At 41.5% G+C, this 72,089-nt stretch overlaps 1 long non-coding RNA gene across 1 annotated transcript; it reads left to right on the forward strand.

The window, feature by feature from the left end:
* Positions 1–11,658: 11,658 nt before the first annotated feature.
* On the forward strand, positions 11,659–43,727 carry LOC135456458 (uncharacterized). Its single transcript, XR_010442554.1, has 3 exons — positions 11,659–11,752; positions 41,138–41,201; positions 43,632–43,727. It is a non-coding gene; the product is annotated as an uncharacterized LOC135456458 (long non-coding RNA).
* The last annotated feature ends 28,362 nt before the right edge of the window (positions 43,728–72,089 follow it).

Below are 72,089 nucleotides of genomic sequence, written 5' to 3' on the forward strand. Positions count from 1 at the left end.
CTTTTGGGAATACTTTCTTTTGAAGAAATTTATCTCAAACCTTTTTGTTTGCAGGGTACAGAAGAGCTTTACAGTGCTCAACTTTTCAATATTTAGACAAATTGACTTACAGAGAAAGGACTGATTGATTAGACACATCCTATGATGCCATTTAAATTTCCAATACAATGCATTTTGTTGTACAAGAGAGAAAATAATTTGCTGCAAGGCAAAATACAGAAAAACGTATGTTCTTATAAGAAAAAGAGCCTCCCTTTATACTCTGAAGAATAAAAAGTGAGAGCATTATTTTTGAAAAAAAAAAAAATCATGGAATTGAATCCCTTAATCCTTTTTTCCCTGAGCAGTTCCTTTAGCAGGACCCTGGTGTTCCAGTGCAGTGGTGGATTCTGACAGTGTCCTGAGGAGGGCAGGCACTGGGAACGTGCTGCCCGTTGTGCTGGCAAGGACAGAGCTTGGCAAATGTCTGCTTTTTTATGATTTTAACTTGATGGATTTTACCTACACATACATGTATGTAACATTAGTTTGATAAAAGAAGAGTTCAACATCTCCTTCCCTCTCAGTTGGTGTCTCTCCCTGACATTTCCTCCAATATTACAACTAGAAGTTTCACACAGCTGCCTCTACAGCAGAAAAGGGGAGAAAGGGAAAAAAAATTACTGAAATGTTTTATCCTCCCTCAGTGGAATATGGAATTTCCTGCATTGTTCTCCGGGTGTCTGGGATAGGCAAAAGTCCTGTGTAGTTCCCTAACACATTTTGCATAAATATTTGTGACAGCTTTTTAAAACCTCTCTTCCCCCTTCCCCTCCCCTCCCATTTCATAGCTAGAAACAACCAGGAGTTTTGTGTCAGTGCAGAAGCATTGCTCAGTTCCCTCTGGTTGCAAACTCCATTATATTATATTTTTAAATGATGAGTTTTTCAGCCTAAATTATATTTTTAAATTATGAGTTTTTCAGCCTAACATAGGGTGTCTCTACACAACTGGTTTTACATGTTGTTAATTTGAGTGTTTCTTCCCTTTGGATTTGTGTTTGATTAAATCAGTTGTGCAAATGGCTCTGGTCGGCAGAGCCACTGGTGTGGGGTGTAATCACTGAGGCTTGATGGCCCAAATGGTGAACTCATGTGGGCTTGGAGCCTGTAGCTCTAAACTCTGTAAAAATGGGCACTCCTAAAACAGGAATTATGGCCTTGGAGTGCTTGTGTGGCCCTTGGTGTGTGACCCAGCCCTCAGCTGTGCAGGGATGGACAGGAGGAGCCTCTGGGCTGGTTGTTGGAGTCCCACCCTCTGCTCTGAGCTGCTCATGGTTCTCAGACACTGTGAGGAGGGATTGGTTCCTTTGTTATGGCTTTTTGTACCACTCCTGCTGTACTTGGACTTTCTTCTTCCCAGCAGATGTAGAGGACAGAGAACATGGAGGAAGGTGGTTGCAGTTGGTATCTTCTTGCTTCTGTGACTTATGCAATTATTAATTGCTTTTGGCTAATAAAAAAAAGGCTTTTAAAATTATATGGGAAAGACAATTTTGCAGAAACCAAAGCATCCTTGAATTAAGCTTAGACCTTGTTGAAGTCCTGAGCTTTATGTTTTGGAGCAAAAGACCAGATTAGAAAGAAAAATTAAAGATTTTTCAAGATGTTTATTTTCCTTCTTGCTCCCTCAGTTCTCTTTTTCCTCTCAAGAAATATTGATCTCCTACCTGTCTTTTCTGCTTTGTTTCACAGTGACACATACACTTCCCCAAAACTAGCTGCCAGTTATCATGTGTGTGAAACTTTATTGTAACATAGTATTTGGAATTCAGTGTTATCTAATTTTTAGCAAGGATTCTTCTCCCCATCAGTCTCCTAAGAGGTGCTGCAGAAAAATGCCTCATTGCTGAGTAACAGATGCACACAAAGGCAATTGGCACTTGGATACTGAGAAGCCCTTACTTGTGTGAAACTGCTGTAATGTGTCACATAATGACAATGACTTTTTCTGCTGCCTGTAAATGAAATACCTGTAGGTAAACATTTCTTCATTAAAGAGTTTGTACCCTTGAAAACAAAATGTTTCAAAACACAGAAAAGGAGCTCTCTGCAAAGCCCTGTTTTTAAGCATGTGCATCTGATCATCTGGCAGCCTGCCTCATTTGCCTACAAAATACAATTTTGGGTGGTGAACTCCAGTGTCCAACACAATTTTTTTGCCTGGAGCTCCTCAGTTTGCAATTGTTTACACTGCCCTTCTGCCTCAGTTTCTCCAGTCTGGATGTAATCAGTGATCTCATTTGCACTTGAGGTCTCCAGAGAAGAGATAAATTGTACATTGTGTCCTCATCCATCTGTGTCCTCAGTGATGTAATCGAATTATTGGTCTGGTGCAGTTTGGTCCCTCTGGTTGACTTGCATGGCAGCAGTGTCAGTGCTGAGCACGCTCCACTGGCTCTGCCACGCTGGCCTACCCTGCTGGAAATGTTTTGCAGTGTGTTCTGCATTTTGTCAAAAGCCCTGTGGATTTCATGTAGGTCAGCTGTGTCATACTTAGAGACTGAGCTGCTGTGTTTTCCTTCAGTTCCTGCAATGGCATGGTTCTGTTTCCTGAGCCATCTGATCTCTCTGAACATTACTGGCAAAGGGAGTTTGATGTGCCAGAGTGTACAGAGTGTAACTCTTGCCTGTAACTCTTGGTTGGAGTCTTGAGGAACCAGTAACTTCAATAACTAGTGGCTTGGCCAACTAGTAAATGCAAAGTTCCTGAAAGGCAAATCTGTTTCCCTGAGACATCTTTTCAGTGCCTGGAAAGTCAGTATTGACATCAGCCAGCAGCCTGATGGATTTTTGAGACAGAATTCTGCAATAGAAACAATACACCTGCTGCTTCATAGTCCAGTCCTATGAAGGTGGGAGAATCAAATGCTATAGCAGATCCATAGTACTGTGTAATGCTTTTATGGAGTTAAGCAGTGGGAGATCATTCAGACAGAGAACTGCTCAAAATGCATCTGAGCCCTGTTTGCCTTGTTCAGGATTTACCTTAAGATCACAGATATTTCAGGGTAAAATATCTGATGGTGTTGTGAGACAGCTAATAGATATTAAGAACAAGAGGTGGTCCCTCACTGTACCATCCCCTCTCCTGCCCTATTCTGATGAGGTTTCATGATGGGGACTTGCTGTTCTTGAAACTCTCCAGCTTGGGAGCAGATGTGTGATAGTTACTGCAGACAGCAAGGCCAAGAAGGCAGGCATGGGACAAGAATGGGGAAATGTCCCTGTGGTCTTGACCTTCTTTGGTCACCCTCTGAAATGTTCATTTCAGGCTGCAAATGGTGAAGGCTGGAACAGTCTGAGTGTACTATAAAATGCTGTGATAGACTGTTAGAGAGACAGTGCCTGTTGAGTGTTTGTTTCAGACAAATGTCAGTGTAAAAAGACACTGGAAGGAACATTCTGGAAGGGATCAGCATTTTGTATCTCTGTATCTTGGCAGATCTCAAAGTGGCCATGGGCTGTGGGCTGGCAGAATTAACAGGCAAAAGCAAAAATACTAAGTTCACACTTCCATTTTTTAAGTGGCTCATGCCTGTTGACTCCTAAATGTGAACCAGAAACCTTGCCAAAATTTGGGAGTGTCTGAATGCAATATATAATAGCATAATACCTTATACATTATACCATAAAATACCTGGAAGAGTAACATGGCAAAATATTCTTTACTTTCTCATGGACTCATGCTGATTGCAAAGACCAGCCAGGTGTGGAACACTTTGAAGTTGTGCTGCATTCCCCCTGTCCATAAGGCAGGCTCAGTAAAACTCTGGGCTGGGTTTACTGTTTCCAGCTAGCAGCAGTAAACACTCATTCTCTTCATCTCTTTTTAGTCTTATATGGGGAGATAACTCCCAGTTCATTTGACTGATCCACAATGTTCTAATGAAAAAGGATCTACAGAACTGGCACACTGACTTCTCTGGAGGGAAGAAACAGCACAGAGAAAGTTTCCATTCAAGTAATGCATTAAATCACCCCCTTGACAAAAGTATTGAGGTGCTGATATTGATAGCTACCAAGTCCTCCCTTAGAGAAAAACATTATTTTACCACCTTTAATAGTTAATTAATTATTTTAAAATTCCCTCTAAAAATATTAAACTGTTAGAGTTTGTGTGGTGGTGGTGTGGATCGTTTGTGGAGGGAAGTTGGTGAAACATAGCCTTTGCAAGGATTACCAGTACCTTCTCTTTATAGAAGAACAGAAGTTATAGTTGTAGCTGACACTGAGTGAAAAGCCTGCCAAGGACAGGAATAATCATTTTGGGATAGGGGCTTTCCTGTGATAGAACATACATTCTGTTTTATGGCATGCCCCTGATGCTGAAAGATGTAAAGAGCTATAAAGATGTTATCAACAGTGGTTTGAAATAACCTATGTGACTGCCTATCATTTTATTATTTGTGGGTAATACACAAAGCCTGTTCTCTTGCCAGGAGAACTTGCATGGCACCACACAATGTCTTTTACTTCTTATGCCTCATTTCTAGAAAAGTAGTATTTAATGCTATACCAAAACTCATCTAGATAACCTGAGATGGTGAATCTCTGATGAGAATGATTGGTTTTCCTCCAAATACAGCAATCTGAGAAAATTTGATCAAGCCAAAAGTTCCTCACGTTCCTAGGGAAACAGCCTCATCTTTCAAAACCAGAAAATATTTGTTAGAGGTTTCCCCCCATCCCCCATACTCACCTTTGTGTGTAAGGGCACAGGACCACATGAGAGGTGTGGTTGGGGAAGGGAAAGAACTAGGTGGAGATTAGGTCCATGTGCATATGTCAGCAAATTTACAAATTCTAGTGAGGGTGAGGCATGCTTTCATTTAAATATGCACAGGAGGTGGAGTAGAACAGAGTTAGATTAGGTAGAAAGTAGTGTACATCCTACCAAGCCTGAGGCACCTGAGCTAGAACTCAGAAATTGATAGCAATTTTAATTTAATTTCTTTTTTTAATTTTAAATTTTGCTTCTAAATAGAGTTAATCCAATCCATGTCTGTCTCAGACGGTAAATTGCTTTCTGCTCTATTAGTATGGATTAAATACAAACTAATGCCATTAAATACATCAGAGTGGAGCAGAGGAGAAAAAAATAACTAATTTTTAGGTGGTTTTCTTGGTCTTCCTGACTTACATAAGTTTTACTGTCTTATGTACATGAAAATTTGTAATTATCAGCACCACAAAATACTCAGCAGCTGCGTGTTTGAAAATGGGTGAAGCAGTTTTGGGTTTGGTGACTTTTAATAATGTTACGCGGAGTCATGGGTTGGAGACAGACACACAAAACCAAGAGTCCTCTGCAAACAGCAATGAGTTTAATATGGGTGCCCCTTTTTAGGGGCTCTGGATTTCCTGAGCTCAGATAATTGCTTGGATGAGACCTCTCTCCCCTCAGCTCTCTGGCCAGTGGTGTATCTGCATCTAAGCCACAACAGGCTGAGGTCTTTGCTTGGGTTTGAATCCAACCTATCCCCTCCTTATCTGGGCACTTATTTTCTTCTAGGTTGGTTGAGTGTAGGGGGCAGCACTAGATCAGCTGCAGTGGGACATGATAAGTCTAATGAACCTGCTTTGTTCAGCCAGAGGTCTTTGGAATCAAAGTGTTGGATTTCTTCAAGGACCAGTTTTACATTTAATTTCATTTGTAGCCAAATTAATTTATGTCTGAGAGGGAAAAAATAGCTGGCCTGGGGATATGCATATGACCTTCCTGTTCTGAGAGGGAAATTTCTTTTGGCCTCAGAAGAAGGGAAGAAAACCCTTTAAAAGGAAATAAAGCATGTAGAAATAATAACAGCCATACCTTATAATCTTGACTGTTCCTGCTCTGACTGAACATGAGTGCCCAATACATATATTATTCCTGAGAGATGCTTCTCACCCTTTTTATCAAAAATCCCCTTAATGTGAATTCACAGGCTAATTAGGTAACCTGCATATCCTCCTTTGTGCTTAGCAAGCTTCTGCAAGGCCAAGCCAAGCAAACATTCCCTTCACATAAATTAATCCCACTAACCCCACAGGGAGAGCCCCACCATGCCTGGAGTGTGACACGGCAAAACTGCCTGAATGCTGCCCCTTTAGCATCCATCTTCAAACAGATAAAGAATTGTATCAGGCAGTTCCAAGAATGCCTCCTCAGTCTTCTCTCCACAGCATGAAGGTGCCCCAGTCCCTGAGCTTCTCTTCCTCAGCTGTTTTGTGAGGAGCTCATCATTCCTTTCTCCTCCTGGATTCTCTGCTCAACTCCACCCATCCTGTGAACGTGACAAGGTTTGGCATTCTGGACAAAGGAACCATCCTACTTTGGTGAACCATCCTACAAAGTCAGCTCCAGTTAACTTGGTGCTTTAAGAAACAACAGCAACTCTCCCTGTGGTTACTTAATTGCATCCATGTTCTATGTGATGAATAACATTTCCCACTTAGAGAGCAAAATTAGTAGACAAATGCCCTTCTTCCTCCCAAGCAGGGGGTGGGGGAGGGTGTATGAAGATGTTGTATCTATGAAAGCAGATGTGTTATTTAAATGCTGCAAGCTAAACAAGGAATAATTAATGTTAACGTGCTGCCATTTGAGTTCTTAAAACCACATATGAGAACAATGTCCTAGACAGAAGGATCTGATTTAAGTTCAATTGTTACTTGCTGAACTTCCCTGACTGAATGGAAAATAATTTGGTTGGTTGTTCTTTGAGGTGGCAGGTTTAAATATCAGTCTCTTCTATGCCATTTGGGTCTTGCTTTCAGTGCAATTCCTTCAAAATGCAGATTCTTGACTGTCTAAATACTGAAGACTTCTACTGGAATTGTCTATACCATCTGAAACCTTGCCACCATATATTAACTGCTTTTTCTAGAAGAATCTCTAGTTGCAACTCTTAATCCTGTTTTCTTCTTCTAAGTTACATTTTTTTATTGTCCACGGTGGCTCTAGAAAGTGAACTCTTTGTGAATGCAGTGCACTTGTAAATGCTAAAAGTAGAGTTCCTGAAGCTGCTCTTTCACTGGGGCATAAATGACTGACAAGTACGACAAGCAATGTGAAAATTGATACTGATCTGTCAGTCTTTGAGGCATCCCCTTTTATTTCAAAGGAGTTAATGAAAGCTGATTTTACATTTCTCCTCTTTGTTTAGCATAGGAGGAGATCTAAATATGCAATACGTGGGGTTTTTTTTTGTTTTCCGTTCTACTTCATTCATAGAATGTAAATAGTAGTTATATTTATTACAGTACAGTAAAATAATTTTTTCCAATGCAGTAGTAAGGGGAAAAAATATACATGGGGAAATCCACCATCAGGGACAGCTTACTAAAGGTTCTGAAAATGTCGGAAATGTTTATAAATAAAAATACAGAATAAAAGTTTCAACTGTATATATATTTATTAGCTGGGTGATAATAATTGATAAATTATTAACAGTTTTAGATGTTCACAGTTTTGCAGAAGTAGACAAAACCCCACAAGCTTCTGGTAAAAAAAGTTAAAATTTGTAATTGTGTATATGAGCTCCAGATTGCAATGACCCTTAGATACCCAAGTTTTCAATTTATTTCTCTGGCAGAATTTCAATCTGTTTTACACTGACTCTGTGCTGTATAACAAAGGCCAAATTAAATATTGGATGGGGCTTGGAGCAGTAGAAGGTGTTGTTGCCCACGGCAGGGAGTGGAATGAGAGAACTTTTAAGGTCCCTTCCCACCCCAAGTATTCCGTGATTAGGAAATACTGCTAATATTGGTGTATACTTGTGTAGCCAATGTCTACATTCAGGTGATGAATACATAGTTCTCCATTTTCACTAGAATTACCTGTATATTGTGTTTGCTATTCTGTCTGTAAAAGATGAGCTAGAAATCGTAAACCAGGTAAAACTAATATTTAGATGTGCAGTAGTACTCGTGCATATCTGCTGAGAGCCCTGAGACAGAAGGCCTGAGAGTTGTGAACTCAGAGATGGATTGCTGTGAAACCATGGGCCATGTAATAGAAGCAAAGTGTTTTAGCCCATCTAGCCATGCTCTGATGGACAAAGGAACCTGAAGGCCCCTCTCACTTTTTTCTTTTCAAGGATAGGGGAAAAGCAAGGTAATTGGGGAATTTCTGGCCTCAACCTTGAAGAGGTGCCAGAGAATGTTGTATCTACAAGGTGAAAGGAGAAGGAAAAGCAGTGTTGTTCCAAGTGGGTTTATAGAGCTGTGAAAAGTAGTTGGAAAAAAGATGCATGATGTGCTGAAGATTTGAGACTTGTTAATAGTTTGTGTCCTGTCTTGAATTAGGTCCTTGAAAGTGAGATTGTGGCATTGCTGTTCCAAGGCAGTGCTGCTGTGCTGTGTTTAGTATGGCACTGGACTGCATTTATGTTCAAAATAATCTCAGGTTTTGGCTCCTGAATTGTCTGAATATGAGTGTGTAAAAAGAAACTTTTGAAGATTTTCAGCAGGACAAGAACAGAAGGTAGGATCTGTCCATAAAGAACTTGGTGGTCAGGTATTGAGTCAGCTGGAAGTCTTTCTGGAGAACTGGACTGAAGGGAGACTTTCACCTGGGTCTCCTGCTTCCTAGGGAAATGTCCAAATCATCAGCCTGTGGAAATGCAGACCAATGAGCATGAAAATAATCAATGAGTGATAAAGTATGCAAACTATAGCATAAACAGAAAGCTGTGGTCATGGAGTCACTTGCTGGAGCTGGTTTGCTTTTTAAGGCAAATTTTTGCTTTTAATAGGTGATATTTCTGCCTTTCCAGCTAGCTCTTTTTTTTTTTTTGTAATCTGACTAGGTGCATATTCTTTTCTTGTGTGTTGTGTCAGGGGCCAGAGCACTTTCCTGACGGAACAATCATGCATTTGCCTTGATATCACTCTGCTATCCTTGAACCCTGCTTTCTGCCAAGCAAAGAGAAAGGGATAGTACTTACTCAGTCCTTCAGGATAAGAGCCAAAGCTGAAATACCTGCCAAATGAGCCAAACTGAAATGCTTCTCTTCCTTTGTACTGCCCCTAGAAGACACGAGCAAAAAGAAAGTGGAAATGAGAAATAGAATGTTGGCAGTGGCCTTCAGTAGCTCATAAATTTTTACCCTTAGAACTGCTTGTGGGTGAAGAGCAGAAGCTGTTCTCTTTTAGCTGGCCTTGGTAGTGGAAATGGTCAAGGAGAAAGAGAATGAGGACAGAGAATTATGGGGATTTAAGACTGGATAAGAGCATGATAATAGTATGTAAAATGGCCATCACATCTGGAGAATCCTGGTACACTTTTCATTATAAGTTTGAATGTGTATTATGTAATTAAACATTCATCAAAGGCTTTGTCAGAACTAATTCACTCATGTCTGTCTCCCCCCCAAATTGAAACAATGAAAGAAAACAGCTAATTCAAAGCCTTCTGTAACTGAAGTCCTTAAAAACATTCCACATGTAATTTTTTTCGTAAAAGAAAAAAAATACAGCAGAGAAATACTTTGCTAGAGTCACTTTCTGTCAGCTAATCTCACATGAAAACAAAAGCTGTTATTACTGTGAGGTCACTGTGAAAGGGAGGTTATGACTGCAGTGAAGGAGACCTCAGCATTGCGTGGGGGCTGCTGGGCAGACAGAAGGCCTATTTATATGGCAAGCAGAGGAGAAAACAAAGGCATTCAGGGATTCCACTGGCAAAACAGATCACCAGAGCACTAAATAGCTAAAATGTCCAACTCCTGAACAATTACAGTGATTCAGTAAGCTTGGGAGCTTTTGGTTTTGCTTTGTAGGAAGCAGAAGTCAGTGGAGGACGAACTTGACTCAAGAGGAAGAAATTGTGCAAGAAGTTTTTGTCTATGTTCCTGAAAATAGTTTGGGGGGTTTCTTCACTAATGAGTAATGCCAAAATGATCTGCTTACAAATCTGAGAATAAAAAGTATACCAGCATTAGAGGAGAAATAAAAACCATGTGTGCTTATTATGTCAGGATTTTTATTTGGGTGTAAAATTTCATTTCATTGGGCTTGCCTCTTGTACCATTAGACAAGGGATAGCAGGAAGATGAATAAGATTTGAACAAATACAGTCTGAAAAAAAATTTCAAATAATTTAGGCTCTTAAATCTTGACTTTAGCTTACTATATGGGACAGCGTGTCAGGGTATTGATCCTGGTTTTCAAGAGCACAGAGTGAAGTGTCATGCCTTGATTAAATATGTATGTATGTGTACCAGGATAATGAAAGCCACAAAACTGAAGTGTTTTTGCACAGAGATTTTATTTCTCCCCCTTTTTGAATATTCAGCCTGGTAAGTCAGATGAGCTGTGTAACTGCATTATTGACTTCTGCTTCTTTCACGCTTTGGCTTTTCTTCCAGAGTCACAACTGCAGTGATCTAGATGGTAAAAGATACAGGCTGATATTCATGGGTTGAGGGTTGCTTCCAGAGCAGAGGCATTTCTGTTAAAATGTAATTGCTCCATTATCCTGTACTCTGTTGCATGAGAAGGATTTTTCCTTCCCAGAAACTGGTGAGGGTTTCAAGGTTCTTACTTTCATTTCCATTCTTCAGCAGGAACTTGTGTGAGAATCAAATCCTTTGTACTAGGAATAAGTAAGTGGTGTGTTGCTGTTAGCTGATAATTGTTGTGGTCTTCACTTCCAACCAGCTTCTAATTTATTGAATCATTCTAACGTCAGTTTTTTGCAGTAATTGTTGCACTGACATTTGGTCAAGCCTCATGGCTAAAAAGGGCACCCTGGGAATTGTGTGTCTAATTCATTCCTTTCCCTGTGTCTACCTGCTTTTCTTTCTCTGAAAGACTTAGGGATTGCCTTCTTTACAGGTCAGAGAAGGGTTCCATGTGAAGATCCTGCAGTCACCATAAGAATTCCCAGTTGGAATTCAGTTTGCTACTTGTGGTTGATGTGCCCAGAAGGACACAGTTCAAGTGCTTTCACAGCCTTACTGTTGAAATTCTGGGAAGTGATTAAACTTTGGGAGGTTTTTTATTGTTCTAGGACAAGCAGGCATGACTCAGCAATGTGTTAGGATCATATCAAATACAAAGTTAGTTATTTTTATGTAATGACCTGGTTTTTGGTACTCAGCCATCACATCTGAACAGACACAGGTAGGTACTTCACAGGGAGATGGGTGGGAGGCTTTTCTTTCCTGCTCCACTGACTGGGAGTATCCATTAAGCTTTCCTTGAAGGTGATAGATGTCCTACTTTGTCATCAACCCCCCATTCAAATAACTTTTTAAATGCAACAGGTGAACTTAAGTTGACAGTATTAGGTGACCTTGGGTTGTCTCTGTTTTTCAGAGATGGCACAGGTAACTTCAGTGAAGTTCTGTTTTGCTTCAGTAACCTGTGTTAGCTTCACACCATGGTCATGGTTGTGAAGAGAGATGATATTTGCCCTGTGCAAGGCATTGTACATCCCCTGTAAGCCCTTCCTGTGGAGGGGTAGAATGTAAGAGAATAGTGCAGAAGGCAATCTCACCTGAGGAGTTGCAGCTGGACTAATTACCAAGGATTAGGAACAGGCCTGCCCTTAACAGGCCACAGCTGTGTCCAATAAGGATGAGTGCTATAAAAGAGTGGGTTAGCTGGGTGAGGAGAGAGTTGGGGTTTGGCTGTGCGGTGAAGAGAGATGGAGTTTGTTGGCTGCGAGGAAGAAGGAGTCAGTGCTGCAAGGAGCTGTCCGTGAGAAATCACTGAGAAGGTATGTGACCTTTGCAATAAGAGGACAAGACCTTCCCCTTCTGAACAAGAAAAACAAGCTCTGTTTTCACCTGAGAAAACTTGTGGGGTGTTTTGTGCATCTCGGAACATTTACCTCAGGCAAGAACAGAGTAGCAGCCATGCCCGGGAAGTCATTTTCTCTTAAAATTGGGTGTACATGTACATATTGTCCATTGAATTGCTTTGAGATTCCCTAAAAAAAATACTTTGCTTTTCCTTTTCCCCTTCTGAGACTTCATAGAGCCTGTCTAACTTTGTCAAGGTCTAACTTCCATTAGACCTTGACAAAGACTGTGTATGATTTTTCTGAGGTGTCTGTTTGCTTTCTGCTGAGTAGCAGAAGTCCCTCACTGATGGTTCTCCAACATCAGCCTCCTCTTATCTGCTGAGGAGCCAGACACCATCATCCAAATGCATCTGGAAAACAATGCTTTCATTTGTCCTGGTAAACTAAAAGGGTCTGTGATGTAGGCAACTCAGACACTGGATCTCCATCCCATGGCTTTAAATTCTAAGAGTGCACTCTAGCACAGTTTGAGTCCATGCAATCTCTCTGCTAAACCAAGCTTGTGAGGATATTTACCCTGCCAAGTTCAAGCTTGTGGGCTATAAGACCATCTGTCCTGTATGTAGGAACTTAGTGGAGCTCTTCTGCTCTCTGTTTTGCCAACTTCAGATGTGAAGGGCACCTTTGTTTTCCTCACCCAGCTGCCCCTGTTGGCACAGACCTGAGCCTACTTTTCAGTGAATTCTAAAGCCAGTGGAAGATGGTGTCAGGAACGGGCTCTTCCTCCCTATGCCACTGGTAACTCATGCCAGTCTTAAGTGCTGTCTAGTTGCTAATTGCAAAACTTACTTTTAAAAAAAAACCCCAATACTGTTTCAATATTTGGATTTAGTCCTACTTATCTTCTGAGTAACAAAAGAAAGAGTTTAGAAGTTTAGAAAATGGCCTAATCTTTGATACATGCCTGGCAGATGTCCTGACAGGGACAGTCCCATCAGCAAGCAGCAGTGCTACCTCTCCCTAATGAGGATTCCCCAGCAGATGGGTTACCTGACAAAACCAGGGACCTGCCTGCTCCCTGACACTTTTAAACTATTATGAAATGCATAGGGGAGAAAATGAGTGTTGGTCATTTTCATCCTGCAGGACTGTTGCTTTACTAAAAGTGGTGGGGTTTTATGTTGTTTCTGCAATTGTCTGGCTAAGGATCAGGATTAGTCACTGAACCTAACTTTGCTTTTGAACTACATTCATACAGCTTCTTTAGGGTCAAGCTGACTCTGTAGGCATGTTTTTCATCTTGGGCCTTTAGGGACAAGAAGTTTGCAAGAGTGTTAATTAAATCTTTACAAGAGCTGAGGCTTTTCCTTTTTCTGAGACTCCAGCTGCTTTTCTGAAGAAAGGCAATAACTACAAGGTTGTTTCTCTACCCTGCAGGAGAGTACCAATTCATTCCACCTATACTCTTCACCACCTATGTGCTGGTGATGTTTGTCTCAAAGTTTTGAAATTTGTTCTTTGTAGAAGGATTGGAAGTTTTCCTGTATGTTTTTCTTTAGTTGCATTTAGTCTAGGTCACCCTATGAAAGTAAATTCTGTTCTTTATTTGCTGAAACCTTGGAAGAACTGGTTGGTTTTGGAAAGGCAGTACAGTTTCTGTAGCACTGCCTTCACAGCTTTGCAGTAATAAAGATTCACTCTGTGTTTTCCAGGGCTGCAACTGGACTTAAAAGGTAATACAAGTAGCAGCATAGCAATAACAGGAGCTTTACAGATGTCTCTGTCTTTACCATCTCCTTCCTCTTTCTGATATGCTACCTTGGAAACAATAAAAGCAGTCTTGGAAAGAGTTGTCTGCATGTTGGGTTCAGGGAGCCCCCCTCAATGTTAAACACATTTAAATTGGATTAAATCTGATGAAGGACATCAGAGGTTCAATAAAGTTCTGCACTGTAAGTGCAAATCAGACAAATCTCTTATAAAGGCACACATCCCCAGACAGATGTGTGACATTAAGCTGTGTACAGTGCTTTGGGAACTTGTTTCAAGCTCCTAACTCCAAATAGGATATATGCTAAATAAACCATAATTTGAACCAAATATGTAATATTTATCATACAATGAACCAAAACTGTATTCCAGCCAGCATTGTTAAAGCTCTCTGGAAACATGAGTGAACTTAAAATTCAGGTGGTCATGGCCCAGATTTTAGTTGAGTAAAATGCCAGAACCTAAGAATGGCATATTGTGATTGGGCCAGTAATGAGGGGAGGAGTTCTACATCAGCCTCTCTCAGCGGGGTTTTCAGGGTGTTGGGCATTTCCCCATTTCTTTAACCCTATCAGTGGTGCTGTATCACATAAACACAGTGATGGGGCACCTTGTTGTGTGTGGAACTCCTTGGTATTTCTGTAGTTTGAGACCATGTGGATAAAGCTCACAAAGCAAGGCTGTTGCTACTGCAGTGATCAGCATCTCATATTTTGGTTTGTGCTCTTCCTGGCAGTTGGACATGAATGGTTTCTGTGTGACATGAACTGTCTAATGCCAAAGCAAGTGTTACATTTCACTTCAGAAGTGAGCAGCATGAACTGTGAGTCAGATCCCATGCAAACACCACTCCTTACAACACAAGTAGTGCTAAGAAAGAGCACAGATCCTCGTGCAGCTGGTGTGGCTGTGTGAGTGTGTCTCACATGCACTGACTTCTGAAGATGAGCATTTGTTACTTTGGACCCCATCTAAAGGTTTCCTTTGATCTTAGCTGGACATTTGTTGATGGTTTTCAATAGTCAGTGCAGATGTTTGGGTGAAACAAATCTGTAACAGGGAGTCCATGGTAAATACTTCTTCAGATAAGGTAAAACTGCCTATTCTTATTTTCCAAACCAATCAAACCAGGTACAGACTCCATCAAATCTTCTGCTAGAGCTCTGCTTTATATCCATGAGAATGTACAGAAGCTGAACACCTCTGTGACTGCCTTGACACAGAGTCTGTGTGGAGCATTATTTCTGTATACAGGTATGAGATTTGTAAAGGTTTAAACTCCTGGGTAACACACTAATGCCTGCAGTGCCAATTCAGAGAGAGAGTGCTGCAGAAGTGGAGAAATAGTGATACCCTGGGGTTGTGGAAAGATGAGATCACTCAGGGATGTGTTGAATGCTAATATTATGTGAATACTGATGACCACACCTTCCCAGGGGCAGAATCACTCAGCTAAAGGGAAAGGTTTCGGAATACAGCCTCTAAAGCTGCAAAAATAATTTGTCCAGGGACATGTTCATTCTTGTTTGGCAGAATTTTTCAGTGCTCAGCTTGAAGAGCAAGAGAACCTCGGAGAATCAGCATTTATTAAAAAAATGAAAGTACATAAAAATTATAAATCTTAATGGTCTTGTAGAAATGCAAATAGCAATGGGTTTGTTAGAGCTGCAAGCAGGAATTCCATTAAAGAAGATACCTTACAAATGAATATAGGAACAGGAACATTGGTAGGGGAAAAAAAAAAGGAGGCATAGTTTTGTTTTCCATTTTACATGGGTATAATAATAAAAGACAAGCAGAAAATTCAAGGTAGTAGTTTTAAGAATTAAGACACTGATTGGTGTCTTTACTCTATGGTGAATTTATTCAGTTGCGCTTGAACCCAACACCAAGCGTAGCCAGAAGATGGAACAGGAAGGACTGAAATTTGACCCCTTTACCAGAAGAGAAATTCTGCTGCAGAAATACAGGCAGAACAATCTTTTTGGATATTTAAGTAAAAAATCTCACCTATCAGAAATTAGAATTTTTAAAGTTTTAAGAACAGGTTTCAAATAGTTTTACTGTATTTGAAATCAGCCTGCAATTGCAGTTACAGAAACCAGTGTAAGATATTTTTCATATAAATACCAGTTCATCAAATTTCCCTCACCTTTCGTGTAAAGTGACGAGACTGTCTTTGCCTCTTTGACTCCAAATAGTTTAGCTTTTGAAGTAATTTCTGAAGCATAAGCAGCAAGGTTTTCTCCCAAATTTATACATTCCTTCTTTTTACCTGTCATTTAATACTTATTTAAAGAGCTATAGGCAGTACTTTTCATGCATTAAATACAATTTATTGACTAGCTTGAAGAAAAAGTGCAACTTGTCCCATGAAATTTGTTATTTGCCAGTTGCTGTCTCATTAAATACTCTGGCTTGTTTCATGGTAGCTCTTTGCTGCTGAACTTTTGAAAGATAACATGAAACATAACAGGAAGCAAGAGTTTGCCATTTTTTCTTTTTTTCTCCCCTCAGAAGTGGAGTCTGTACTTCTATTGCTCTAGTAAAGCAGTGTTTGTGTAGGGTTATTTATAATTTACAAAACACAAAAGTCTATCCAGCTCATCCACATGTGGCCTACGTGACTCAAATAATTACTCAGTTAAATAACATATTTACAGATAAGAGAAAAATGAGTTGTGATTTTGCAATACCTCATCAAGTGGGCTATGCTTTTTAAAAACAAAATGTCTTTCATTTATTCCATGGTTATTTCACTCTGTTCAGTGCAGGAAATGAAAAGGTAATCTTAAGGTTCATGTTTTTCAGAGAGTTCTAGGGCTCATCCTGTGCATTCTGCAATCCCCAAATTGTTTCCTATTTCCTTTTCTCCAGTAAGTCTTTGAGTGAATATTCTTTGTGGAATTGATTTCCTTTATTCATAGAGATGTGAGGGAAGCATCATACTAAAGGTATGATTATAAAGGGTGGAAGAAAAAATTGTGCAGTTCTACTCTCACATTTATGTAGGTATATGTGATTCTGTAATATGAAGAGAAAATTAGAATGCATTTTTGAGACAGAAAATTGCTTCCAATGTGGGATAGCATTCAAAATACATACTGGTGGAGTTCCTTATATGTGTTGTGCCTCACAAGGTTTGAATATGGAACAGCTGGCAAGCAAACACACAGGTTTAGTACCTTATTGTGCAGCTTATATGGGCTGTAGGAAACCAGCAAGGAAATTATAAGTTAAACTGAGAGCTATGGGATTTCAAACTTTCCTGTGCTTTCAAAGGCTGTGGTTGTAAACGTGTATATTAGAGAATTCTTCAGTTTGATTCAGGCTGATGGTGTATGTCACTCCCTGATACATGTTTGCAGTAAGAGGAGGCTTAAATGCAGATCGGTGAGAAACCAGTTGACCTCTGTATACTTACACACTTTTTCTCCCAAACTGAAAATTTTACAGTCACAGCTTTCAAAAATATCCAATCAGTTCTTTGTGGTAGCCCTTGCCAGGTGAGAGACACTAAGTGAAGCCAGTATTTGAGCTGTCTCAAAAGGGGAGAGGGATTTCAATAACTAGTTATGGTGGTTTTGCATGGGAAAATCAGAACATTAGTTTATACCCATTGGAACCTCATGGCTGGAAGTTCCCAGGCAGTTCAGGATGAAATTACAGTATTACATGATGGCTCCCCATGAGCAGTGACCTGCACACAAAATTTGCTCTAACAAGTGTTTCTAGGCATACACCAGCAGTTACCAGGATTTCCAAATCAATTTTACCTTGTGTTTGTAAACTGTTTCATCCTGTGTGTCATTTTAATCTGTCCACATCTTTTGTACTAAAGCATCTATTAGCACCTGAGGGGAAAGTATAAGAGTCTTAACATAAATAACAGTCTTAACATAACATTGTTATGTTAGAAATTAACCATGTGAGTTAACTTCAGCGGTTGTAGCTGGAAGAGTAGAGACAGGCTGTGAGGTGTTGGATTTTTAAGCAGTGCTGGTAATTAATAAAGACACAAAGCAAATTACTGCTTGTGATAAACATCTGTGATTGTGAGAACAGTGCCCATGCTCAGCTGAAGTGAACATGGCCTGGATGGTTCTCTCTTTAGTGTGGATGAGTTGGGGGGTCAAACCTTTTAACTGAGAGTCACTGGGAAGCTTACTTTAAGTACTAAGCATATTATGGTAAAAGTGGTGAATTAGGGCTATACAGAGATGATGATTTGTCCACCTTATCTTTTCTGTGAGGCTGAAGGCATGTCTCAATAAAAAATCACTGCCAAGCTGAAACCATAACCATATCCATAAAATAAGGTTATAAATAGGTTGGCAGCATCAAAATTAATTAACCTTTACCTGTTCATAAATAATTGCATTACTGCGACTGTAATTTAAAATGGACTTCAAGACAGTTCACTCTCAGATACGGTTTCCTTCAAGTCAGGAGAGCAGATACTACAGTTAATATCCAAAAAGTAGTCCTTCTAACTTCCCCAGTATTTAAGGGTGATAAAAGTAGGAGAATTAATTATTTTAATTATTTATCAATGCAATAGTAATTTTATAAATTTAAACTGGAAAAAAGGCAAGTCAGAACCTTCTGATAGTGCCAGACACTTGGAAAAGCTTTGTGTGTTTAGTAAGGTCAGCTTTCTCTGGCTTTATACTGCAGTGCCATGGTATGGTCAGTTTGTCCTTTGTGGCAGCAGCTTTTATCCTGGTCAGATGTGCTGCAGGAGTCTGTGGAATTTCGTGCTTCTGCTGCCAATTTCCATTATGTTGTGCTGTCTTTAAATACTTCACTGTACTGAGCAAGAGTTTCAATTACCATCTTCATGCCATGACATCCAGATGCTGAGAATTTTTCTGTTCACGTGAAAGAAGCAGTCTTGGAAAATGCTTATCAGATGGTCTCTATTACAAATTTATACAGCACCTACCAGCAGAAATAAGAATGCAATCTCAAGAGCATGCAGATATTGGCCTTGCTGAAAGAAGGTTGAGTGTGTTACTTTTCATCCCTCTGTGGAAAAGGGCTGCAGAAATTAATTTGGATTAAATAAATGCATGATTTTATATAAAAATAATTCTAAAATCACATACATTTTGTTGCTATGCATTTTAGTTTTGAGAGATTTCATTATTCATGTGTAATGCTGTAGCAGGACCACCACATTCACATTGGTGGTCACCATCATTTATAATGGAATATTTTCCTCAGAGTTGCAGTGTGTATTGTAGTCCTTAGTATATACATGTTAGACTCTGTTAATATTTAGTGCTTTGGAAGTGTTAGGAAATGGTTTATTTTTCTTACTTTTTTTCCCAATTGGATTCATAGTGCAGTAGTATCTTTAAAATAGCTCTAAGCAGAATTGACTGAAAGGCTCATGAGTGAATACTGAATTTTGACAAGTGAGGGTGAAAAGCAACTGACAGGTTTATCTTTATGCACACATCTGTCCATGCATGCACACACTCTCCTTTGTGGCTGGGGCTGAATGTCCTGGCAAATGCAGAGCAGCAGAGCTTTGCACAGTGCAGGTGAGCAGGCTCTGCTTGAGAGTGGAGAGGATTTTGTGCTCTGTGCTGGTTCAGTGACAAAGCCTGGGCTGGTACCTTCTGCATACACCCAACTTGTGGATATGGGCCACTGAGTAAATAATAGACACAGTTTGGAGGGAGGAAATGATGACTGGAACAATCAGTATGGATTTACCAAGGTTTCACTCCTTGCCTTCTAGGATAAAACAGCTGGATGAAGCTGTGGATGAGGGAGAGCAGTAGATGTCATTTATCTTAACTTCAAGATATTTTGGACAAGGTCTACAAATTTTCTTGTGTCCAATTCAGAATTTGGGTGGGTGGACAAATAAATGCATAATTAGTGGTTGGCTGGTCTGGCTTAGAGGGTAGTGATAAATGGCTCATATTCTAGCTGAGGCCTGTGGCAGGAGAAACACCACAGGATTTTTTTTGTCCTGTGTGACACTTTCAGCAGTGCCCTGGAGGAGGTGATAGAGGCATGCTCATGAAGTTTGTAGATGACACTAAATTAGAGAGATAACTGATAGACCTGAGGACAGGGCTGGTGCTCAGAGGGACCTAGACAGGATGGAGGGATGGGCCAGCAGGAACTCTACAAAATTCTGCAGGAATAAATACAGCACCATGTGCTTGGGAGGGAAGACTCTTCCTGCAGTGGTGGAGGCTGGGGAGCAGCTGTGCAGGGACAGCCCTGGGGTATTCCCAGAGAGCTGAGCAAGAGCCATCCCTGTGCCATGGCAGTGACAATGGCCAGCAGCATCCTGGGCTGCTGTGGCACAGGCTGCACTGACAGGAGCAGTCAGGAGGCTGAGGGAGGAGATTATTCCTCTTCAAACCTCATCTAGAAAGCTCCAGGCAGTTTAGGGCCCTTCAGCATGAGGAAGGCATTGATATGCCCAGCGAAGGGCCACCACAATGGTCAAGGGGGCTACAGGATTTTTAGGAGGGGAGGCTGAGGGTGCTGGTTCTGTTAACCCCAGACAAAATAAAGATTTGGAAGAAAAGGAGATTTAATAACAGCCTTCCAGTTTCCAAAGGAGGTTATTGACATGGAGTCCCGGCAGTGAAAATTGAGAGAATGAAGAGATAATGATCATAAATTAAAACAAGAGGTTCAGACTGGATGTAAGGAATAAATCTTTCATGAGTTCAGTCAAGCAGGCAATGGAATAGGCTGCCCAGACTGGTTGTGGAATCCCCACCATTGAAGGATTTCAAGACCCACCCAAATGAAGCTGTGGGCAACCTCATCTAAACTAACAGCTGTCCTTGCATTAAGCAGGAGGTGAGAATTGAGACCTCCTCAAGTCCCTTCCAAACTCAGTTATACTTGGATTCTGTAATAACTGTTTGAAATGTGCACAGCTCTACACAGCTGGAAAGGAATTCTACTTTATCATTCTTTCTCTGTGCCGGGCAGATGTTGCCTGGAACCTCCTGAGTTGTTGAACTCATGAACGTACATGAACTTATCAAGAATGCTGTAACAAAGGGGTTCATGTGGCAGAGGGTTTAAACCTGGAGCCAGTTTCTACACCACAGGCCATGTTCAACACAAATCTGTGCCTTGGGCAATGCTTCAGCACCTTTCCCACAGGGGAGAAAAATGGATCCCATCTTATGGTGACACCAAAGAGCACCCTTCCCTTCCTCTCTTCCTCCCTCCATCCTTGACTTGCTTCCTGATTTGTATATTTTAACTTGTGCAGCTTTTTTCTTTTTGAAATCTGCATCTTTTAGTAGTTTTAAGTATTTATAAATTTAGAAATGCATATATATTTTTTAATCTTTTTAATGGAAAAATGTAGCAGAAAGTGCCCTTTTGCCAATGTAGAATGGAAAATATCAGCATGATTTGCATGTGAGATTGCTGTGATGATTCTAAAATTTAGTAATGTGTATAAAATTTTGGTTTAGTTCACATGTGCTTTCCTTAATTTTAGGTGTATTTTCTTCTTTATCTTTAAAAGAAAAGAGGACACCTCTTCTGGAATTCAGCTCCTATCTCTGTATTTGTTCAAGTGCATTGTCAAGTGGCTTTCTGTAACTAAAAGCTGACAGTGTGTTATTTCACTCACAGGTTAGCTTTTTACCAGAAAAACTGTCCCTCATATATTTCTGGTTTGATATGCCACTTTAGAAGGTCTCTTTGCCCGATCCAGTGCTTACTGAAACATGGAATTTGGGTTTTTTTCCCCTTGCCTTCAGTAAAGAATCTCAGCAATCCAGAATTAGGCACCTTCAATTTTCCTTATCTGGGAAGCAACACAAAATTCTTTTTGAATATAAATCAGGATATCCTTGATTTTCTTCTATCTAATGAAATGAAAGCAGCAGAAGGCAACCTGATCAGGTTACCTGGGCCAGTGCTGCAAAATTCTTAGCAAGCTTGTACTAGAGGATAGGAGTGAACCATGTCCAGGTGACTCATCACAGACTCATCACAGGCTCTAGGAGGGTTGTCCAAGAAAGCATCTGACTGGCTCTTTGGCAACACCAACAGCCTGCTTGAGCCCATTTCACGTTTCTCCACGTGTCTGTGATTAAGGAAAAGCAGTGATCCACCACAGTGTCAATGTCACGTTTCCATCTCTGAGTCAGCCGTTTAGAGGAGAATGGGGAGCATAAAGAAGCCTGGCAGCCCAGATTTCCATCTAAGAGGTGACAGGAGACAGAGCTTCCATGGAGCTGCATCAGCCCCTGAGATGGAGACATTTGCTTTAGCTATGGCATCATCCCTGCACAAAGGTTGGACTCAGAATGTTCCTCTCCTGTATTTCATGTGAGGCAGCAGATTGCCAAGCAGAACACTGAAAATGCCTTTGATGCATCTGCCCAGGTGACTCATCTGTGAGCAGCAGATTGAGTCAAAGCGTCTCTGAAATGGGTGGGTCACCCTTGTGCAAAACTCAAATCCTTCACATGACCAACTGCACTGGGGAGATTTAAGGGAGTGCTATAATTTTTAGATTTTATTTCCACCATTCCATATGAAAAATGTTTCCATGAAATCACGGCAAAAGAATAAAATGCCTCCAATTACAAATTTTGAAAACAATCATTTGAATTGATAGTTCACCTTCTGAGATTTTCATCATTAAAAGGACACAGAGCTAATCTTGCTAATTTGCAAGATCCAGCTAGCAATTTTATCTTCTGTGGGCAGAGCTAGCTATGTGAAACTGGACCAAGGAATCCCCTTCAGTGAATCCCTACACAGCAATGCCCTGTACTAGTTCTGAGATTACAAATAACATGCACTGTGACATCATAGCCAAAGGTTGGCTCAGGGACTGGGGCATCTCAGAACCCCAAAAGGCTCCTGCTGAAGCCAGTAGGAACCTTGGACCTTTGGCCTTTTTTACTTGGATGAAAATTCTTTCTTTGTAGTTTTATGAACTTAGGAATTTGTGCTCTTAATCCTGTTCCTTTGGAGTTTAGAGACAGGATGTGTTGTAGTTGCAAAACTCAGCAGGTGAAGTCATGAAGCTGAATCTCTAGAGAAATAGAGCTTTTGCAGTTTGATTTGCAAGAAAAATAGGCTCACAAGGAGTTTTGGGCTTATGTTCAGAAAGAAATTGATACACATACCTTTTGCAAAAAGCTGTTCTGCAGAAGGAGAGGATGAGTGTGCTCCTTCCTTTTTAATGCTTCCCTTGGGAAGCAAAATGGGGAGAGAATCTTCTGTAAACCTTTCCATTAGACCTACTGATTGTAAAGCACAGCTTTAGCTCGAATTTTCAATTTGGATCAGTTTTCTCTATATTTTGTAGGTTTTTAAACATTTGTGATAATTTATTCTGCTGTAATTTGCATCCTCTTTCAGATAGGAAGAACATAGTATGGCATCTGGAGGTCCATTTGAAAAAGCAATGTCCTTACCAGGGTAATTACTGGTGCAGAGTGTAGGACCAATTCATCTTCCTTCATTGTTAGTGCCAGTGTAACAATGAGCTGATGAGTTCAGAGCTGCTCAGGTTTGGGCTCCACTGGTAGTTGCAGTTCTATATGTGTGTCAGACCTTCTTATTTTGCGTTCATTTCCAAATTTTTCTCATAGGAGTTCCAAGATGGAACTTTTGCACAGGGTGAAACAGGAGCTCTGGTAACTGATCTCTTCTCTTCCAGGATTAGTTGGCTCTCTCACTGCTTGTGTTGGCACTGCTTGGTTTTAAAGCTTCCAATTACAAAATTTTGTCTTTTTGCCTGAAAAAGTGAAGTTCATTTTGAGGTTAATTGAAGCTGTATTGCAATGGCAGATATTTCACCTATTGTTACTTTAAACTGTGTTCCAGACTTTGGTCTCAGTACCCTGTGCCATATCCCTCTTATATTAATTGAACTGTATTACACTCTAGTGAGAGAGAGCTTTAATACAAAGAAATGAGTACAGTGAGGGTTGTTTAATATGGTAAAAACTCCAGGATGTCTTCTAATGTTACAGAAGACTCAGAAATGTTGTGTTTGGGAGGAGTCTAACCTTAGGTAGTTGTACTTTCTTGAAAAAAACACTTTAATTGTGCTCTCCTCTCTTTCAAACAGCCACCTTTTGTCAGTACAAAAGTTAACACAGTTAAGGCCAGGTTTTGTAATGTCTGACTTTATTGCTCAAAACTTAAAAGATTATATCTCAGTCTTGCAGAAGGGGATGGGGTTTTCTTTATCTCAGTGGTAAAATACTTTGATAAATAAGAACAGTGGCATCTGAAGAAATTTTTTTGCGTATGTGGATATAAACTTTTTCCTTTATTTTCAAGTTGAAAAAAAAAATTACTAAGTAGCTGGATTTTTTTTTCTTTGTCCTAGTTGTAAGCTTAGTATTTCATTTCAGGCATGTAGCTTTGTCCAACTGCTAGATTTGATCTTTGAGAGTTTTCTGAAGAGTTTCCTGAAGCCTTTCAAGATTTGCAGAGGTGTTTTTATACCGTTTTGCTTTCCGAAATGGTATAAAATGGTAATTTTTGTCTTTAAACACCGGTAGCTCTGCGTGGCCCCTCCTGGTCACCCTCCTGATAAGGTTTTTAATCCTTCAGTCCCTGGTGAGTCTGTCGGCAGGGCGAGCAGGGGGCCGGCTCTGTGGCATTGGCAATGCTGACGGGTCTGTCAACACGGGGTGTGCGATTGTCCCCCGGAGCTTACATCCAAGTTTGTTGTACCAGGCAGAGAATAGAATGTGGGAGAAGTTATTCTGAGTGTGTGTGCATGTGATTGCAGTTTCCAAGGAGACCACCTTCTTTGTCTGAACATGTCCAAAATGATTGCCTAATTGATCTCATCATGTGGGACACTCTGTCTGTCTTTCTGTCTGCTTCTCTCATGCGTTCTCTCCTCCACATTGTTAAGCAGAAAGTAAAAAATGAAAAGTTATGTTCTTGCAAAGAGCCAAACAAAGCCTTTAGCCTGACCAAACGACAGGCTGGGGCTGTCCCTTAGCCAGAGCCGATGGCCAGGGTGTCACCAGTGTGGATGTGAGGCGTTGCTGCTGCTATTTCTCCCCGGTCTGTGCTCTAACTCCTGCATAGATGATGCTGAGCGCGTCTTTGAAAGAGACAGCTGTTAATGCTCCTACTGAATTTCCACTAATTATAAAATGAAAGGACTGGCTCTCTTTTTCTTCCCAAAGCTCAATAGTCTAGTTTCACTGATTAAAGAACCAACAACAAAAAAATCCCACAACACACAAAAAGCTCAGGGAAGGAGGAGACGTCAGCCAGTGCCGGTGCTGAAAAGCATGCTGATGTGCTTTTTTTGTTGCTTGTGGTTTTGTTAGTACTGATGATGTGCTAATGAAGGCCAAAGCTCTTTCAAATTTAGTCCCTTGACACTGGAACTGGAAATGAAGAGCTCAAGTTTAAAAACATTCCTGCTAAAGGGAGGAGAAGATTGCACAGGGCAGTAAGAATGAGGTGCTGCAGCAGAACTGGAGGTCACTGCATACTGCAATTCCTATCACTCAGGACTTTGGCCAATCCCCATGTTCTTGCTAAGCAAAAACTCCAATTAAGCTCAAGAGAAATTTAACCTGAGCTATGGAAACACAATGTTATGGAGACAGAAATTACATCACAGTGCAGTATGTAAAAAAGCTTATTAGAGTATTGAATAAATATAGCAACTACTGGAAGAAATAATTTTTAAAATCCCCTCTGTGGTTTTATTTATTTATTTATAATTTTTATTACAGTCCTCTTCCATAGAAATGCAGTGCTTAAAGAGGATCATCAATTGCATAGCATGGTTTTTTTTATTTGTAATAAGTGTCTGTAGTCTGTGTGGAAGTGAGGAGAGGGCATAGCCTACAGTGTGTCACAGTGGGGGTAGATACCTGCTGACACAGGAAAAAGGTCCAGGCACACGTAAACCAATGGACTTAAGTGTGGAGAGCTTGAGGAGAAGAGTCTGGAAAAAACATGGAGTTTGCAGGAGCCACAGCTCCCAACTTCCCTGCTGGCTTTTACTGGAGAGAACATGATTCATCTGTCTCTTCATGAAAAAGTCTCCATGACTGTCAGAAGCCAGTCCCTCTCTGCCTTTCCTACAGCCTGGAAAGGAGGGAATAGTCTCAGAGGCTTTGACTTGCCAGTTGCTGCTGCCTCCCTTCTCCCTGTGAGCAGAGCTGGTGAGCTGCTGGGTTCAATCCAACGCTGAATCTTTGCCATTGGCCATGGCCTGAGCATGGAGGGGATACAGACTGGTCCTTACTGCATTCACGCATCTTTGTGACAGAGTATTTTCTCCATGTTTATAAAGATCAAAATTTAGGCAATAAGCAGCTTGAGGATTACTTAAATTGACTGAGAAATCCAGATAATTTTACAGACTGAGACCATTAGGTGGGACAGAGCAGGCTGGGGTGAACTGGGGTGAAGCAACAGCTGTACTCAGCCCCTGGAAGTTAATTTAGTGGCCTGTTTAGGGAATGCTGTGCTGATAAAAAGATACAGTACTGTGGCAGTGAATCTTAAATGTCCATCACAAGCACTCTGGTCCTGCCTGTACAACTCTGGGGAAATTCCTGAGCTGTATTTAATTAAAGCATGATAAATGGTATATTTGAACAAATAAATTTCTTTCCCCCTTCTGTCACTCCCTTCTGGCCAAAGCCTGAGGCCATTTCATTTCTCTTCTGTTCTGGAGAAGTGATATGAAGAGGAGCTCATGACCTTTTAATTTGAATGCTTTATGTTTGAGGTTGAGATGTTATAATCAGCTTTAGCATATATTTGAAAAAATCTTTCTGTACTCTGTAGGAGATTCAGCTGCTTTTGAAACAAGTGTCAGGTATTAGACTACCAAGTCAGAAGTGAGAGCAGTGCAGGACACAACTGCCCTGTCACTTGTGCCCTGAAACACTGAGCTCTCCAGGCATACCTGCCTGCTTGCTGCCTTTATGTAACAGCTGCCAGTACAGACAGGCTTAAACATTTCCTCCCTCCTGTTCCCTCACCTCCCAATCTCTAGCTTCCCTTTTCTTAGCTCCTCCCCCAGCATTTTATCAAAAGATGCTGGACCAAATTGTGCTCTCAAAGGGTGCTCCTCCCTCACAGAAATAGTATTTATTATTTTATTATTTATTATTCAGCCACAGTTCCAAACACAAACTTTTTATTTGGTGGTTCTACACTTGCCATCTTTAAATTCTTTAGTATGTCATTTTGTGCCAAAGTTGGGCAGATCCAGCCCAGCAGATCCTTTCTTGTGGGAGTGCTTGTTAAACTGAAGTTAATGAACAGTAACCATGTAAGAGCTTTCACCTAAGGCAAAGTATTTTTTATTGCCATTTTGAAAGTATTGAATATGTTTTTAGTAATATTTTTAAGCTAAAGAATGGATTAGAAGAGGTCCTTTTTCCCAACTTTATATACAGCTATTGTACAGGTTTTGTTTTTGGCACATACTCTTTCCAGAACACGAATTTTGTTGTGATTATAATCAAGAAGACTCAATTTTTTTTTTTCAGTATTAGGAAACATTTTTTAATTTGGTTAGGACTGAAGAACAATTTACCACAGTATCAGGCAAGTCAGGGAATCCCAGCATTTGCTTTTCACGTGGTCTGAGATCTCCCATAAGTAAAGCAAGCTGAGTGGAAGCATGTTATACACATGAGGAAGGAAGACACTGATGGGATTGTTGTTCTTCCTCACTGGAAGTAAGAAAGTTTATGAGGAGGTAGATTCAAATTAGGTAACTGTAGTTTTTATGTTTTAACATTTGATTTCATCTGAAATCTTTTGTGATTCTCTCTGTAATTGATTTTATTGGTCCTTTCTGGCTCTTTTTTTTTCCTCCATGACAGAAAGGTCTATTCTATTTCAGTGGTTCTAAGGGTATGTGGAGCAGAGAGAACACAGCAGATATGTTTGTTGTTTTACTCAGTTTGAGTATTTTGTTAACTTTTTCTCTCTCGCCCACTATTTTGAGTAGAACAAAGCTATTTTCTTGCATTTCAGTGTCAAAGGACTGTATTTTCTGACTGGGACAATATCCCAGATATGTCTCCAGACCTTTTAGGCCCCTCTTAAGGCTGTTTCCCACTGTTCTGAGAGCCTAAGTGCTGGGGACAGGCTCTTGTGATAACCACACTGCTGCATGGACAGGAATTTACATTAGGGCAGTGTTTTCTCACTCTGTTTTAGTATGTAAACATTTCCAATCTCACAGTGGGGTTAAAGGGTGTAACTATTGAAAAATCAAAATAATACAAGATTTTGATCAGCCTCACGGAGTGTTAGGAGCCAAAAATGTGTTTTTAGAGACTCACTTACAGTGGGCATTGGCACAATAAGATATGCCCATCTAACAGAAAACTACCATCCCTGATGGTACTGATAATTAATTTAATTTTATCACCTGTGGCACCACTTGTTAGATTGCCTTTGAATACCAGGTGTCAGAATAATAGTACTTCATGGATACTTAAGAAGTTATAATTAAAAATTATTCTTAAAACTTTCACTTCCATTTCCACTTACATTTCTAAATAAAAATCAGAAGGAAAACCATTCTTCTTGTTCCATGTACTCTGGTTTTGCTACTCCCACAATTAATGTGCAGAAGCAGAACTTTCCATCTTAGTCCAGAAGGGATTTTAGAGCTATTTCTGTACTTGACATACTGATAAGGATCTTAGTGAAATGTACAGAAATGTTAAGTTAAAAGGCACTTAAGTCAGCAGTTGAAACCATCCAGAAGATAATAGCACACCAATATTTTAGTTTCCTCAAAAAAAAAAAAAACAGCTATGCAGGTAGATTAATTTTGGAACTAAAGTATGAAGTATGTTTGGAAGTCTGAATATAAAACAATGAAGAAGGTTATGTGGAGTACGTATGTACTTTTTGTGCTCTTCCCAGCATTAGCAGTAACTAAATAAATTGATTCTTGCAGTAAGGAGGGACATAACTCATGTATTTATTTGGGGAATTAATTTGGGTCAGTATGGGAATTCTTTTACTTTGCTCCTGATTTCAGTTATTTCTAGTGTGATCTGTCACAATCTCAGAAAAAGTAATTAAAATTTATTCTATATTGTCATCTGTGAGTGAACAGCCTAAAAGTTAAAATGCTTCTCTTAAAAGTGAGGCTGGTTTACAGCAAATTTTATGAACAGCCCCCTCTGCCAGGGCAATGAGGCATACAAAATGCATCCCCCCTACTCCTGGGGTGTCCTGAGCCCACGGTGACAGAGCCTGAGCTCGGGGACATGGAGCAAGGGAGGTGATTTAGCACAGCCCGGGGCAGGCGTGGGAACTGCCCCCGCCTCTCAGGCAGGCTCACACTGCCCCTTGCAGAACAATCAGGGGGATTGTGTTGCTTGGCTGTTCAGTGCAGCGTTTGGAGACTTCCTAATGATCCATTCCAAATGGTTTGGCCAGGCAACCCTTTTGTACAACTCAGATATAACCTTGTGTGCTTCCCACTTTGTGCTGTGACAGTGCTGCTGCTTACACGGGGTTTGACCATGTTTCTAAAAATAAGAGTCTTTTACCTAATCGTGAACTTTTGGGAATATTGGAGAAAGCATCGGAACACAAGATACATCTTTAATTCATTGACTGAATAATCAAAAAGACTTGTCTCCCTTGTCACACACAAGTGAGTCTCATAATAATTGTGCAGATATCTTAACATTTATTTCAAGTTCCTAAAGCTCTGATATATGATTCATGATTTACAGCAGAGATCAGAAATTAGAAAGCTGGATCCTATTTTCATTGAAGCCAACAGCAGAACTTGAACCACTGCCCCTGTAATAGGACAACGCCTTATTCCTCCAGATCCATTAGCTTTCTCAGTATTAACCATTTCAGCATCTGCTCTCCCACTGTGTGTAATTCAAGTAGGGACTGGTGGCACCAGTGAAGTGTGAATAGGTAAACACAGTTTTGGACCTTACTGTAATGGGTCTGGGGCTTGTGAGGATGCTGGTTCCAGCACTCACAATTCTGCCTGCCAGCATCTTTCCCAAAATTGACCTTTGGGCTCGATAATGAAGGTTGCTTATGTTATAGTCGGCACAGAAGAAAGTGCAGTCTGGAAGAAGATGCTTGTGGTCACCTGTGATTGGTGGAAGCAGTGCAGGATTTCTGTGCTGTTGCCCATGCTGTTAGGCTGGAGATAAGAATGAGATGTATTTTTGTCCTGGGGAGATGCAGCAAATAATTTTTCCAAAGAATTATCTTGTCCCCTTTGCCTTACAAAATAAGGACAAATGGCCCAAGGGAAATGCTATGTATAATACTATCAAGAATAAATATGTTCTTAGAAAAATATTACCAAATGTAACCAAGAAAATACTTTCCTGGAAACTAGTGTACTAAAGTAAACTAAAAAATGAACCAATTTAACTTTTCTTCAAGAAAACTGTCTGTGACACAGCAGTGTCTGCTGCAAGCTGCAGGGATTGCATCAAATGCAAAACAAAAAGAAGTCAAACCCAGGATTTTTACTACAGCATGTTAGAACTATTAAAGGTATAAATTTTGATGATCTGATCAGAAGTGTAAAAATTTTTTCCCTAAGTTTTGCTGTTCAAATTAATGGGAAATTACTGCTTTTAAGTTGGCTGCACCTGATAAGCATCTATTTTTTGTACAGAGATCCATGCTTTTATATCTTTAACCATGTCTGACTCGATCTGACAGAACTTCACCAACAGCTCTTGCTCCAAAATGCCTTCACACCCCAAATCCTGTGGCAAAAACCCTTCCATGGCACTCCTCCTGAAAGAATACCTTCTCTCACTGTCCCTTTTAAAATTTACTACTCGCTTATACTTCTGTCAGGTTCTTGCTTATAATATTCTGAGAAATGCAGTGTCAGTACGGGTTGTCCCTTTTATACAAGAGGTTTACCAGGTGTGCGCAGGTTTATATGACAGCTGGCCGCTCTCCAGAATGGATTGGTACAAATAACCTTCAGTTTTTAGACTGGGGAAGGAAACCCAATTACCCCAGTGGTAATAATCCAATCCAAAGTACTCTCCAAATGCTAAGCAATTTCTGAGGCTGAGTTTATCTACTTATCTACTGTCCTTGTTTTACTTGTTCTTTACACCTCATCTAAACAGGCCTGTCTGCATAGAATTAGATGCAGAATTCAAATCTTGAATTATTTATAATTTGAACTTTTTATTTCAGAACGGAATACTGTGTTGAGGACCAGATTTAATCTCTTTGTCCCAACGTGGGTGTCTTGATTTCAAAGACAGGTGTTTGCCAAGGAAGGCAGGAACCTCTCTTAGAATGGTAAAATATTACTTCCTTCCCTCGGAATTATTATAACTTTGAAATAAAGGGGCAACCAGGCAAAATATGGGAAAAGGAGTGTCAGACAAACCCAGTCCGAGCCTCTCCTGGCTGTGGCACTTTCCCTGTGGTGCAGTTCCGGGCACAGCCAGCAGGGGCGCTGCTGGCTCCCAGCCGGGCAAGGCTGTGGCATTCACGTTCTCTGGAAAATCCTTTGCCCAGGATTTTTCTCTTGGCAAGCTGAGAAGCTTCAGAGAAAAAGGAAACAAATTCTTATCTCATTTGCTTCTCCTGTGTTGCGCTCACATGCGGAATATGTGTGGAGATTGTTTACCACAGGTGATTGTTTTCATTGGTTTCTGGTGTGAGTGTTTTCACTCATTGGCCAATCAGGGCCAAACTGTGTTGGGATTCTGGAAAGAGTAATGAGTTTTCATTATTATATTCTTAGCATTCTGTAATATCGTTTCTGTATTCTTTAGTGTAGTTTAGTTTAGTATTCTTTAATATAGTATTATAAAATAATAAATTAGCCTTCTGAGAACATGGAGTCAGATCCACCATTCCTTCCTGCCACGGGGCACCCCGCAATGCAATACAGGGTGGCTGCAATGGTTCCCCCGCGGCTGCAGGGGGCGCTGTGGCGCGAGCACCTCTCTGCATGTGGCCCATAGCAGGCGGGATGGAAACGGGGTTCCCTCGGCAAACCCGCAGGGGCAGCAGGTCCTGGTGCCCTCGTGGCCGCAGCCACAGTGGGAACCTCGGAGTGGCGGCTGGAAGGGCAGGGATGAGCAGGCCCTGGAGCAGCAAATGAAATGTAAGAGAAACTCCCCAGCTGTAGCAGGAGCTGTGGGTGTCCTGGCAGGCAAGGGATGTGGGGTCATAGCATAGTGTGAAACCCAGGGCAGTGGCAGAGAAGCAGCTGGGAAGCGGCAGCCGGGCTCACAAACACGGCCCCCTCAGAGAGGTTCCGGGTCTTGGGTTTTCCCCTGAGGCACCCAAGTAGATAGTGAGGTAAGGTGTTAATAAGGTCCCAGTCCAATGGTGTAAGTGGTGAGGGTCCTTTCTTGTGAGGTAGAGTGTTAATAAGGTCCTGGTGCAATGGCTGCTCTTACGAGCAAAGGCTCGCCCACAGTAATGAAAAAGCAATACAGGGGTGGGCTCTGGTCATGGCAGTGAATTCTGCAGTAACCAAGAACTCAACCTTTCTTCCTCAATGCAGACAGCAAGAGAGTGAGAGGAGCTCAGCCCAGCCCCTCACACCCAGGCCAAAATCTCACAGTAACTCTGCCCTTCTCAAGAGAAAAGCCCCCGGTCAAGAGAGAAGCCAGCTGCACCCTTCTCCCACTTTGGCCAATTTTTGTGTCTCTCTTAAGTAGCAGTCGTTATTGTTTCTAAGCAGCAGATGGGACAAAATTCCATGAGAGAAACTAAAGGAAAAATCCTAACCCTCAACAGTGGGGTAATGCTCTTCTGTTCAAATAGCGATGAGTTAAACTGAAGCTGAGCAGTGAGTGAATGAGAAAATTTGCCAGCTCACAGCAGCACAGAAACAGGGATGATTCCTCACATTTACTAATCAGACGTGCTTAAACTGCCTGTCAGAGATAATTTTCTTAGTAAAGAAAGGAGACTCCCAAATCCACAGCACAGAAAATTCTACAAGGAGCATAAAGATGTATGGGCTGGAAGCCCCAGAGGATGTTAGGCTGCACAGGTACTCCTCATGTGTCAGCAAAGCTGGAGAAGCTCTCCCACTTGGCAGGCACTTTGTGGGTCAGTAGCTCTGGAATGACTGAGTCCATTCCAGGCTGGAGTTAGTGTCTGCAGGAAGATGGGAACAGAGGCATCCCCACTTTGGGTCTTTGGACAGTTCTCTCATGTGCTTGATTTGAGTCAAGGGCACTGAGTTAAGGTCTTAGGGTTGTTCTATTGTGTATAACCAAGACATGGTGGTCGTGTTGTAGATGTGAGTTAGTAAAAGAGGTGTCCAAAGGTATGTGGTTTTGATTTGTTCCTCTGATAGTTGTTTGGTACGTTAACCCAAATCAACTCTGGCTTGCCTTGCCAACAACAAATGTAATTTTCCATAAATGTTCTTTCTCAAGTGTCTGTCCTTCAGCATTTCTGCCTCTGCTGGTCCTGTGATTATGGGCCCAGTTTCACCCTTGAGAATGCTGCAGAAGGAAACCCTGGGCCATCTTCATACAGTGATGGGTGGAAAATCTCTGCTGCCTTTGGGATTCAAAAAAAGCAACAACCTGCTAGGAACAGAAAACCACTGGCCAAGAATTTCAGGACAGTGCACCTAAGAGGTGGTTGGTTTTCTGAGTTCATTCTTGAGTTTACCATGTGTGTATCCTTCTGCTTGTGCTGGGTTGTATTTCTCTCATCTGTGGCCTTCCTAGCTTGATGTTTTCACAGCACTCAAAGCATTCTGATCAGTACCTTTTTGTAGTACATCTAATCTCTACTGTTGACGATCTCCCCATTTCATGTGAAGAAATTTAATCAGGAGACCCTTGGACTGAAAAGGCCATTTAGCTGAATTTTAAGTTCAGTTGACCAAAGCACCTACTCAGATATTCTTGCAGAAGGGCAAAAGGGACCACTGAGAAATTCTGCTGTTTCAAAAAAAATGCTATGAAGGCCTTTTTTTTGTCACTTTTCAGCTTCATGTAAGACATGACACATATGTGAAGTGTCATGTAAATTCACTCTCTTCTGGCTGGGTGTTCATAGTATCCCCTGTGGGTCCACAGGTAGGAAAGACCAAATGGCTTTGTCATGTCTGGTTTTGGCAATAGTAAGAATTTTCAGTGCTTTCAAAAAAAGAACAAGGATACAAAAAATACAATGAAGGGAACTGTGGTGTTTACTGCTACTTTATTGGCTTTACTTGTAATCAGTCATGGAGCTGTCCAGTGGAGCAGACCTTTGGGAAATGTGTTCCAGCCCACAGCAAACAGTGCTGTGAATGACTGGATGGAGGAGGTGATGTGAACTGAGAGCCAGGGCTGCATGGAGCAGTGCCCTGCCCCAGGAGAGACTGAGGAGGCTTTTCTGTGTCAGATTTGATTGGTTTGAGTAAACAGAGCCCGTGCATTTCCGAAAGGCTTCTAACAAATGTGTGAGACATCCTGCAGCCCCGTGCCGAGCAGCGCCGCAGCTGGGAGCTCACCTTTCAACTGTGCTTCGCCTGCTTCCAGATTTCAAAAGTTACCAAGGATAAGATGAAAGTTTTAACTTTTGAAACTCATGTGATCCTTCCAGTCCTTGGAATTGTAGCAGGAAAAATTTAAAAAAAAGTAATATAGTTGTTTTTCACGTTGTAGCACATCCATAAAAGCCGTGCATTTTAAGGTATGCTTCAGAGGTAAAAGTTTAATCTACAGAATAAATTCGCTGCATCACGTTAAATGTAAAATACACTTTTTACACATCTTTGTTTTTTGCAGAACTACCTGTTGGTTGTTTTTAAGCTAAAATAATGGTCCTTTGGCTTCATTCTTGATTTCATCACCTGGCAGAATATTGCTGACACTCTGCAACACTAACACCTTTAGCAAACATGGAATGAAAAAACCAAAGGAAGATGTGCCTTTCATGTTCTCCTCTTTGTCTTTCTACAGGCTTTAGCTGCATAATGCCTATAAATGCTGCAAATCCAGACAAATTAGGATCAATACCAATGCCACTGAAAAAGTATTTAAAAACAAAATACAGTTATGCAGAAACACAAGGAAGAGACAGCCATCAATGAGTTTCAATGAAATACCTGCTTTTGTTTCACCACTTTCAATTTCAATGTGGTGGAATTTAATTTATTTTTGGGATGTGTTTTTGCTTTATAATGAAAACTTGTGGATTGAAAGCTTCAGCCTCTGCATGTTACATCTTGAGGACATCTAGGATCCTCTTGTAATGGCTCTAGAGGTGGAGAATGCCTTCTGTCACCTCAGAAGACAACTCCTGTTGTTGTTTCTTGTTCTTCTGGCTGCACAAACAGCTCAAAAGTCACACTTGGTTCCAAACAGAGGCAGCTGCTACTCATGGGATGAATTCCAGCTAAACACCCAGCCCAAATCTCCTGGGCGTCCAAGAGAGTTGGGGATATGGATCTCCTTTCATAAGGAACATGCCAAAATGGCAAGTTTTTTAGTTCATTGCTGGGAATTCCCCACAGATATGTTACTGATGTTGGACATCTTTAGCATCTGTCCCTGCATGTAAGGCAGGGATTCTGAAGTGGTTCCACATGCAGCCACACTCTGCTTTAGACCTCCCAGTGTGCACAGACATCGATGTTTGGTCCTCTTCCTTGCAAATTCAGTAGCCTCTTACAAGGCTTCTGCTCACCTTTTTCTCCCAGGTGATGGAAATGTGACCTCCTTTTTTCTGCTATCTTTTAAGCTATTCTGGCTGCCAGTTGTCTCTGCTTTTTTTTTTTTTTTCCAAGAGAGAATGGGGGAATGTTTATGAAATGGTTGTATGTCATACGCGCTTTAATGGAAACTTGAGACAAATCTTCTCAGCTTTCCTTAACACTCTGTTCTTAAAAGCCAGATGTTGAAAAAGTTTCAAAAATGTATCTGTCATGCTCAGAATCCAAGCATTTGCACACAATCAATTTTAGACACGCAAGTAGTTTGCTGACTGCAAAAAGACTCATGGCATCTGCTCGTAGGGCTGGTGCTCTGAGCTGGATCCTTTCTGCATTAGGAAGCTTCTGGGGACCAAATCTCAGTTCCAGACCAGGAGTTTGCTCAGCCCAGCAGTGAGCTGGTGATCTGAGTGCTCATCATGAGGTGCCCCTTTTTCTTCATTGCTTACATCCACAGCTTTAGGGAATTAGATGGATGAATTGCTGTATGAAGGGAGGATAAATTAGACACACAAATTTATCTGGTAAGGTGAAAGTGCTCAGGCTGAAGGAGCCAGACTCCATCCCGAGTGGTTTTGCCTAACACAGCGGGAGCACTGAGGCAGTACCACATTCCCACTGCATTCCTGTGCTCTTGTTCAGCCCTTTCCATCTGCTTGAACTGGCCTCTGGTGAAGGTGGACCAAGGGAAGGCTGCTTGGTCCCATTCAGTCACAGACCTGTACTCAGTCAAATACAGGGATAGCGAGGGCATGCAAATACTTTGGAAAAGAGCCACCCACTTCCCTGGTTTAGCTCCCTCGTGAAGAAAAACTATTTGTTTCACTGAGTAAATACCTTGTAGTGGTGCCTTGCTTCCTTTCTGTGATTGGAAAAGATTTTGTTGGGTTATGTGTCTTGGAGAGTTGGATCTTCCTCACCTGAAGTTTTTTTTTGGGCCTGCATGGGAGCTGGAGTAGTCAATAGCATCAGTTATCTCCACTCACTGAGTAAAAACACAGGAATAGTGATCACTTAAATACTCTGGAATATTTGTAGTCAAGCTGGAGGGGTGAGAGGCCATTATGGGTGAGGAGAGAGTCAGCTGGAAGTGAGATTGGGATTGGCTGGAGGAACGCATGGATGGCATATGAGCAGGAAGCTGATTGGCTGGAGGAACGCATGGACGGCGTATGAGCAGGAAGCTGATTGGCTGGAGGAACGCATGGACGGCGTATGAGCAGGAAGCTGATTGGCTGGAGGAACGCATGGACGGCGTATGAGCAGGAAGCTGATTGGCTGGAGGAACGCATGGACGGCGTATGAGCAGGAAGCTGATTGGCTGGAGGAAGCATGGACGGCGTATGAGCAGCAAGCTGATTGGCTGGAGGAACGCAGGGACGCGTATGAGCAGAAGCTGATTGGCTGGAGAGAACGCATGGACGGGTATGAGCAGGAAGCTGATTGGCTGGAGGAACGCATGGATCGAAATGCAGGAAGCTGATTGGCTGAGGAACGCATGGAGCGTATGAGCAGGAAGCTGATTGCTGGAGGAACGCATGGACGGCGTATGAGCAGGAAGCTGATTGGCTGGAGGAACGCATGACGCGTTATGAGAGGAAGCTGATTGGCTGAGGAACGCATGGACGGCGTATGACAGGAAGCTGATTGGCTGGAGGAACGCATGGACGGCATATGAGCAGGAAGCTGATTGGCTGGAGGAACGCATGGACGGCATATGAGCAGGAAGCTGATTGGCTGGAGGAACGCGTGGACGGCATATGAGCAGGAAGCTGATTGGCTGGGAGGATGCATGGTGTGCAGCATGGCAGCTGAGCCAGCCAATGGGTGCCTTCTTTCTGTTCACTTAAGTCTCGGTTTGGTTTCATTCAGGTTAAAATTAAAGGTATAAAAAGGGGCTGATTTTTGCAATAAAGAGATCTCCTTCAGATACATAAGGGGGTCTGTGTTGCTTTGTTCCCCACTGCTACAAGCATACAGCCATTTTTTAAGTTTGTAATTTACTGTAACCTTGCTTTTAGGGCATGAAATTTGGTGGCTGAAGCCGATGGGACTTCAGACAGTGCAGTTCCTGATTTTTTTCAGCTGCCAATTTCCAGCCTATTTTTAAAACTGTGCGTTCTTCTTTTAATAGCTAGATAACTTTACTCCATATTACTTTATATTGTGGAATTTTAGGTGAAGTATAAAAAAAGATGGCACTTTTTTTTCTGGCATAGTCTGCACTCTATGTCTCCGTCAAGTGCTTTTCTAAAGCTGTTTTTCCCAGACTGTGTGTTTTGCATGGGTGGGACAGTGGGTTATTGTTAGCCTGTTAGACACAACTCGGCTTGAATACCCTTCAGTAGTTTGGGAGGCAAGTCAGCTCTATTTGCATTTGTTCCAGTCACAAAGGTTTATAGGTCAGCAAAGGCTGGCTGGAAAAATTCAACATGCCAATGCACTATTCTTCTATGGTTGTCAGGAATTCAAACGTGCTGGTTTTTATATTTCTCCTTGGTCATGAATATATGATCGCACTGTCTGAAGTCGCTTTGTTCCTTCGGAGCTTGGTACCAGCTGGGGCTAAGATGGAGGATGTGACTTGATGCCAGCTTCCCCCCCTCTTTTGCCCACACTGATCAGCAGCAAATCAAATGTCCGTGCGTCTGGAGGCAGTGAGAGGGCACTGCTCACCCCTGCACTGGGGTGCTGCTGGCGTTCTCTCCTCTGTGAAAAAGAGTCCAGCTGAATAAAAGATGACATTTGTCCTTTAACAGAAAACATTGCATTAGCTTCATCTCCCTTCTGGTTTGGGTGCTCTTTTTTCTTCCTGTTTCTATTTAGGTATGTTTGGGTTACATCCTGAAATGTTTCCTGCTTAGCTAGATGCAGAGATGGTGTGGAGACCTTCGTTTGTGTACAGCCTGGCAAAGAGTTGGCATCTTTTAGGATTCAAAAAACTGAAAGCTGTTCATATAGCTTTAATGTACACTCATAAAGATATCTCCTCAAAACTGGTATATCACCAACAGCCTGATCTTTTGAGAGCTTGCAATCAAAGCTTAAAATACATACTAGAAAAGACTGTCTTTCCCAAAGAAAGCATTTCCTTAGCTTTGTTTTTCATCCTCTAGTTTTAGAGAAGGTATGGCCTTTTGCAGTTCTTGAAATGAAATATAGATTTATCCAGTGTAATTCGATTCCTTCCAAGCTGCATTTTGAATTTTAAATGGTGTGTCTGAACGCATTGTGCAGGATACTGTTGCAGTTTTGCTGGGAGCTGACATCTCATTTCCAGGCTGCCTCACTGTAGCCCATTTCCCTGAAACCCGTAAGCCCCGCTTGAGCTGGACTGATTTTAACTCAGTTACAAAAACCACTTATCTTTATAGCTGTAGCTTGAGATCTGAGAATTTTCTTATGAAGGAATAAAATAATGCCAGATCTCCTTTTAATATGCTCATTGAAATGCAAGCTGTGACCTTTCTTGTTCTGCTGCAAAGAGTCTTTCTGCAGAGTAGGGGCTGTTTGGGGGCATGGCATGTGCAGCTCCCCCTCCTCCTGCTGCCTCCTCGGGGCAGCCAGGGAGCCCCGTTCCTTTTGAATGCAGGACTGGCTGCCAACTTGGCACCATCGTTCATGTTTATAGATTTAAATTCAGCACATGGCTTTAACTCTTCAGCTGCACTGCCTGCAAACAATCGCCCCAAAGCAAACGCAAAGGTATAATCAGCTCATTGTCTCTGCCTTGCCAACTTGCATCTGACCCTTGGAAATCCAGTTGGGAACGTTATTTTAAATGCCAGCTTGGGTGAGACACATGCAGAGAGGAAAAGCATGTTTTACATGGAAATGTTTACAAAATATTAAACCTTTTGGGGGAAAAGCAGCTCCTAAAAGAAACGTTTTCAAAAATCACCTAAAATAGTGAGGGGAAGATAGTCTGGAATAATTGAAAAAACTCCATGGTTACAATACTAGTAAGCACCAAAAAAATAGTTAAGAACCTTCTTTTTCAGCTTACACAACTACTAATGTGGTGCAAACAGCATAAAATTGCTGGAAATTAGTCTGAGAAGAGCATGTCATTATTTGGTTGGAGGGTTTTTTGACATTTTAAAAAAACAGTTTGGTGGGTTTTTTGTTTTTATTTAGTAAAACAGTTTGTTTTACTAAATAAATATTTCAGTCAGCTCTGACTATTTTATTAAGCAAAATATTTTACCCCTCATAAAATAATTTTTAAAATGCAACCATGATTGATTTATTAAGAATGTTTTCCACAATTAGAGACATACTGCTTTGTGGCTTTAGTATCTGGTAAAGGAACAATGATGACCTGACTGCAAATGTAGTCATGCTCTGAAATCTAATGTGAATCTTAGCTTCAAAATAGACAAATAAATATTTAATACAGTGACTGGGTGAGGGCCATCCACCCAGTGAAACCACAGGCTGAATCCCACCCCCTCCAGGCACTGCTAAGGTTTGGGTACAGACAAAGATGCAGAGAAATGCAATTTCCAAGGTTTTAGCTGCAGCCTTTTATCTGAATCAAATATTTTTTTCTAACTTTCTCATGCCCTTCATACTTACAAGCATCTCAGTTATGACTCTTGGATACAAAACCAGTATGGTTTTAGCACCTGCATTCAATCCTATTGGAGTTACAACAGGGTTGGGAGGTGGAAGATTTACCTACTTTTTTCCCAACAATTTGTAAAGCATAAAGCACTTTGCATGTGACAAAATAGCTCTTTCATTCACAAATTATTTCCTTTAGCATGAAGTTCTGGATGCAGGTGAGCAGTGAGCCGACTGTAAAACATTCAGTGTAATCAGAGGGTAATTTGATAAGTCCCTTTCTGGGATTTTAAGTGTCTTCATAATCATGGATGTGATGTATTGGAAGCTTCTTTGTAGCTAGCTCTGAAAAAAGATGAAGAGCAACAAAGCATCTCAGCTACACTGTAAACATGTAACTATATTCTTATTTTAGAATAATAAAAAAGTTCTCTTTTTCTTTCAAACCCTGCTGAGTGTTTTGGTACAGGATGCACTCAAAAGAGCTTTCTTTTTGGCAATTTTTTTTTTATTCTTTAAAGTGACTAATTCTTTCATAGTGTATCAGATATACCACATTAATCATTTCTTGGCATTTTTCTTCTAATTGACGTGTGTGTGTGTGTATACATCCGCATGTGCTCTTCCCTTGTTTCTGGAATTTTAAGGAGGTGAGAAGCACACAAACTGAAGAGTCTCTAATGGTTTGCTTGCTGTAGAAAACAGATTTATTTTTATAAAAATACCCACTGTTTTCTGACCTAGTGTGAAAGATGCTGTATTTATATAAACGCTAATGTCGGGAACGCAGCTGTTACGTTACTTTGTGCTTTTATTGGTGTGCTTTCCACCAGCTCCTAAACCCCTTGGATTGCTCCTAAGTGAAAGCCAAAGTTGCAGGCACAGCTTGGATGCCCTTGGGTGTCCTGGACTGCAGGTGAAGCCATGATCAATAGGTGGATTTTTGGATTTGCTTTTGTTTTGTGGAATTGGTTTCGAATAGTTGAGGGAAAATACAGAAATTGCATATTGAGATTTCAGTGCCACAGAAAAGGAGCAAGCAGGGCACTGACATATCACAGAAGATGAGATGATGATGATTTTGGATGATGAGAAATCCTTTAATTAGGTGTGCAATGTGAGTGACCCTATGGATCAGGTTTTTTAGAATTTGCAGTTTTCTAGAGAGAAAAAATAATAAATCAGCCTTGGAAAATTGCTTTATTTTAGGGTGGAAAAAAGACATGAGATTTTCTTACCTAGTGCTTTAGTTTTCCTCCACTTGTTCTCCTTATTTTTTTATTTTTTCCCCAACACGGTTTTTATAATCAGTGAATCTCTCCCCTTGTGTTTTTCAGCACCTGCTAGGTCTGCCCCAGGGCTGATGGCTGTGTTCAGACCCCAGCAACAAACTCTGAAGAGGTAAGATATATGGTATATTTCAGTATTAGAACAAATGGCCCTTTTCCTCATTGTGTTATTATGCACTTTGTAGACATCCAGAAAAGCCAGGGACTTACAAGTATTTACATGCCCTGACACTGCCAACAGCCCACTGAGCCTCACCTTCCCAGGGAGGTAATCCCTGTGCCAGGAGCAGCCTTTGTCCCAAGGAGCTTGGATGAGGAGGGAGGACAATCTAAAGCCTAAACTTCTGTAGAATTTTGTGTAGTACTTCACTGCTTGGTGCACATCCATGTGTACTAACTGCACAATGAAATGTGGCCTCTACCAACATTATTTGAAATGAATTTAATTATATTAATGCAGAAATCATGGCACTGCTTGATCCTTTTTCATTTCTGCTACATACATGAGTTTAAGGATATTTCTGGTGTGAGCACAAGTAGTTCTTTGAGCAAGAGTTCTTTGAGGAATTGGGTGGAGGACAGTCTCCTTTTGATTGCTGTATTTGTTTGTCCCTTTGCTGAAGTTCAGGTCAAAGGCACACACAGGGCAGCTGCACCTGTCAAAGGCATTTTGAATTCCTTGGCCCTGCCAGAGGCAGTGGAAAGGAGCACAGGAGCCCCAGGCCTGTCCCATATAAGAATATCTCCCTTGCCAATATTGTTATTGAGCTGTATTTCTCACCAGTTGCCCCCTGTAAGAACAGGATGTTTTGTACACTTAACACCAAACCTAAACAGAAGTGGGTTTAATTGTGACCATGGTTCTGTCCCAGTGCACTGTGGCACTCCCAGCTGGATTGTGTGCAGGAGTGGAAGCTGGAAGGATGCAATGGCATATGGGAGCCTGGAGATGAACCCAGGGTAGGAAACTGGTGAGACACAGGAGAAAAATGGTTTCTTTCCTTGTATCAAGATGTAGATCAGCCTGACCCCTCTGTGCCCTTCCTGCTGTCACCACATTAGCACCAGCTTTGACACTTATTGGTGACCTGTGGGCCAGTGCAACCACAGGCTGAGAATGAGTAAATAGAAGTGTGGCATAGAAATATGTGGGAAAGGCAGTGAGGGGATCTCCAGCCATATACATTTCATATAAACTGTTTTTCCTTGCAAGGGAGATTTGCACTTGTTGCATTTACAGGATTTGTATTTGCCTGAAATGCAGCTGAGTTAGGTGTTGTATATAGTCCCTCTGGGATTTTTTGGACATAACCAAAGGATTTTTACATTGCCTGGAATGTGGCCAGGTGTGACCACTGTGTAAATGTGGGTGTCTGAAGGGGGAGATGCCACGCTTGGCTGGGGCTCCTTGTGGCTTGTGGGGAGTGTTCTCTTCCCTGGGTGAGGGCAGAGTGCTGCTGCTGGAGGGAAAGCTCCAGCCAGGCACTTCTTACAGTGTGGAGGGGTCACTCAAAGAGTAATTGCTATGAAAGGTTAGTGCTGCATTTTAAACACTTGTACTGGTGGTGACTCTGGTTCTGCAGCCACTCTTTCTCTGTGTGCATCTCCTGCTAGAATATTTTAAGTTACCCAAGAAATACAGGTGAATAATTTGCTCTGAAATGCATTTTATAATGCTTCACCTAAAAGTAGGTACTTCTAAACAATGCAAAAATGAACCAAAACCAAGAACCAAATGTAGTTGAGTTTTTTCTGATTAGCATGCTTTCTTTATATAAGCTTCCAGGTGTACATATTGGTGCTGTGTACATGCTATGGATTTATTGTTGCTATCCTGTTTAGCAGCATGGTGATATCAGCTAGAGAAATTGCTTTTCATGCATTTTTTGCATTAATCTAGCTCTTTCATTACTTTGTCTAACCTGCAAAATTCTATGTCTCCTCAGAGGGGCAGGAATCTAACAGAAAAGTATTATCTACCACAAAAGAAGGTTTTTTCTAAGTAAAGAATTACAGTAGTTGCAGTATTCAGTCCAGAATCAGTGGCAGAGTTTGAGGATCAGGTAATTTGGCAGAATAACAGAGTTTTATTCCTCAGGTGGCCTTCACTTGAGTGCAAGTAATTGATTCTAGTTTTTAAAAGTGTTGAGATACCAGACTTTGGAAAATTGTAGCATTTCATTGCATAAGAAGCATGTAAAATATTTTTAGGGAGTTTAACACTTACTAGCACTCTGATCTTTGCACAGCAAACCTTTGGTAACCAAAGTAACTGGTGTTAAAATGTTGAGACTAAAGTAGATGATATGGAATGCTGACAGAAATGCTGATAACTCAAGGAGACTCATAAATCTGGTTATGCCCCCAGTGTCTTGTATTAAATGTACTGTGGGTTTAAGTATCTGGAAGATGATTTCCCAGGTATAATTCCCACTGGCAGTGAGTGAGGGCCAGCTGCACACCTGGAGTTCTGGTATTGGCAGGGAAAAGCTGTGGACTGTGTGCTCCCATTCCTGCCCCCAGTTCTGCACCTCCTTTACAGAAATTGTGTCCATCCAAGCAGTTCCCAGCTGCAGGGAGATGCTGTGCTAACTGTGTGACATGGGCTGGTGACAGATGCTGCCACACTTCACTGGAGCAGGTCAGGTGTCCAAACATTGATCTGGGTAAGAGTGCCAAAGGTTCTATTGGTATTGTAGTTTATTAGTTCTTGAAAGAATTTTCAAACAGAAAAATGAATTCACTTGCTGACTGCTAACACGTTTTCTGAGCGCTTCTGAATAGCTGCTGGCTACTGTCTTTGGATGTAATAATGGAGTGCAAGCAAGTTCACCAGCAAGTGTATAGGAAACCTTATGGATGTATAAAGAAAGTGTGCTGGCCTTTGCAGCTTTCTGAAAGCAGAAGATGCTTTAGTCATGTCATTTTATAGACAGTACACACAATAAACATCCTGTGGCACTTCAGATTTGGTAAATCTACACCCTGAATGAAAAGTTACAAATGTGCACTGTGCTTTTAGGCTCCTGATGTGCCTTAAAACTTCTCTGTCTTGGCTAATTTCTGCCTTCCAACTAGTAATTGGCAGGGAAGACTGGGAGCTGCTCTTCAAAGGTAATTCTTGGTGGATCTGTCACTTGCAGGCTGCTCTGCAAAAATTCCATGTGAATTGGGCCTGCAGGCCTCCATCCCTCAGTACATCTGGGTCCTGCTTAGCAGGGGCAGGTGGAAAAGGAGAGGCTGTAGAGGCATCAGCCCTGGTTCAGCCTCCAAAGAAGTTGAAGAAACCAGAGGCTTGGGGAACTCTGTGGAGTTTAGGGCAGCTCAGCAGGAACTCTTCTGATGTAAAATTGTGCAAATAAATGCTGTAAGTAAGTTGCAACCTCAGAAAGACATAACTCATGATAATGTAATGGGTGGCAGGATGTAGACAGAATGACCTGCATAAAAATTGACTTTAGATCCATAGTTTTGGGTGCATCAGAGAGCAAGGAGAGTGAGACTAAGCTGACAAAAAAGTAAGGTGGGAGAAAGATTAGTTAGTAGCCAGGTGGTTTAGGGGGAAATCAGACTTTTCCAGAGCATCATATCCCATTCTAATGCATTCTGCACTGACAGTCTGATCCTTCTGACTGAGGATACCCTGGCCCAGGCCTCAAGGGCTTTCATGGCAAGTGGGGAAAGGTGCATGACAGACCTTCTACATAACATCTTTAATGGCAGAAAACAGAGATCTTTGCAGGTTTAACATCATAACTTCCTTGTGGCAAATAATGCTGTTTATTTACAATCTTCTATTTTGGTGAGGGAATGTTTGAGGCATAATGTGTTTTTTTCAGAGACGTTCTGTCATTTGGAAAATACTGTAGTACCTTTCAAAAGCTATTTTTGTTCATTTGTAAACTGTTACATTCAGCCCTTGCAGATAAGAAAATCATTTGATATATGAAACAAAACACAGTACTGCATTTTCCTTTCTAAATAATAGATGAACATTTATAGATGAGAGCCCCTCCCATTAGTTAAATAATAAATAAAGAGTTGCATGAATTTTCTTTCAAATGAAACATTTTAATTGTTCCTGATCATCCCAAGCAAATGCAACTGTTAGGGTGATGGCTGCAAATATCAGCCTCACACAATCAACATAAAAGGGCATTATTTGCCCAGCTGTGGTGAAAGTACCACACATCATGCTCTTATGATTAGTTTTGACTTACATTTTAGAAAGAAAATCTTTTTATTCTCAGGAAGCACTCTTTGATTAGCTACATGGTTGTTTAGCTCTGTTTTCTTTCTTCCCCCATCTTTATTTATATTTGCCAATATTTGGTTACCTTAAGGTTGAAATAACAACAGGTGACACTAAATCACAGAGCTCTTGAATTAAAGGGACCTCTGAAGTCTGAGATACTACTTTAGTTTCACATTGTGTTACTAAGCTTGTTTTAAAGGCAGCATTTTAATTTATTTCTTAGCCTCTCCTTCTTCCCCAAAGATGCAACACATCCCCCAAACCACTGCTCTTGTCCTGTATTGTATTTCTCCTCATTAATATCTGTATTAACCCTGTACATTTTCCAAAGTGCACAGTACCACAGCAGTGCCCTGAAATTCAGAAGAACTCTCAAGTATTCCTGTAACACTAATGAATATCAGTATTAAATTCTGGAGAGCAGGTAACAAATAACTAATAACAACTAAAACCATCCCAAAAAAAGTGACTAGAAGTTGAAAATAATGCACTGTACTTGGTAGTCTTTCATACCTTGACCACTGCCTTGGCCAGGTTTTTGTTGAAGTGGAAGATGTTTGCCCCACAGTTGATACATACAGCCATTTTTCCAAGAAAAATGTTCCTTTCTTTCTCACAATGTCAGTGTAAGTCAGATATTCACCACGGAGCTTGGAATAGGAATTGGCCAATGATGACTTAGAAACAAGTATGAGCTTGCAGTCCTGAGCCCCATGCTCTGCTTTTCCATGCCAGATGGTTCAGCTGAGTGACAGCTCAGGCCCAGACAGTGTCCCCTGCAGCAAGGTAAGCAGGCTGTGGCAGAGCTGTCCTCAGGGGGTGTTTGCCTCCAGCCTTGTCCCTGCACAGCCCAGGACATGTCCCTGGCTGATGTGAAACAGCCTGGCCCTCGCTGAGTTACCACTGTTCACACCAGCCCAGCAAAGGATTTTCTCTGAAATCTGGAAAGAGAAGGGTGGGGGGAGCTTCTTCTGTAGTTTGCTTCATAGGGATCGTGCTTTGTCATTTTAGTAGCCTTTGCCTCTGCAGCTGAACAAGGGTTTCATTGTGTGAGAAACTCTGCCATGGTTTAACCCCAGATGGAAACTCAGCTCCATGCAGCCACTCACTCCCTCATGCTCGTGGGACACAGGAGAGGATTGGGGAAAAAAAATGAGAAAAATGAGAGAACTCAGGGGGTGAGATGAACAGAGTTTAATAGGGAAAGCAAAAGTGTGTACACAAACAAAGTAAAACCAGGCATTCATTCCCCTCTTCCCTTGGACAGGCAGGTGCTCAGCCATCCCAGGGAAGCTGGGCTCCATCCCAGCTCAGTCTCTTGGGAACACAAACTCCATCTCTCCAAATGTCCCCTCCTTTCTCCTCCTCCTTCCCCAGCTTTGTACACAGGAGTGATGCTCTATGGGCTGGGGTGTCCCTGTGGCCAGCTGGGCTCAGCTCTCCTGGATGTGCATCCTCCCAAGGCCTTGTGCCCCCAGTCCTGTCACTGGTGGGGTGGGAGAGGAGCAGAGCAGTCCCTGGCTCTGTGCATGCCTACACTAAACAATAACTAAAACATCCCTGTGCTCTCAGCACTGTCCCAGCACAAATCCAAATCACAGCCACTACCAGCCACTGGAATGAAATTTAACTCTACCCCAGCCAAATCCAGCACAAATCCTGAACCCTTCCAAGTCCAGAGGAGTGAGGTGTGTGACTGAGAAGATCAGACCTGTGGCCCTGTGCCATTCACATACTGACACACATTCTCCCTGTATCCCCTTGCCTGCTGTGGCAGGGAGCTCCTGGGTAGAGCTGGGGCCAGCCCCTCTCTAATCTCCTGCTGCTGGCACTGGAGTGGGTGGCAGAGGGGACAGAGCCCTTCCTCGGGGACTTGAGCCACTGAGGCCACTTCAGGTGAAAGAAAACGTCCCAAATGTCACAAAGCCCAAGGAGTGGTGTGAGAGCTCAGTGAGGGGAGGGGAAAGAGAAGAGGAAGGGACCTGAAACTCCCAAGGGACTCCTCATGACATCAGGTTCCCTTGTGCCCTTTATTAGGGTGGGTGCTGGAGAGTGGAAAATTTTTTAGACTTTTTTATTTTACATTTATTTATGCCTGTTTTCCCCATGTATAACTTTGGGCCTTTTGGTATCAAAGCTCCCATGAAGTGCTGGTCAAGGGAAGAGATGACTGCACCCTGTTGTAATGTTGAAAATATGCTCATGTTCAGCTGAACATACTCTGAAATATTGGCAAAGCAGCACCTGCACACTTTAGGTAGTGTCTGAGGCTGTATCCTCTACAGTTCAATAAATCAACAACCTATAGTACAACTAATATTCTTTTGCCACTAAAATACACCTCAAAACCAAAAGCTGTTGTTCCAAAGGAATGTGGACTTGCTTACCATGCACTCTGATGTAACTGAATAACTGACCAATAACTGGAGTATTTTTATTCAACAAACCTCACACACACTGATTTTTTTAAACTTTTCTATTTACAAAATTCTGAGTTCAATACACTAATCATAAGATGTTCTTTTAAATTATCAGGAATTAGCAATGTAAGAAAAAATATTTTTAAAGAATTTTATCTTTTAAACATTTTCATTGCAGAAGAGGCATACTGAGATTTTCCATTAGGAATAATCATGCACTAACTCAGAACTTTGGGGGGAAAATCAGATTAAACTATTATATGCATTTAAAGGAAACTGCTTCCTTTATATTAATCTATAAGGTGATGAAGTTAGTGTGGATTTTTAAAATTAACACTTGTTAACTGCTCTGGAGAGGAACAACTTTGAAATGCTATTTCTTCAACTAAAATTTGAGACTGTATATTACAAATACATAAGATTTTTACTTATTTTGTAAAAAGAGCTGTTGCTCAAAAGAATCAAAGAATCAAAGTCCTTGTTTTTGCTAAGCAGGCCCAAAGTCAGAGTCCCTGTCCACTGCTGCCACCTCAAAGTTCAGGAATTCAGGTAACTTCAAACCCCACAGTGTGCTCCTGCTTCCTTAAATGACCAAGGAAATGATTTCTAGGAGTTTTTAAATAGGGAGTGGGATTTTATCTGAAGTGAAGAAAGCATGGGATATAAAAGCTTTAATGGACTATTTTCAGTTATTGCCCTGGTCTTTCCCAAATAATGGCAATTTTCTGTTCATTTTCTGCTAATTGCATGTGCAGACAGATTTTGTGCCATCTGTGGTGGCTCCAAATCAGAGAATTTCCTGCAGAGCAGTCAGGTGCCAGAGGAACTGGTCTGTGGTTGAAGCATGTCCTGGTTTGAGCTCCCTCCCACCCTGAGACCTGGGTTCCATCTCTACAGAGGTGACATGCCCTGTGTCCTGCATGTGGCACAAATAACACATGGATGTATGGAAACTGCAAGGCTTTCTGCTGGGAGGAGCAAGCTGAACACAAATCTGTGTTTCTCCCACTGGTTTTTCTCAGTTAAAAAAAATCCTTCTAATTTTGCAGCTTTGCATCTTGGTTATAAAATGTAAAGGTGGGCAAGGCATTTTTGGGTTATGCCAAACTGTGGTTGGTGTGTTCCCTCAGACTGAGCTGTGAAAGAGCCACAATTCTCACTGATCTTCGTTCAATGAAATTTAATCATAGAAAATTCTTAATAGGTTTAGGTAGGATGACAGTTTTTGGATTAAAGATAATGCATCTTAAAATAGCAAGGCAGAAATATAAAAGCAAATCTAGAAAAGCCAATAAGGCATGAATCATTCAATAAAATAAGATCTAATGGTAGGAGTGTACTACAGTAGAGTTCAAGTACTCTTTGATGTACTTTTTTTCAATCACCTGTTAGATTTTGTATGTAAATTCAATAAGTTACAGCTCCTGGAAACAGACTTTGATTTGCTAGATCTCTATCTGCATGTGAGAGCTTTAGTCACAAGTGTGTTTAGATTGGGAGCAGAGCAATACAGATTGCTTTTACAACACACACAATCCTGGGAGCCTCCTGCAAGCTTGTGCAGGAATTCCTGACAGATGTACCTGTATCAAAACAAGCAGGCAGAATGTGCTTGGCCACTTTTGCAAATATCAGGATACCCTTAAAAGTGCAATTGAATAAACCCAGATTTCACTACACCATCTCATTTTTCACTCTTTATTTTTAAATTATTCAAAATTTAATCTATTGAGACTAAAAAAACCACATGGAAGGTATCTTTGAGTGACAGCCTGAATGGTTTATGGGGAGGAAACTAATGACATACGACAAAATGCAGAAACATTGCTTGTCATACACTCCTGTGCTACAAGTAAATTCATCAACCAACATCCACATTTCAGTACCAATGTTGTGACAAAAAGAAACCAAAGCTAGGAAATAACACTTGCATAGGTTGGTTTAAATGTAGGGGTGGTTGATTTTGACTTTTTTAATCCATTGAAAGAGGAATGTCTGGGGATTTATCCCACTTCGTCCTTTATTTTTCTACCTGGGTATCAGCCAATGCCCCTTACTTTCTAATAGGGTATGTCTTGTTCTGGAAGATAAGAATACTGCTGTTGCAAGGTTTAGATAAGAAGAACATGACTTTTATACAGAGGTTTACCTGCATCTGAGTGTTGGAAATGATATTAAGAAGGAAGCTCCAGTACTTTCTCATCTCCTAAGTTTTTCCCACTTGCCTTTTCACCTTTCAAAGTTAACAGTGTCCATTGAGAACATAGGAAGTTTAACTCCTAATTTCCCTACTTTTTCATCAATAAATCACTTACCAGGTTCATTTTTTTCTTAATTATGAGAGTGCATGGGATGAGTTGTACCTTCTCCGAAGAAACAAATTTTTATAAATTACAAATTTTATGAGAAGTAATGCAGCATTCTGTAGGAAAATGAAAGAGCTGCTTTCCCATTCAAGTTCTTCTGTTTGTTTTTGTTGGTTTTTTTTTCATTGAAAATGCTCACCTCACACATTAGCCAACAGTTGCAGATTATTTAGGACATTTCTTCCACATAGGTAATTTAGGATTCTAGAATGTGATTTTAGCAGATTTTTGTAAGTATATTTCTGGTGAAATATAAGTGCTGAGCTGATGCAAGAATGAAAAAAATACTTTGGGAGGAACTTGAATTTTCATTTCTCCATATCAGAAGAATGCCTTCAAAATAATACTCGAGTCCTTTACAGATTTTGTTTGGACTACTTGAACTGTTTTTCTCCTGGAATAATTTTGTTGGTCAAGCTTGCCCTGAGCAGGGCTGGTTTCAGGTTTGACAGTGTGCCAAGAACATTCCACCCCAAAGGCCACCACCATTCATTGAGAAGATGCTGTTCTTAGTGTTTGAAATAGCAACATCTTGCCCATATCACCAGAGTTACAGTAATTCATGTCTAGCTTATATTCAGGCAACTGTTTGCTCTTCACCAGACCATACCATGTGTCCTCCTGGAAGGTGCCACCTGCCCACACTCAGTGCAGGGTCCTTGCTGTTGGCATCAATTTGCTACAATGTAGAAGCTTACTCTGCCAAAGGCTCAGCTGCCTTTAGGGGCTCAAGGTCCCCTGTGCTGTGCAAAAAGGAATTTATGGTTCCATCTCTTAGCAATGAGTTCTTGCCAAACTCATTCATCTAGAAAAACTGTTTTCTCTCTAAATACTCTCCCATTTAACTGCAGAAGGCATATTGCCTGTGATTTCTGGATTGATCCCGTTCAGAGGTTTGCTTCCAGGTGTGTGTGAAGGATCCTGTAAAAGTTAGCATAAGCATTCATGTTATTACAGGTTTCTTTGAGTTAGAACTTTCAGCTCTAGGCACATTCAAAACACTGAAAATACTCAGGAAGGATGAAAATTCAGAAGAAGCTGAAAAAAGTGTTAGTGGAACAATAATCCAAAATAACCACAAACTCAGCCAGCCAGTAAGTGCACTGTGGCCTTCCCTGCTGCCCTGACCTGGATCCTCCTGCCTGGGGCAGTGTGAAAGGAATGTGCATTCCTTGCAGCCTGCCAGTCTTCCTTTTGTGCCAGAGGAAAAGGAAAGCTGACTTTGGCCTGGCAGGTGCTTTTGGCGGTCACTGGGGAGTCCTTGCCCTCAGTTCAGCACACACAAGTGAGCCCGTGTGGATCCCAGTTACAGGAGCTGTGGATCTCACCTAGTGCCCACTGTGTCTGCTTGGACACAAACCAGCCCATGGCACTCCCCAAAGCATTGCTGGAATTGGCAACTGCACAAAATTTGAGTCTGTCCTGGTTTAGGGCAAATTTGGGAGAAAACCTCTAAAGGGGCTCCTCTAGAAAGCAGATTCTAGCGGCCCCCCACCCAAGTGGTTCAGGAAAATATTTCCTTGGAAAAAACTGTTTATTTAACAGGCCAAGCATTCACCAGCACAAAAAATGAACAATATTAAACAATAAACTCTTGCCAATCTGAAGAGCTGACACTCAGGAAGCCCCTCCATGGCTGTAGCTCAGCTCACTCAGTCTCTGTCAGTCCCTCAGTGCTGGAAATGCCCAGGCCCGGCCCGGTGCCCACAGCTGGAGCTGCCGGTGCTCTGCTGGGTGTTCTGCGCAGAGCAGGGTTAAACAGGTCCAAGGAAAGGAAAAACCACAGCCCAGGGAACTGCTCTGCCTCAGCTAGCCAAAAACTAACTAAAAGCAAAGGAGAGCCCTGTCCTGCTGTCTGTCCATGTGCAGACAGCACAGTCCAGGAGCAGCAAGGAGTGAGTGCCGTTCCTGAAAACAAACTCTACATTTCTTCTCTCTCCCCACTTCACTCTCAGAACCTGTCTTTAAGGTGCAAAACTTATTTCTGGGCTAAACAGATGAATGGGGATACAAGCATCATAAAGTCACCCCCAGGACAAACCTTCCCCAATCCTAATACCTACTTAAAAAGAAGATACTAAAGGATAGGAAATAGTTTTTAAAACTGATTTTATTTTATATTGTATAACGCTGAGAAAACCAGTTTTATTAAGCTGGGATAATGGGAAATGCTCCCTAACCTCCTAGTGCCTGGTAGTGCTTGCTTCAGGACTGTGCTTTGTATAGAACAATGGGCATGTATTTGGCAGAAATCAACTAGGGCAGGTATTTTACTTTTTGTTTTTAACACACTCAAATTTTAAGTCAGTTAATATTGGCTCCTCATATGGAACTCCTTGGTTGTGAACTCTGGCAAGGCTTTGGCCCTGCCAGGAGGAGGAGGGTCCAGGGGGAAGATGCTTACAGCACACAGTGCCAGTATGTGTGGTGCTTTACCAGGAGTTTGGGCTCACAGGATGGACAGGATGCTTGTGCCAAAGTCTTACCCTTAAAATGTGGGTGGTGTCTCTCCTTTAGCTCATGGGATTTCTGTGAATATCGATTAGAGCATCTCTGAGAAGTGTCCAAGGACCACAGTGGGAAATAGTGCCACAGGAAAACCTTGTAATTCAGGCTCTGATGGGTAGTTTGAGAAGCATCCAGCAAATAAGACATAGAACTGCACCTTGTTAGTGAGGAGAATACAAAATAGGGTAGCCACCAATAATGGCATTGTTTTGTTTCACCCAGTTCCTGAAGCTGGGCCCTAGCAGAAAGGATGGAAGGCCTGCAAGTGAGAATTGTATACAAGAAATGCTGCTTGCTGCACAGCAGATTTTATTCCTGTTTTTCTCCACTGGATTCTATACACTTTAATCCTCTTTGAACAAGATTAACCATTGTTTCAATATAGCTCTAGCATGTGTATGCGTGTGTCTGTGTCAATGCACATGCTTGAGCAAGTAGTTTTTTGCAGGTTAGGTGAGGGGGTTAATAGCAAATGGCATGAGCAGAGATTTTATCCTGTAGCAGTCTACTCAGATCCAAATGAGTCATCAGGAGGAGTGGAATATTCTGAACCATCCCACAGTGCTACTTGAGCCATCTGATGGCAATGAGAAGATAATTCTCTATTTCAAGCATCTCCACAAACAGCACAGTTGTTGGTGATTCCCTCTTTTCCCCTGACAGTGCCCTGCCTTGTCAGCACTGTCTGTTCTCTACCTGCCCCCATTTCCTTCCCCAGCCAAGATGCCCAGTTTCTTTTTGCAAATTGGTTTAACTTCCCTGCTCAGACAGTCTATTCCCACCTTCTGCAGCCAGCCTGCCTCCCTTGCTCCACCAGTCTCTGTCACTTTACTGATGCCCTTCTCCCTTCTTTTCCTTGTGTTCTGCTTTAATAGTTTTAGTTCTTCCATTCTGAAATCAAGCACCTTGAACTGTCTGAATGCCACAGGAGGGACATTAAGAGCAGAGGATGGTGATTTCAGACAGTTCCACCATCCCTTGGAATGACAGAGCTCTGGTATCAGGCAGGTTTGTCTCCATCTCACCAGCAGCATGGTCTGTGAAAGTGAGGGTTTTGTGATTTTCTCTGTCAAACCTCAGGAAGCTCCTGGCTAGTGAACACAAGCTGAGGCTTTCTCACCTTGGCAACCTGGCCAAAGTGAAGCAGCAAATTCCACCTCCTTACCAGGCCACTCCCATCCTAACCCCTGCTCCAAACAGGGGCAAGCAGGAGCTTCTCCAAGAAGAGCTTTCCCTAATTAGGCAGCATGACCAAGCAGTCATTGATAGGCTCCTTCTCAGAAAGACCTGAGATGTTTGGTTGAAGATTTTCAAACAAGTCATCCCCGAGGCACACACCTGGTGAGGGCTGTTTGCAGCCAAACAGTTGGAGTTTGGCAAACTCTTTAACCAACTGAAAGTGCAGTCTTCAAATAGGAGGTATCTGGCAGTTATGCCAGCCCCACCTCTCATTTTTGATTTTTTGGATCATTTCATAAAGCAGTGAAGAATTTTAAGGGAGTATTTTTTCCATTAGAATTTTATAATCTACAACCATGCTGCTTCCTCATACCCCTTTGAGCTACAAACCATAGAGAGAGAATTTGAAACCAGCATGTGGAGTTTGGAATCACTAGACAATTCCCATAAGCTTCATAATCCTGGGAAGTTTGTAATTGAACATGTAGATAAAAAATGAGAAAAAATTACTAAAATTGTGACTTATTTTTCCATTTTGAATACCCTCAGTGTACCTTTAATTACTTTAAAAGCATGTTTTTACATGTTCTAAAAATTATTTTATATAGAGAAATTGAAGTCCTACTGCTGTGTTCCATCCTTGAGTTTGACTATGTATTGTATTAGTTCTGACAATGCCTTGCTACTTTAAACCAGAGAAAAGCAGTAAAGGACATGAAAATGAAGAACATTTTGGTATGTGTAACTTCTGCTTGTACTAATTATTTGGTATTTGCTCTTGTGACAACACTGAGCAAACTTTGTAAGAAAAGAAAGGATTTTACTCACTTTGATGTATTTATTAGTGTTTTTGTAGCTAAAGGATTATATCCTCAAAATAATTCTCTAGCCTCTAAAGCCAAACATGTATCTAAAGAACTGGGCCTGCTTTTCTAAGTCTTTATGGGCTGTGGTTTGCTTGGTCTGCACTTTGCTTCTTTGTTGGATTCAACTCAAATGCAAAACCTTCAGGTGTAACAAGTTGCTCTTCATATTGCACAGCAGAATATGCTTTATTCTGATCTGTGAAGGAATGAAAATGTTCCTGACAGTGGTAGTCACAGCATGACTTCATTGAGTTGCCCAGTGTGGCAACTCACCTATTACAAGGATAAACAGATTACAGCCAGTAAAAACTTTTATAGAATGTCAGCAGTAGGAAGAAAACCACAAAACTTTTATCATCCCTGATCAGCCCACTGGTGTGTTTCAGCTCTCTCCAAGTCACCAAATGCTTTAGAGGAAATGGGAGGACTCTGACAAACACACATCTCTTAATAAGCAGATGGGGAAAATTGCTAATACAAGTTAATATATTATCTAGCAGGTCCTAAAAAATGGAGCTCTCTAAAGGAATTTGTGTCACCTGGCAGCCTGTCCTTTCCTGTCATAGGGCAGAACATGGATGCATGTGCTGAATAGTGCCAGTGGGGTTACAGCTGCTCAGGATGAATTTGGTACCACACTGCAGACTGAGCCTGCTGAGGAGATGGAGCATACCTGGCTGATTTGTGCCTGGGTAAATTCTGCTTGCTGGAGCCACCCAGCAGGTGACAGCCAGAATTCGTACTCTGCGAAAAGAAGGGGGGTTAATAAGTCAAATGAATGTGCCTGGCTTCACAATAGAAGGTGCTTTAGTTTAGTGCACAGTCCATCTATTCCACACACCCCCCAGCCAAATAAAGGGCCCGTCTGCAGAGGGCTGAAAGTGATGCTAAGTAATAACCAGGGGAATTAAAGATTAAATGGGAATAAATGGCCAAAGAGTCACCACAGGTGGAATTCTGGAGCAACTGGATGTAAAACAAGAGAAGGATTACAAAAAGAACAGGGAAGGGAAGGGAAGGGAAGGGAAGGGAAGGGAAGGGAGCGTTGGGGCCGTGGGGGTTTCCCGGGTGCGGGGGCAGCGCCGCCAGAGCGCGGGTCCGGCCCCCGCGGCCCCGCCGAGCGGCGGTGCCGGTGCCGTGCGAGCGCTTCGCGGCTTCACTTCCCGGCGAGCGCCTCCGGGAGCGCTCAGGCAATCCCGAGATAAACCCCGGCCCTGTGACAGGGGGAGCCGGGTGACCGAGTCCGCGGGGGAGGCAGAACCGTGTGAAGTTGGAGCGCTCTGGAAAATGGTTGTTCTGTGTTTTGATTACTGTAGAGAGCGTATTTATTACTCCCATTTCTGTCTGAGGAGCTGCGATTCCGCGTGCGAGTTAATCACAGTAATGCAGTGGGAAATGTTTTCATTATTTGGAGCACTCGGATGAGTTTAAATTACACATTCTGTAGGATTTTAATTGTAATATCTCTTTATATAAATAGCCTTGTAAATACTCTTTCAGCCTCATTGCATGAGATGTAGGATTTTTTTTTTCGGTAGGGTTTTTTTTCCAAATGAAAAGCTGATGATGAGCGGATTGCAGGAAATTCTGTTCATCAGTCGTCGGCTCTGGAGAGCCTGTGCCAGAGGCCTCACGTGGTCGCCTACCGACACGCAAACAGCAGCATTAATTAATATTCCCGGCGAGTTCCCGGGCGGCGGGCGCGAAGGGGTTAACGCGGCCGGGTCCGCGCGGGCCTCCCTCACTCGCCCCTTTCTTTTTTCCCTCCTTAATTAATCATGCGCTGCTCCGCAATTTCAATATGGAGATGGCGAGCAATTATTAATGAGCCCGCGGGCTGTCCCGCGGCGCCTCTGGACGAGCCGCGGCCGGTGCGCCCCTGTGGGTGTGAAACCTGCGCGCACAAAGGCTCCTCCTCACCGGGAACACGCCCCAAATCCATAAATAAATAACGAGGGAAGGGCTTTTGTTCGTCGGGCCGATGGCACATGACCTTGTTGCTGAGCCGTCGTGCCCCTGCGCTTGCCCGGAGAGGGGAAAGCGGGGGGTGCGGGCGAAGCCTCCGAGCCGGCGTTCCCTGGCAGGAGGCGGAGGAGGGGGGGATGGATTTAGTGGGAAATAATACAGATAACCCCCAGATCCAGCTCTGCCGGGCAGGAATGTGCAGGGGGGGTGGGGGCGGAGGATTTGGCAGGGAAATAACCGGAGTCGCCCGCAGATGCAGCGCTCCGCCGCACAGCGCAGTGCCCCGCGCTGACCCCGCGCACAACATGGCCGTGTTCGCCCGGCCCCGCTCCCGCTCCTCCCCAGCCGGAGGGGCGGCTCGGGAGCTCCAGCGGCACCATCCCGCTCGCTCTCCTTATGTATTTATTTTTTATTTATTTTTACTCCACCCCCCCCCACCCCTCTTTTTTTTCCTCTTTTTTTTTTTTTTTTTAATCTCCTTTCCTCCTCCTGCCGGTATGCCCGCTATCCACACCATGCAGTGCACGACTAGGTAAAAACCCCTAACGCGCAGCTACTTCAGTTAGTCGGGTTGGTTTTCTTACGGAGCCTTGATGAACGAGGAGCAGCGCAAGGTGGGAGGAGGAAGCGCGGAGCGGAAGGGACCGGGGATGAGCGATGAGGGATAACAAAGAGTCAGGTGCAGCGCCGTGCGGCGCCCTCACGGCCGCTCCTGGATGGCTCTGGTCTTTAAGCACTCCCCTCACAATTAAATAAGAAAACGGGAAAGCCGCGGAGGCAAAAGCCGCGTTTGTGCCGGCAGCTGCAGCGCTGAGAGAGAGAGGCGAGTGCATTGTGCGGGGAGCGGGTGGGTCCCAGCCCATTCCACCCCGTGCCGTGCCGTGCCGTGCCGCGGGAGGGAAGGTGCGCCCGGCGGGGCACGGCCGCAGCCGCGCTCGCACCGCGCCCTGCAGTGCAGGCTCGCCTTGGCGCAGCGGAGCGGGACTCCCAGGGCTGGACAGACCGCGAGCGGACACGGGGAATTCAGCAATGGCGAGGGGGGGCGGGGGAGGAGGGGGGTAAGGAAAAAAAGGGGATCAGGATATGATAAACAGCAGTGAAAAATGGCAGGAGGATAATGTTTACTTTTGAATCCCTGGCCCGCTGCCAGGCTGGCGCTGGTTTTTAGGTTAGCAGAGGTTGGAGGAAGGGCCAGACTGAGGCGGAGCTTGCTGCTGTCAAGGAAAAAAAAAAAAAAAAAAAAAAAAAGAGAAAAAAAAGGGGGCTGCAAATTGCTGTTCTCAGCTTTTTTCTCTCCTCTCCTCCACCCCCGCCCTCCCCCGAAAAAAGGCAGTGCTTTCTCTTAGGCTCTTAAAAATGATGCAGAAATTTAACCATCTGCTGTACCCGGAGCTCTTCGCTGGTGCTGCACAGCTGAATGTTTGCAAAGGGAAGAATTTGTAAAGCTTTCTGAAATAGACAACTGTTTGTAAGCATGTAAAATATTTTAGGGAATCCTTTCTTTAAAGAAAGGTTCTGTTTAATTGCAGACTGAGTGAGAAGTGAGTATTAACAGAACTGAAACGTTTTTAGCCTAATGTGGGTTTTTTCTAGAAGGGACACAGGTGTACTGCTCCATCACAGCTTTGCCAACGTAGTGTGAGCAGTCGGAGACTCGGGAAGTGCACGGTGATGAGAGCTGAGCGTTTTTGTAACACTGATTTTTTTATTTCGAGGCTCGCTCTGGAAGTGTAGCTGTAGCTGAATGCAGCAAAGCCGCCCTTTACCAGCTGTGTGTGTATAGATGGGAGTAAAATTATTTAATGAGCAATATGGGGACTGGCAAAGGAGCCATGTAACTGGCACAGCCTCCTGAACTGCCATGGTATGTCCAGTGCACAAAGGGAGACTATTGCTAAATAATAGGGGATGGGGAAAAGGCTTTTGAAGTGGTGAAGCTTAAAGGACAAAGTAGAAGGAGTCTTTAATGTGGAATCCTTACTTGCCATAAATTAGATTAACTGTTTAAATGCCATGAACAGCAAATTAAATATTTCAGATGTTCATAAATCACAATATAATGTTTATCTGGAGTAAGAGCTAAGAAAATTGGATGTTATTGACTCATAATTCATCTACATATTTAAGATCAATTAGCAAGTTATAGAAAAAAGAGATCATTGTGAAATATTTGAGGCACACAGTTCCTTTGAAAATGCAGTTTGGGTTTTCTCTTAAGATCTGTCAACACCAGATTGTTACCTCAAGTCACTAGTTCTTTTTTGTAACTGGGAGGACAGTATTTTCTTTAAATGAAACCTCTACAAAAAATATTAAGAAAAGTATTTACTTTCTGAAGCCAATGTAGAGGCCTGGCTGAGTTTCTTAATTCAATTTAAATTTATTTTAGAAGGCTGTGTTGTAGTGCAGATGTCTCGTAGTCTACATACATTTTCTTATTTGTAAAGCTGAAGATTGGGGCTGTATTTTGTCACCTGTTGCCTACACAGGTCAAAAAGGGCAGAGGGGAAGAAGATTTACTGATCATGCAAGCTTTTGCAGAGAACTTGTTCATTATTTCATTACCTATTGGTAAAAAGCAGACACTTTTTTCCCTCTGCTTTTATGTGCCCCAGAAAATCGTACAATATGTGTGCTCCTAACAGTGCCAGAGAAGCATAATGAGGTGTTTAGTCACAGTTTGGATGTGGTATTTGTAGAAAACAGTGCAGGAACTGTGGGCTGGATTTTCAAGGGTATAGTCCTTGTAATCCAAGGCTGCCTAAATCCCAAACTGGTATCCAGGCAATAGCGACACTAAATTCTCTGTTTGCTTTTTGTTAGGCTCTTGTCTGCTGAACATTTTCCTTTCCTTGCAAGGACTGCAGCGTGGCTGGGCATTTTGGTGGTGGGGTTTGTTGCTTTGGTTTAGGGTTTGGTTTTGTTTCTTGTTAACCCTTGGATTTCTGTTGGCTCCCTTTATTGCAGAGCATCTCCGTAAATAGGAATGCAGACAGTCTGGAGTGAGTGTGCTTTTCTGATATGGAATACGTGGATGGGAGGGCTTGGAATGGGGAATCTTTGTTTTGTGGGCCAGTAAAATACAAATGTGCTAGCATTTTTTCCTTCTTGTGTATTTGGATTTAGAAGTCAGTGGTGTAGTGGAGCACTCGGTATAAATGGCAGTCTTTGCTAATATTCTGCAGGTTAGAGAACAAAGATTGCTTTGGGAATAACCATGTCTGAAAGACTTCAGTATTGATGTATTTTGCAAGTCAATTATACAATTTTTACTGTATGTGCAAATATAGCATTATACAGGCTTTGAGAATTCAGAGTTTTATATTGGAAACCTGTTAGGGTGCAGGATTGTATGGAGCTGCAAACACCTCGACTGGTAGTGAAGTGTATTGCTTATAGCAGTGTTTTTCTGTGGGTGTACAATTGTACATGAATAAATATGTAGAAGATGCTGGCCTTAAAAAATAATTTTGGATTTGGCATTATTTAATATACTGCCTGTAAAAGGTATGTTGTCATCCTCTAACACACCTCTCAACATACCCTCTGTTCTAATTTTGATACTAATTTGTTCTTTCAGCAAGCATAATAGTATGAATCTGTGGATTTAGGGTATAAATTTAGTTCTAAATTTAAATAGACAAGCAGCTTATTTTAATATTAATTTCGCAGTCCTAACGATCAAAACCAAAAGAAAACCAAAAGTATCTTGGTGCAGTTATTTGCAAAAAAAATTGAGCTCAAGTTGCTGAACCCTAAATACTGTATTTCTGCATTGTTATTGAATGCTGGAGCTGGTTAGTTGAAAACAAGTAGGGGTTTTTTTGAGATATGGGAGAAGTTTGCTTTCTCACTTTGAATTTGTACTGACTCTTTCCTGGTTAACTAGAATACGAAATGTGGTATAATTACAGTGTTGTTTAAATAATGAATTAAAGCCAGCAGATGACACAACGTGCAAAACAGTTTATAGCAGCAATCAGTTTCCAGATAGTTCTGTCTACTGCCAAATTATGGATAAAAGAAATTGTATGAAATATTATAAGAGAAAGGACACATGGTCTGATACTTGCTATGCAGCATCATTATTACCTGAGATTGAGTGATACATGAGCCAGGAAAGTATTCCTTTTTTTTTTTTTCTCTTTTTTTTTTTTTTTAATATGAAGTTGTAGATCTACCTGAGTGTCAAATCCATAGAATCCCTGAAGAGACAGGTTCTGGGATGTCTCTCTCAGCTTGTGGTGTGCTGGCATCTATTACTGCTACAAAAAAAGAGGCTCTCCTGAAGATTCTCTGAAAAGCTCCTGTTCTGTGAATTTTTCCAGTACCAGTGGACAATGTGTCATATAAAACTCTAAAAAGAGATAGCCAGAGGGCTCAGTTCTGCTGTCAGCACAGAACACGTTTTCATTATTATTTTTTTCCTGTGGTTTGAATAGAGATTCAAATCAGGCCTACCAAATTTGTTTGAAATGAAACAGAAAATACAAATATGGGTGTGTATGCAAATACATTTATTTGTTTCTAATCTGCCTAATTAAATCAGCAATATGGTATCTGATGTCCATTAAAAATGTGGGTTTTGTTTTGGGTTATTTTTTTTCAGTGCCGGACTTGGAAAGTATTTAATGGTCAGTGGAAAAAAATGAGGAAGAGGAGGGTGTGGCTGCTGCTGGGAGGCTCTGGCCCTGCAAAGGGTCCCTGGCTCGTAGAGATGTGGTCCTGCATCAGCACAAAATGAAGACTTCTTTTAGGTAAAACTGAATTATTCTAATTATTCTTTTTTGTTGTCGTTGTTATTAATCAGAAAACAAGCGAGCATGTAATCCTGCTATTTCTTATGTCGATTTCTGAAGGCTGGTCAGTGGCCCTCACTCGAGTTTGGGAGCTTTATTCACATCTTGTTTTGCTCCAGGTTTATCAGTTCTTTCCCTAATCAGTCACGACAAGAGCAACAAAAACTAGTTTAAGCTCTGCAGAGTAATAAGAAAAGTAGTTTGATGTTTTGTTTATTCTGAATAGCCAGCGAGGGACTGATCCTGTGTGTGCTGGAGTGGATCTGTACCCACATCTGAATTTTCATTTCCACTCTGCATTGTGCCTTTAGTTCCTGAGCTGGCACATGTACACACAGATACTTCTGGCTATAGTTCTTTATATTATGGCCACAATTACAGCATCATCAAGTCTTGAAATGAGAATGAGAATATTTTCAGGTTACAATTCTTGTGGGATGAAATTTTAACAGTATTTTTAGCAAAACTGGATGCTGGTTTGATTTTTTTTTTCAAGACATAGGCCCCACTTGTTACAAGGGCAATTTGTTAATAATGCTGATTTACAATTTCAGTTTTGACCAGTTGATGTTAAAACTATTTTCATGCAGTGGTACAGTTTTAGCATTCCTTTTTTTTCCCTTTGCTGCTGCAAATACAGTTTGAGAACGTGTGAGTTCCACTGATACCATAAGTAAAGACAGCTGATGAAACTTCAGTAGTAAAACCACTCACCGGTGTGGTTAAAAATCTGCTCCCACATCTCATGTCTTATATTTGAGCTCATCATCTCTTAATTATGTATCCTTGTCTTCCTTTGAAGAGCAGCAGTGTGTGGGTTGTGGTGAGGTATTCTCACAGCTTGGGTGAATTGTTAGCCACAAGACCAAAGAGGGAGTGTAGCAAACCACTGTGTGAGTGGCAATATCCCAGGCTCTGACACACAACTTGCACTGCCTTGTAATTATTAAATGGGTTTTGCAAATAGTGATGCATGCATGGGAAAAAAGATAGTAAGATAAAAAAAGGAAATGTGTTTATATGTTACCAAGCAGAGCACTATATTCAATGTGTGTATAGTAAAAGAAAGTCTTACTATTGAGATTCTTGCTGATTATTTGTGGTGGCAGGGGGAGAGCAGGTGGCAAAGTGAACATACATGTTTTTCCATGTTTTTGTGACGTGTAAATGATGCACTGACAGCGTTGTGTCAGGCACCATAGCCAGCTTCGAGGATGAGGCATTTTGCTTTGGACAAAGTGAACTCGTCAATTTCTTTGTAATTTCTTTTGGCCACAGAGAACAAAAGTAGGAATTACTGCACTGGAACAGGCCCATGGTGTAATTAATGCCAAGTCTACCCTGACATTTTGTACAAAATTGATTGCTTGGTAAGAGAGTGAAGTTGACCAGCATCAGATCCTTTTGGAATACCCTGTCCTTGTCAGAACGTGCAGCAGGCAGGTCCCTTCTCTATGCACAAAGGTCTGTGTGGTCTTTCCAGCAAACAATCCCATCCAACCCTATATTTTTCTATTTTTCTAGTCTATGGATAGAATAATTCTTGCCTATTCCTGCTGATGTCTCTTAACAAGGCATTGATTTTTCGTATGCTCAGGCTGCACGTTGAAAAATAATAAATTCTTCTAGTTTGAATTTACTGCTTGTTTAATTCAACTGAATGATTTCCCTTTCAAGGCTGGAGGGAGGTGAGAAAGTCGGACAACAGATCCTGACTTTGAGACTGTGCATCTCTGTTGTGTTCCCTTTTGCTTGTGTGCTCACTAACATAAACAGTTTGATCACTGTAGGGTTTCATACATGGCAGTCTCTTATAAGTGACATTGTGGTAGACACCTGCCCTTGCACTCCTGTTACTTCTGTAGCTTTAATGAGGGAAGGCTCATTAGCATTCTCCAGGAAGCTCTTTCCCTGGCAGGCAGATATTAGAAGGATAATGTTTTCAGCACAGAACTCTTTTGCTGCTTGACTTACCTGCCATTATTGCATATCCCTGAAAGTTTCCCTTGATTTGTTATGGTGGCACCCAGGTCCTCCCCGTGGAGAATGTTGCAATATGATCTCCTTAGCAATTATAAAAAAATATATTTATTGTGTTTGGCATTCACTCAGCTTGGTTAAACCCTTCAGTAACTCCAGTACTCTCCCTTTCTTTGTCATTTTTGCCACTCTTAATTTTACAGTTGATCTTTCTAGGCACGAACTAAGGTTAAAAACTGATACCAGCATGGCCTCTGCATTCAACAGCTCTTAACATTTATCTTGTCAAAGTGTCTTTTCATTTGTACATTTTACTTTTGGCTCCTTAGCTTGTTTTTAATCAATACTCCAACTTCCAGTCGTGACTATTTTGTTTTCTTTATAGTCTTCATGAGTCACATTGTCAAAGCCCTTTTGAAAGGCCAGAGAAATAATAATGAATTCTGTGGATGCACTCAAAGTTTAAAAAGGCATATTTTTTTGCTACATTATCAATGTTGTTTTTCTCCCCATTATGTAATCCCTGCTCAGGCATTAAAGTTATAATCTTTTAAAGTAGCCTTCCAGACGGTTTACTGAATCACAGAATTCATTGGCATGTAATCTGGATCATCATTTGTGGCTATTTTTGAGGACTGCTGTCCCTTCATTCCTGATAGAAAAGTGCAGGTTTTTGTTGGAAGCCCTGCCTCCAACCTTGGGCTGCTTCTGAAATGCTGTGTGTGTCCTCAGAATTGCTTGCCTTTAATTTATCCCTTTATTTCAGCACTTTCTGTTTTGCTATCTGCAGTTCTTTCACCCTTTACTTGCAAAAAAATTGATTAATGGGATTTGCTATTTGAAAGGGCCAGAAGAGACAATTTTGTGACTTGAATATCATAGCTTTTTCAATCTGTATTAAGCCTAAAAACTTTTTTTTTTTTTTTTTAGCCTAAAAGGTACCTTTTGGTCTGTCTGGATTTCTGGGCATCAGGAGATAGAGAGGTAGAATATCTTAGAATATGAGGTAGGGTCAAGATTGCTCCACGCCCCAAAAAAATAGTGCAAAGATTTTGTGTCACAGAATTCTATTTCCTCTGTTTTCCTGTGTAAGAGAGGGGAATTCTTATTCCCTTACTTTCCTGAGTGTTGTTTTTGCTTCCCATCTTGGAGGGAGAGTGCTGTTGGCTGGTGTGAAAGAGAACTGAAAAAGAAAAGACTAGGAATTTCCACTGGAAGAAGTAGTGGGTATTTTTTATGAATATCCCAAATTAGGAACCCAGCTAACAAGAAATGTTAGTATGGTGATACAGGGTGAGAAAAGGCAAGGTTCCTCTTGTGCATAACTAAGTAGCTCAAGGTCATAATCAGCCATTATTTTTTCCGTGGTGTTTTCTGTCCTCTTTCTTCACTCCCTTTGTTTCCCAGTACTATTTCAGACTTGCCAGACAATTGTTGTGCAGTCTTCCTGCTTCTAATGTATGTCAATAAATTGTCCTTATGCCACTGGTTCAGTCCTTATGCTCCCAGTCTCCATTTTTAAATCTTAATGTGTAAGTATATTCTTTGTTCTGGTTGTTTCAGTCCAGTGCTTTTTGGAAAAGGTACCCCTTTGCCTCAGCCTGATACAAAGCTTTGCTCAGTACTCACATTGCTCTTGCCCACCTGCTCCTTCTGTGTCTGGAGATTTTGTTACCCTTTTTTCCTGATGGATATGCTATGCCTGCATAATCTTTTGTGCCAAAAAGCAGAGGGTTACCCTTGAAATCGATGGGGAGATCTGATGAACATACGACATTATTTTAAATACCTGCTGGACATTTTTGCTTTGTCCTGGACACAGCCTTTGCTAAACCTGTTCTCAAGGCTTTCTGGCTCCACTTTCTGTCCTTGGTTCCTGGTGTATAATAAAAAGCCCAATACTGTCACATCAGATTTCAGGGAGCAGCAGTCACAGGAAAATGTTGCTTGATTTGGTTGTTTCAGGCGCAGAACTGGGCAGGTGAGAGTTACTCTGAGTGCGACTCATTCACCTCCTGCAGTGGAATGATGCCCACCACAGTGCAGACACGTGGTCTGCTGGTTTCTTCTTTACTCTTGGCTGTGTTGGAATCTGCAGTAAGTTTGGGATTCCTTCTACTGGGGTGAGAAAAGATCAGAAACCAGAGGAGCAGGAACTGCGGTGGTGGGTGAATAAGGGCCAGAGCAGGCTGGGTGTAAGGAGATCCAGCTTGCCACACCTCTTGCATTAATTCATGCTGCTAGAAACTAAAAAGGTGAATATATTGTTATGGATCCAAAAATAGCTATTTTGCACTATGTGTCTGAGAGTGGAAGGACACCATCTCAGCCCTCCCCCTGTATGGTTCATGCTGTTTTGTGGGACTCTAGGACCTTGATTTTTGGAGTTTTGGCAACTCCTGGTCCTCTTCTCAGTGTTACTGGTGTTGGGTGTTCTCATGCTGATTCCAAATAATTTACCCAATGTGGGGTTTGTCTGTGGTGCTGAACTCCCTGCCCCAAAGACTTTGATCTAAGGCTTGGCCTCCTTGCCTGGCCTGATTCCTGTTATTTTCTTCTGGAAGCTCTAACATAACGTTCAGCTTTATCAGAGGTGCCTCTGCCTAAGGATAAAGAAGGGAAAATATCTTAGTCTGGACCACTCTCTTCTGTGTGCTCTTTTCCTCCTATTGTGGCCATCTAACTGGTGGTAACATCTGCATCCCAGTGAGCCATATCCTCACAGATGAGGAAACCAAGGCACAAGCAGATTTGGGATCATTCAGCAGCCCAGTGGATTAGAGTGAGAATGGAAAGGAGACCCTTCAACATGCTATCTCTATGTTGCCAATGCAGCATTAATTTAGCTGTTCCAGGAGATGTTTGTCTTAATACTCATATTAGTAACGATGTTTTAAGATGTTATGAGAAGTTGGTAAAAGAAATCTTAACAGCCAAAAGAAGTGCTTATTTAGCCTGATAAAGTTTAACAATCAGCATTCATGAAATTATATATTTTCAATTTATTTTCCTTGTTCTCCTCTTTGCAAGTGAGCCATCATGGAGTTAGCAATTGTCTGCGGTACCAGGCAACTTCTCTGCCCATCCACAGACTACAGGATATTTTAAGAATTTAATTTACAATAGTTACTTGCACTTTTTAATAACCACTTTAACACCCAGTCAATTTTATAAATCAACTCAGAATTTTTCGAAAGGCGGTACATATAAAAAATTGTAACGCGAGGAGAAGTTTTCACTTAGAATATTTTGATAACCTTAAAAATAATTTTCAAGCAGCTGACTAGCTCTGCAGAAATTAACCTGGTTCTGAAATGTGAATTTGTACAGAATTTTGCTCTGAAAATAATGTGGCACTGAGCCATGACAGCTTGAGGTGTCTCTTTTTTGAAGGGGGGTGGATGGGGAAGTCCAGTGATTTAGTGACTGAAGAGAGTTGCCACTTGCGTGAGCTCCATCCCTAGGGATATGACCTTTTTAATCCTCTTTAGTTAATGTATTGGTGATCTTTACTTAGGCAGAGTAAACAGTGCTGTTCTGAACAAAGGGGAGGTCATGCTTCCTGCATTACACTCTGACCCCGGGGTCACGGCCTTTGTTCACTTCTCAATGGGAATTGCTCTCCGAGGGCCACCACAAAACGGAGAACTAATTTCGGCACGTGCTGCCGGAGAATGGCAGAGTATCAGGTTTGCCTCAGCCCAACCTCCGAGGGCGCCCAGCTCGCAGCCAGAGGAAAAGTCAAACTATTTCAAAGAGGACGTATTAGCCCCTTAATTACCAGTGGCCGTGGCACTTAATCCCTCGTTGAACTAAATATATTGCTTGGGTCTTCCCCCTGTAATTCAATTGCTCACTTTTCAGCCTTTAATTTATTTTTTTTTTACCCCTGACTGGATTCTTCCAAAGGAGGAAGCCCAGACTAGTGAAAAATAGCGATTCTTCCCTTAAAAGAAAGTGAGAAAGCACATTGCAATTGCAGCATCAAACCTGGGCCTCTGAGGTCTCAGAATGAGCCTTGTTTCTCAGCCTGTAAGGACTCGTGGTGCTGTGTCCCAGAAGATTGGATTCAGCACCTTTTCCATAACTTTTTCTGTGTGGTGCAGCAGTGCCCGCACGCACAGGGCCCTGTGAGGCCGAGCATGGCAAGCCCGGGGTACTGAGCCAGACAGAACTGGAACTTCCTCGTTTTTATCACTGATTTTATGCAAAAAGGCTGGGATTTTTTTTCTTTTCTTTTTTTTTTTTTTTTTTCTTGGCTTTGAAAGTAACTGGTGGCAGAATGTGATGCATCTCATTTTTAGGTGCTGTGACTAGGGAACGTATATAAACATGGAAGCTGAGATAAATTATCTGGAAGACTTGCATACAGAAAACCACCACCTTTTACTGAAAGTTGGTTCTTTTTCATCTGTGTGCTCTTTTTGCTCAGCAGTAAAATCTGTGAAATACAATTTTTGATCATAAAATAATTAGGCTATAAACACATAACTTCAGCCAGCATATGGCTTTTCCACTTTTATCATTCTGTCAAAAATAAAAAAAACCCTAACCAAAAAAACCCTAATTGCTGATGACAGCCAAGTTGTGTAAAACACAGCAGGGTTAGAACTGAGCACAAGGAATCTGAGTGTATTGGGGGGAGCTTATAATGTTGCCATCACAAAAAAAAAACCAAAAAAAAAAAAAACACTACAATAGTAAATTTTGGAACTTCTGTGGCTGTCAACATGAATAGGATTAAGGTAAAAATATGTCTTTGCATTCCAGTCATTTCAAGTAAAACATTACATCCCTCTTTAAGTTTTCTTGCAGCTGAATTATTTAAACAAACACTTGTAATAATCTACTCTTAGACTTAAAAGTACATTCTGTAATACAGCAGAATGAGCTCTTTTAACAAAAGCAGTGGCTGAGCAGCTGAGCTGTGGCACCCTTTGAGGGAAAACTTGTATTCAGAGCTGAACCAAATGGGAGCAGCAAGTGATGCTGACTGCAGCAATACTGAAACCAGCCCTTCTGCCTCCCTTATTTGTTGTTGGAAATTCCCAAAGTCCACTACTTTTTAGACTTTTTTTATTGGAAGATAGAGTGGAAATGTGTGTTTACCTGTTTTCCACTAAAACTAATATTGTCATGTTGACATAAGTCTATTTCTCGCTTGTGTTGCTTAGTTAAAATTAATATGTTTACTAACAAATAAGTCCATCCCTTTTATCATTTTTTCAGTACTGGCATTGCTTTTCTGTTATCTGTGGTATTTTAGAGACTAAAAAGAGTCTCAAGGCAATGCTATTTGCATTATTTTGGGGTTTTTTTTCCTGCCTTGAAGCACTGATATGGTTGTGCTTTCTTTGGAGTAGAATTTTAAAATGTGGATAGCAGCTTGGAGTTTAAAAGAAAAGAAGTTAAGAAAATACTCAGCCAGTGTTCAGATTTTAAAAAACTTCTTTTTCTTTAGAAAGATATTGGAACCTTACAATAACTATAGGATGCCTGATGAAAGAAAAAACTAATTTTTTTTCAGAATGTATTAAACATTTCAGCATGCAGTGTGATAATTTAGATGCCATTGTAGAAGTGCCTCTTCTGAAGGATCCTTAGTGAAGGAAACCTTTTGGAATGCTTTTGCTTTGAACCTTCCTGACTCAAACCTCTCAGGATTTTTTTTTTTTTAGGTTTATTTTACTGTTTAAAAAAGAGCTTTATCTGTGGCAAGGTTTAGATTAATAGAATGAGCAGAGAATTGTCTATTTTACTGTGTGAACGTGGTTCCTCAGCATTACTATTTCTGGCACTGATTTTTCCAGCCAGTGTACCTGGTAAAGCTTAATGGTGGGTAAGATTTCTCTCATTTCCTAGACAAAGATGTTGCTGAAATTAAAACATGAGCTTCTAATTTTGGTATCAAAATTGTTTCCAAATGTGACCCCTGCGGTGAAAACCACGTAGGAACCGTTCATATTTAATAGCCTTCTCTCTTTAGCAACTGGTGTACACTTGTCTGTACTGCTTTTAATATGAAACCATTTCTGTTTCCCTGTTGATTTCTTTGATTCTCTGGACCATTGAAATATATAATGAAAAATTTTAAAAATAGTCCTGTAGAACATGTGGTTTGGTCAGGCTTTAGGTGTGCTATGGAAATTACGAAGCCTGTTCTTTACTTTTTGAAGATGAACATTTTTCTAAACACGAGGATGTATATTTAGGCCTAGTGTAATTCAGCCAAATTAATTTGATATGAATGCTTATTTTCCTTATTTGTCTTATGTCAAAATCTGTTCTTGTGCCTCCTTCCATTAAATACTTGAGGAAAAAGAAGTCTGTGAAAGTGTAAAAAAGCTACCTGGATGCAGATAGCTGCATATCATACGTTCATGTGTGTGTGGTTTTTAAATTAATACTTGGGTGAGCAGAAAATACGAGACAGACGTCAGTTGCACCTGTAAAAATAAAAAGGCAGCTTCTCTGGGAAACTGCATGGCTCAGTTTTTCTGTGGTAAGAGGATCCTTGCCTTTTCCACTGACGTTAACCCCTTTGGAAGGAAAAATGCATGACAGCCTCAAAATGGTGCTCTCTGTTAGGGAAAGGCAAAGATGAGCTGGAACTGTGCAGTGGTTCAGTCACAAAAGGGCCTTTTCTAATAGATTGCCAATAATTTTCTTAGTGAATGTGTTACTCCTATAGAAATGTCCCCATGAGCGTGGGATCCCTATTTGCTGCCCAAACAGTCGTGTAAGTGCAGTTTTAAAGCAAAACTGTTTTTTCAAGTCCCCACAATGAGTCTGAAGTACCTGTTTTGCTTTCCCCTCTGAGCTGAACACTCAGGGCATGCCAGCTGAAGGCTGGAACGTTCTGGTCTCCAATGCAGTGCTTTATTCAGTGAAACCCCTCATGTTTATGTCAGGTGTGGGAGCAAGGTCCTGCATCCAGGCAGTGCCAGAGCAGGGAGCCTCCTTCCTTCTCTGGTGGGGATGAGTTGTTACAGTAACACCGAGGATAAAATTCCTGCTGGTGCAGCATCAACTTCTTTTATGTAATTCTTACTCTGTATTTAAGTTAAGGTTTTTAAAATGTCGCATTTGTTTGTGTAACTAGAAAAACAATGGTCCTGAACTGTGCCTTCCATTGATTTCCCTGTTGTATTTCAAATGTAATCCTTCATTAGTAATCTTTAGACTGCATTAAAAAATATTATAATTTCTATTGTGCAGAATTACATAAACAACGTTGATTTAGAGTCTTATTCTAGTAGTATTCACACTTACTGCACTGTGCTAGCATGAGACTATAACTGCATACATACACATACATACCTATATCCTGGTGTCCCATGCTGCACCCATGTACAGAAGGGACAGGCTATGGGATTTTATTGAAATGGTTGCTGGGATGAGGTGAAATTGTTTAATTTTATTACAAATAAATGACAGAAGTAATATGAGCTTCAGACATCAACTTTAATTTTGGTTTTTGACTTCCAAATTTTTTTGAAAAGCAGCTGTATTTCTAATTGAGTCAGGGGGACGTCTCCACATCAAACCCAGTCACATTCTCCTGTTTCCAAGAGACAAAAGGTCTGGGTTTTTCTCCCTGTACAGTTTTCTTACTAAGTACCTTGTTTGCATTAGAAAAAATACTGTACAGTTTTCTTGAAATTTTTGGTGCATCAAAAAAAGTCATTGCGTTATATTTCTGTTGGTAACTTTTTCTGGGAATATACATTTACGAGTTGACCTTTTCATATTTCATTGCTTTGATCAGCCATCTAAAATATTCAGTAAAATGCTTTAAGGCCCTAAGAAAAAAATTGCTAAATTTGAAACTTGATATAACCGTGGATTAATCACAGATATCCCCTGGGATGAACTGAAAACACAATTTGTTGAATAAGTCTGGAAGCAGGTTTTCAGAATTTTGCTCCCCCCCCTCTTTTTTTTTTGTGCAATGCCAGTTTTAGTATTCATGCTGCATTTTATTAGTGTAGACAACATAGCAAAAACTTAATTTGGCCTTTTCCTTATGAGAGCTTTTGTGTTGGTAATAAACTTCAGTAAAATCACCTTTATTAAATTATGGCACGCATTTAATTGCATGGATGCTGATTTGTCTTTGAAACAGCAAAACGAGAAATTAGGGGGGAAAAAAAGATACTTTTTGCACTGAATTTCTGCTTTGCTGACAATACCAAAATGACCCTTCTTTCTAAAACCCATTTTACACACCAGTGTGGAGTGGCAGCCCAGGAGGGGCACGGCCTCATCCCAAGCCTTGGAACTGGCCCTTTCTGTTTTATCACCTGCGCCTCTGTGCAGGACATTTTGTTCACTGCAACTGAAACGTAGCAGAATCATGTTAAAGATGATTTTATAACTTCAGGCATCCCTTTGAAATTCATGAAACTTAGTAATGCACGTGTGACAACTCCACTAAGTGAGACACGACAGACAGAAAGACAAAAGAATCAAATGACACCATTCATGGAACACAAAACTTAAAAAATACTGTCCTTTTTTCACAACTATGTATTATACCTGCAGCTGATACCAGGAGTGTAAAAGCCTGTATTAATCTGGCTGGATAAATACATGAATACTTCCAGTAGGTTCATTATTCTCTTGACATTATATTTAATAATAATAATAATAATAATAATAA

Source organism: Zonotrichia leucophrys, chromosome 1A (assembly GCF_028769735.1).
Source record: "Zonotrichia leucophrys gambelii isolate GWCS_2022_RI chromosome 1A, RI_Zleu_2.0, whole genome shotgun sequence".
Lineage (NCBI taxonomy): Eukaryota > Metazoa > Chordata > Aves > Passeriformes > Passerellidae > Zonotrichia > Zonotrichia leucophrys.